The 64,994-nt window shown below is 41.7% G+C and overlaps 4 protein-coding genes across 4 annotated transcripts in view; 2 read left to right on the forward strand and 2 right to left on the reverse strand.

The window, feature by feature from the left end:
* lingo4b (leucine rich repeat and Ig domain containing 4b) overlaps positions 1-16,646 on the reverse strand; it is a 17,767-nt gene extending 1,121 nt beyond the window's left edge. The window contains exons 1-3 of the mRNA XM_024385837.2: positions 16,157-16,646; positions 2,224-2,340; positions 1-2,095 (exon numbers count right to left, since the gene is read on the reverse strand). The exon at positions 1-2,095 is cut by the window's left edge and continues 1,121 nt beyond it. Of these exons, the coding sequence (XP_024241605.1) occupies positions 245-2,083 (1,839 nt within the window). The 5' untranslated portion in view covers positions 2,084-2,095; positions 2,224-2,340; positions 16,157-16,646 and the 3' untranslated portion in view covers positions 1-244. The remainder of the gene's footprint in view (positions 2,096-2,223; positions 2,341-16,156) is intronic.
* Positions 16,647-32,304: 15,658 nt separating this feature from the next.
* ctsk (cathepsin K) lies at positions 32,305-39,204 on the forward strand. Its single transcript, XM_024385835.2, has 8 exons — positions 32,305-32,458; positions 33,291-33,417; positions 34,217-34,339; positions 35,348-35,500; positions 36,327-36,545; positions 38,027-38,192; positions 38,338-38,446; positions 38,592-39,204. Exons 2-8 carry the CDS (start codon positions 33,292-33,294, stop codon positions 38,689-38,691), a joined length of 996 nt encoding a protein of 331 aa, XP_024241603.1. The 5' UTR covers positions 32,305-32,458; position 33,291; the 3' UTR covers positions 38,692-39,204.
* Positions 39,205-39,985: 781 nt separating this feature from the next.
* ctss2.1 (cathepsin S, ortholog2, tandem duplicate 1) lies at positions 39,986-48,699 on the forward strand. The gene is made up of 8 exons (XM_024385834.2): positions 39,986-40,124; positions 40,902-41,026; positions 41,295-41,417; positions 42,081-42,233; positions 43,530-43,754; positions 43,916-44,081; positions 44,293-44,395; positions 48,217-48,699. The coding sequence occupies exons 2-8, from the start codon at positions 40,904-40,906 to the stop codon at positions 48,314-48,316; spliced, it is 993 nt and encodes a 330-aa protein (XP_024241602.1). The 5' UTR covers positions 39,986-40,124; positions 40,902-40,903; the 3' UTR covers positions 48,317-48,699.
* An 84-nt stretch (positions 48,700-48,783) lies between these two features.
* Positions 48,784-60,647, reverse strand: LOC112222946 (hepatocyte nuclear factor 6-like). The gene is made up of 3 exons (XM_024385833.2): positions 60,309-60,647; positions 58,492-59,875; positions 48,784-53,089 (listed from the first exon to the last, which is right to left on the reverse strand). Exons 2-3 carry the CDS (start codon positions 59,525-59,527, stop codon positions 52,779-52,781), a joined length of 1,347 nt encoding a protein of 448 aa, XP_024241601.1. The 5' UTR covers positions 59,528-59,875; positions 60,309-60,647; the 3' UTR covers positions 48,784-52,778.
* Positions 60,648-64,994: the final 4,347 nt, after the last annotated feature.

The raw sequence follows: 64,994 nt of genomic DNA on the forward strand, positions 1-64,994 counted from the left end.
TGAATAAATACTGACACCATTTAAAAAAAATGACAACAGAGTTTAAATAAACCAGTTTCTAGACAACCACTGTTCATTATTTTCTTCTCCAAGATATTTAGGATGATATGTATAATTTCAGTATGTTAAGGGTGCACTGAGGATCTAGCTTTCTGAAGGCAGGCAGTGTCCCTGTGTCCCTGTAGAGCCTTCACCCTCAGGGAGTGACACAGTCAATGTGTCCCAAGTCCTCTCCCACATAACCTTAGATAAGCTTCATGGTGAACTTGCCAGCATCACCTCCACCCCCTCCTCCTCCTCCTCCTACCCCCATTGAGGTACGGGGCACATAGTCGATGGTGGCTGTGTGTTTGATTTGCCCCTTGCTCTGGCTCCAGAAGAACATGAAGACGAAGCAGATAGCCACTGAGCTGAGGAAGGACAGGAAGCCCATGGTGGTGGCGATGATCAGTGTCTTGGCATCAAACGGGTACTGGTTGGCCACCTGGGCAGAGGAGTTGGCAGTAGGGGCGTGTGAGGACTCTATCCAGCCTTCGTCAGTGAAAAAGGGCATGGTGCGGTTACGTGGGAAACCCTTCACATAGAGGCTGACGTACAGGCTGTCGTTACCAGCTGCGTTGCCCGCTGTGCACCGGTATGTGCCGCTGTCCTGAACCTGGGCATAGCGTACCTCTAGAGTCCCATTGGACAACACCCTGATGCGCCCCGTAGTGGAGAGCGGAATCCGCTGGGCTGACAACCAGGTAAAGGAGGGCATTGGGTCACCATCCGCCTTGCAGGAGAAGAGCACCGTAGTGCCCTCCTCCACCCTGACCTCCTGGGACCTGCGGTCTACAATTCGGGCCTGCCGGCAGGTGAACAGTCTCGGAAGCTCTTTCTCTGAGAAGTCCCGGAATTCCCGCTCTCGCACCATGTCCGGGGTGGAGCAGGTGGGTTGGCGACCGTCAAAGTTTAGGCGCTGTCGCCGGCGGACCACCCAGAGCAGTCGGCAGTCGCAGGCCAGGGGGTTCCCATCTAGCCGCAGGACCTGCAGATTCCCCACCGAGTGGAAGGCACTCTCCTCCAGCGTGCTGAGCTGGTTGGATGTCACGTTGAGCAGACGGAAGTAAGCCAGCCCCCTGAAGGCCCCTGGCTCGATGCGGAGCAGGTTGCCCCCAGCTAGGTGCAGTTCCTGCAGCCGCAACAAGTCCCCCAGCAGGTTACCTTGGATGGCTGTGATGGGGTTGTAGGACAGGTCCAGGTAGCCAAGGTAGACCAGGTGGCGCAGCACCTGGTATGGGACAGCACTGAGATTGCAGCTGCTGATGACCAGCGAGGTGAGGTTGAGGCCAATCAGGCTGTTGCTGGCCAGGGTGTCCAGCAAGGGCCAGTGGGAGATGACGAGGCTGCGCAGTCGATGCAGGTGGCGGAAGGCATTGTTGGGCAGCGCCGAAATAGTGAGGCGGAACATGCGCAGCCGAGTCAGGCTCTGGAGCTGGGACAGTGCCTCGGTGGGGATGGAGGTCAGGTTGCTGCGGTCCAGATTGAGCTCCTGCAGGTTCTGCAGGCCGGTAAAGGCCCGCTGGGAGATGAACACCAGGTCATTCTCCCCAGCCTCCAGCTGGTGCAGGCTCACCAATTCACGGAAGGTGTAGTCCAGAAAGACTAGGATCTCGTTCTCACTCAGGTCCAGGAAGCGCAGGCTGGGCAGTCCGGAGAAGACCCCCACAGAGATGATCTTGAGGCGGTTGCTCCTAATGCACAGGGTCTTGAGGTTCTGCAGGCCCTGGAAAGCCTCCACTTCAATCATGGCGATGACATTGTCACTAATGTCCAGATCCTCTAGCTGGGTCAATCCAAAGAACTGGCGACGACCCAGTGTCTTCAGCTTGTTACGAGATAAGTTAATGCGCTGGGTGCCACTAGCGAAGCCCTGAGACACAGAAGTCAGCTGTTTGTCAGAGCAGTTCACATCTAAAGTCTCAAGCCGACACACACACCTGGCAGGGCAAGGCCAGGGGAAGTCCCCTGCTGACACACCCAATAATCCACACTGGAGCAAGATGCTCCATGCCCCCCATCGGACAACAGACTCCACAAACATCTTGCCTCCTGCCTAAAAAGGGAAACAAAAAGGGCACAAGTTATGAACCGATAGCTAAAGAACAGTCATGCTTACTTGCAATGCCATAACAAATGAAAACAAAGGTATGAATATATTTTAGTATTTGTTAAGGAACTTACCGATTTACTATGAGGATGCAGGTTTTCATAACCAGTGGTGGTCAAGTTGGGATCAGACTTGAGTTAAGTCTTCTATAAGAGATGATGTTCTGTAAAAAACATGTCCTTGCAAATGGCCTAGAGAGACAAAAGAGACAGGAATGAATCTCCCCCCTTCCAAAAAAACATAAGCAATGATTCTTTGTAGCATTTGTAAATCGTGGATTGCAAATGCTTGATTTATGGACAAAGCATGAGTTTCCAACATTTTGAGATAAACCTAACAAAGTGGTGAATTTGAGTGTGGAATCAAGAGAATAAAAAATTTATAAAAAATTATTATTAACATCAGAGCATAATTAGGGTACTATTTAGAGCAGATTTCATAGTTACTATCGGCCTACATCTCTGTTTAATACTGATAGCATCTCTACTAATTGATTACCAAATAATAGATCCTTTACCACTTGTACTCTGCACCTTATATCCTCAGTCTAAGCTGCAGGCTAAAAGGTAGTGGTACGGTAATGAAACATACGCCCATGACTGTGCCCCCATCTTGATCTGCACAAAAAAAAATCCTCATTAGTGCATCCAGACCTATGCTTACTGATTCCAAAAACCCTGATGAAGGCCAGTTTGGATGGGAGCTGTGCCCCCTGGCCAGACATCTGGATTAGGCAGGCTATCTGGGGAAGGGCCAGTGACACGTGACATGTGACGGAAGATGTGCACACGTAAGCGATACAGGACCAAGTTGAGAAGGTCGAGTAGGGAATAGTCAAACATTCCCATGGAGGCATATCATACATACCCCAAGAAACAAAAAGATTTTGTCGTACTGTGCAGCCAAATCTTCAATTAATTAAGCAGGACAAGAAATTAGGGAACATTTTCCACTACACTGTACTAAAAGGGATAGTTCAAGATTTTTTTCCTTCTATTTACCCAGAGTCAGATGAACTCATGAACACAATGCTAGCAGCTACTGTAGACTTTCAGTCATTGCACTAACGCTAATAAGCAATAGCTCCAGAAACTACCTTTGACTTCCTTTAAACTGCACACAGACACATAGATTTTTTCATTTGACTCTGGGTAAGTAGAAAAAAAGGCTTAATTGACTAAATCTCTAACTATCCTTTTAAGTACAAATATATAAAATATAATATGACATACATTTCAGCAACATCTGTGATTCAACTACGGTACAAATCAGATTTTGGGAATGCTTTTATAAAGTTTTAATCCTGATGACGACTAAAGCACTAACTCTTACACCGACACAAATGCCAAAAACATTAGTCGTAACTGCGACTACATGTAGATCTACAGTAGACCTCAAACACCAAAGGGCAACATCGAAATCAACCACATTAAAAGCAGTGGTGTAAAGTACTTAAGTAAAAATACTTTAAAGTGCTACTTAAGTAGTTTTTGGGGGTATCTGTACTTTACTTTTTATATTTTTGACTACTTGTACTTTTGCTTCACTACATTCCTTAAGAAAATATGTACTTTTTACTCCATACATTTTCCCTGACACCCAAAAGTACTTGTTAAATAATAGTGAAGACATCAAAACTATGAAATAACACATATGGAATAATGTAGTAAGCAAAAGAAGTGTTGAACAAATCAAGATCTATTTTATATTTGAGATAATGCAAAGTAGCCACCCTATGCCTTGACAGCTTTGCACACTCTTGGCATTCTCTTAACCAGCGTCATGAGGTAGCCACCTGGAATGCATTTAATTTAACAAGTGTGCCTGGTTAAAAGGTAATTTGTGGAATTTCTTTCCTTTTTAATGCGTTTGAGCCAATTAGTTATTTTGTGACAAGGTAGGGGTAGTATACAGAAGATAGCCCTATTTGGTAAAAGACCAAGTCCATATTATGGCAAGAACAGCTCAAATAGGCAAAGAGAAACGACAGTCCATCATTACTTGAGGACATGGTCAGTCAATGCAGAACATTTATTCAAGTGCAGTTGCAAAAACCATCAAGCGCTATGATAAACTGGCTCTCATAAGGACCGCCACAGGAAAGGAAAACCCAGAGTTACCTCTCCTGCAGAGGATAAGATCATTAAAGTTACCAGCCTCAGAAATTGAAGCCCAAATAAATGCTTCAGAGTTCAAGTAACAAACAAATCCAAACATCAACTGTTCAAAGGAGACTGCGTGAATCAGACCTTCATGGCTGAATTGCTGCAAAGAATCCACTACTAAAAAGGACACCAATAATAAGAAGAGACTTGCTTGGGCCAAGAAACACGAGTAAAATGGACATTAGACTGGTGGAAATCTGTCCTTTGGTCGGAGTCCAAATTTGAGATTTTTGGCTCCAACCACTAATTGAGTACTAATTGATTACCAAATAATACATCCTTTACCACTTTTACTCTGCACCTTATATCCTCAGTCTAAGTTTCAGGCTAAAAGGGATTGGTACGGTAATGAAACATACGCCCATGACTGTGCCCCATCTTGATCTAAACAAAAAAATCTGCTGTGTCTTTGTGTGACAAAGAGTAGGTGAATGGATGATCTCTGCATGTGTGGTTCCCACCATGAAATGAAGCATGGAGGAGGTGTGATGGTGGTGACATTGTCTGTGATTTATTTAGATTAAGGCACACTTAACCAGCATGGCTACCACAGCATTCTGCAGTGATACGCCATCCCATCTGGTTTGCTCTTAGTGGGACTATCATTTGTTTTTCAACAGGACAATGACCCAACACACCTTCAGGCTGTGTAAGGGCTATTTGACCAAGAAGGCGAGTGATTGAGCAGTGCATCAGATGACCTGGCCTCCACAATCATCCAACCTCAATCCCAATTGAGATGGTTTGAGATGAGTTGGACTGCAGAATGAAGGAAAAGCAGGCAACAAGTGCTCAGCATTTGTGGGAACTCCTTCAAGACTGTTGGAAAAGCATTCCATGTGAAGCTGGTTGAGAGACTGCCAAGAGTGTGCAAAGCTGTCATCAAGGCAAAGGGTGTCTATTTTGAAGACTCTAAAATACATCATATATTTTTATTTGTTTTTGGTTACTACATGATTCCATATGTGTTATTTCATAGTGTTGATGTCTTCACTATTATTCTACAATGTAGCAAATAGTACAAATAAAGAAAAACCCTTGAATGAGTAGGTGTGTCCAGACTTTTGACTGGTACTGTATGTCCATGCATACACCATGAAGTTAGATTGCAGTCAATGGTCATGACCTAGGGGTCACAAAGAGACCTGACCCCATCTGTCAAATTAGACCGTATCAGGAACCTAGATTCCACAGTCACACGGTATCATATTCCTCTTTATTTATGCTAAGTACATTCTAACAGGTAAAAATAGTATTCAATTTCAACTATTGTTCCGATTGAAATAGTTGTTGTTGAGGAAGCTGCTGAATGAAGTCTGTCCAGGGTGGTAAGGGTATTGGGTTTGTTTTGTTGCCTGATTGGCCGATATGATGCAGCTGTAAACCTTTTGCATAACACAAAAACCCAGCCGTCCAAACCTGTGCAGCGGCCAGCTCTTATCTAACAGACAACCACAACGCCAAATGCAAACAATATCAAAGCCAACCTGATGTAACATCCACTCAGACAATCCCATGGGAGATCCAGAAACCATGTTTGGTGTTTGGGTTGGTCCCCACTGTTCCTTAATTCTTTCAAACATTTGGACTTTCCCACTCAGCTCTCCCCCATCATCACACAAAACTCATCAAGTCCGCTCAGCTGTCATCGTGTTACATCAAACTGTGGACAGATGTCAGAACATTCTGAGTGTCAAAACAGTGACCTTGCAGTGCGTGCCTAGCTACAGAATCCCCATTACTGACGCCATTACTGTGGCTCAAGAGCCTCCTTCTCATTTTGACATGACCCGCAGCAGAAACAGAGCAAAACAACAACCCCAAACTAAGTTTAATCTGTTTTTTATGTGATTCATTGTTTTTAAGGGACATCTGCTCTGCAGCCTGCCTAGTATTTCCCAGAGCCTTTGGTCTTTCCTACCTCAAGACATATTTTTCCCAATCAGTACTGGCAGGAACACTTAGAGATTATAGGCAAAAAGACCCAATTGAACCGGTGCATGATGTCTAGCTAGGGGCCGCTTTGGATGGGCCACGAGAACGGTCTTATCTTCATTCATTGTATTGAAGTCTGTCCTCAAAACAGACACCCTGGCAGACTTTTCCTCCCCTCGCCACATTGGTCACTCTCTATATCGCCATGGGGTTAGAAAGAGAATGCACAATGTAAGCCAGGCTACACTTTGACACTTGCCTAAGTGCTATTCTTAGACCAATTAAGATGGCTGAAATGAAACAACAGCACGGACCTGGGGGCCCAGGTGTGTGTTACACTCTGTTGAAAGTGTCTCTGTGTGTATATCTGTATGTTTTTATATGCTAGAAAGACATTGTTTATTGCTCCTGGCACCTGCCACAGTGTACCAGCCCCTGTGATATGCACCAGAGTTCTACAAGCGTGTATTAAAAGGTTTGTGAGCAGAACAGCTGCTAGGCTGAGGGGGAGAGAATAGCAGTGCTCTTCAGAATGCCAGATTCTTTTTCCATTGGGTCTGCCAGGAAAAGGAGAAAGGGCTCGTAAACAACCTCAAGTCAAGCGAGCCATTTCTGATTCAATCACTTGAAAACATTTTGTAAAGACAAAGTATATCTCAATAATATTGCATGTAGGGAAGCCATAAAGAAGAGTATGTTTGTCTGACTGTAAGCTTGCAACTGTGACAAATATGATTATATTAACTGTGTGACACTGTGCCCACATTTGCAATTGCATTTGTTTCATATGGATTAAATGTGTTTTATACAAATGCTTTTTGTGTGTATTTGCAACTTAAATGTTTGTGGGTTTGGGGGAGTTTTTGGTCTTTGTATGGTGGAATGTGTGTTTATGCGTCGGTATGCTTAGGGTTAAGCGTTATGCATTTTGTGTGTGTGTGTGTGCTCTGAATATTTTTGTATTTACACTCTCACTCTGTCTCACAGGCAGAGGCAGAAGTGGGTCACTGTGACAGCCCACTTAAATAAATTTGGTTCCAGAGACACTGTTCTGTTGTGTTGCAGGGTGCACTATATTATAATTCTTTATCAAGGCAGTCAGTTAAGTCACTGCTCGCACAAAGTGCACTATCTGAAAAATTAATAATAGCACAAATAAATTAGAAAAGTTAATTGGTTTCAGTGTAGCACAGATTTGACATGCCAAATGAGGTCGTTTTAGTTAATAGCATGGACTGATTGAATCCATTGAGGTACAATGAGAGAAAGAACAATGTCTGACAGGAGGAGATGGATGGTAAACAAGGATTCCAGCAAGCACGCTTCATCAAAAGGTGCTGGATTCTTCTGAAGGTGGACTTCAGCAGTCAGGAAATGTTCTGCCTATGGGGAACATACCAAGAATAAATAACAGCGGCCAATTATACCATTTGTGGATTACATTGGGCCTCTGTTACAAGGTCTCCTTTAGGCTACACATTCATTAGAAAGTCCTTCCATTTTCAGCATACCCTCTCTGCTTTCACTATTCCAAAACAGCTTTGAGAGGACAAAGATATCAACCTCTTGAAAGAGAGCCACAACAGTTTGTTACGGGTTGTGTTTTTCACAGAAAAGCAACTACACTACATAATCCTCCACACACACACACACACACCACTGGACAGGTGGAGCTTTTTCCCTTTGGCACACTTACCGGGCTGCTTGCTAATCTGATCAGAGCCATCCACAATCCTAACTTGATTCCAATAAAGGTAACCTGCTATGGTGGTGCTAAAGCTATACTGTGGGTCAAATCATGTGGAATGGTAATAAAACTCACATACTGTACTCTCTGGGTACAGCACATACTGGGGTTGTTCTCTCATCCAATAAATGTGATAACCGCGGTTGAGTCTAAAAGAATACATCATCAAATAAAGGCTCCAGAGACACAGAGTCCATTTCCTTGTGACCTCAGAGTAAGTATGCAGGTTTTTGTTTCAAACATGCTTAATTTTGCTCAAATAGATTGGTTGGCAAGTTAACAATGAAGATTTATTATAATGCTGTGATGTTGTGTTTACATCATTGATTATTTTAAGTCCTCTGATATGCAGAAACACTACGGAATTTAGTTGAACATAATCAAATTTAAAGGTGGAATGAAAACATGCGTAAACATTAGTCCTAGTCCTTTAGCACCTCTCTCATAACCACTGCAATGATGAAAGTAAGTAATTTGCTGGTTTGACATGAGCCCAAGTGTATTGCCATTTAAATATTCATATTGTGACTTTAATTATGTATGCATAACAACAATCGTTCCAAATGGGTATTGTTTGAGGCTAATGATATGGCATTAAAAAAAAGAGAACGACAGAAACAATCCTTTGAAACGGTCAACCCAGGACAGAGTTGGTGTGAACAGAATACATTATCCTCCATAAACAGAGGGGGATACATTAAAAAAAATATGATTTGCCTCATGTAAGTTTAAGAAATATTGCCTAGTATCTTGTCATTCTGTGACCAAAAACCCACATATCTTTAAGATATTTAAAAACAAAAATTATGAAAGTTCACAGAAGTAACAAGTAAAAGGTAGACCAACCAGTTAGTTCATGTTTTTACTGATAACAAGTTGGTTCATTATTTATTAAGTGATTAAATGAAGTGATTATTCTGTTACCAAATCGGTGAAAAAAGAATAACCAAAATATCTGTAACTGGCTGACTGCAACTGAATGCCTACAATGGGAATTCATAGTAGTCAGAAACCACAGTTGGGTCACCTGATCCTGTCCTCCCTTCCACTGGCATACTGTTATGTTCAGCTCATAACTGTTTTGTTTCTGTCACGTGGTGGTTAAAGCAAGAGTTTGAAAACAGTCTGGATAACCCACGTCTTACTGACACCCACCCACTGAGCACTGATCTACACCAGACATCCATGGATGTTTGAAAGTAGTTGAAATTTGGTCAGCCCAAATCTGAACCAATCATAGACGTCTGTTTCACAAGTTTGGACAGCACAGTACAGTACAGCCCATCACAGTATAGTACAGTACAGAAAAGTAGGTCAGTGCAATACAGTAATGTACCGTAGAGTTCAGTACAGTAGAGCACACTAGAGTAGAGTACAATATAATTTACTCTAATGTACTGTACTGAAATGTACTGAACATAAAAATAAGATAGCAGTTTATTAAAACTTCTTCAGGATAGGTGGGTCCCCCACAGGACGGTTGAGCTAACGTAGGCTAATGCGATTAGCATGAGATTGTAAGTAACAAGAACATTTCACAGGACATAGACATATCTGATATTGGCAGAAAGCTTAAATTCTTGTTAATCTAAATGCACTCTCCAATTTACAGTATCTATTACAGTGAAAGAACACCATGTTTGTGGAGAGTGCACAGTTAGGAACTTTAAAAGTTATTAACACACCTATTAGACACATTTGGGCAGCCTTGATACAACATTTTGAACAGAAACGCAATAGTTCATTGGATCAGTCTTTCTTTTATCAGCTCTAATGTGTTATATTCTCTTACATTCCTTTCACATTTCCAAACTTCAAAGTGTTTCATTTCAAATGGTATCAAGAATATGCATATCCTTGCTTCAATGCTTGAGCTACAGGCAGTTAGATTTGGGTATGTCATTTTAGGCAAAAATTGAAGGGTGTGATCCTTAAGAGGTGAACAGTGCAGCTCAAGAAGAGTTAAGAAAATATTTACCAAATAAACTAAAGTAAAAAAATATATCAAAAGTAACACAATAAAATAGCAATAATGAGGCTATATAAAGGGGGTAATGTACGGGGGTACAGGTAGGTCGAGGTAGGAGTGAAGTGACTATGCATAGATAATAAACAGCGAGTAGGAGCAGTGTACAAAACAAATGGGGGGGGGGTCAATGTAAATAGTCCAGTGGCCATTTGATTAATTGTTCAGCTGTCTTATGGCTTGGGGCTAGAAGCTGTTAAGGAGCCTTTTGGTCCTAGACTTGGCGCTCCGGTACAGCTTGCTGTGCGGTGGCAGAGAAAATAGTCTATGACAATTTTTTGGGGCGTTCCTCTGACACCGCCTATTATATAGGTCCTGGATGGCAGGAAGCTTGGCCCCCGTGATGTAATGGGCCGTACGCACTACCCTCTGTAGTGTCTTACGGTCAGATGCCTAGCAGTTGCCATACCAGACGGTGATGCAACGTGTCAGGATGCTCTTGATGGTGTAGCTGTTTGGACCATGATAGTTCGTTGGTGATGTGGACACCAAGGAACTTGAAACTCTCGAACCCGCTCCACTACAGCCTCATCGATGTTAATGGGGGCTTGTTCAGCCTGCATTTTCCTGTAGTCCTCGATCAGCTCCTTTGTCTTGCTCACATTGAGGGAGAGGTTGTTGTCCTGGCACCACACTACAAGGTCTCTGACCTCCTCCCTATAGGCTGTCTCATCGTTGTCGGTGATCAGGCCTACCACTGTTGTGACATCAGCAAATTTAATGATGGTGTTGGAGTCGTGCTTGGCCACGCAGTCGTGGGTGAACAGAGAGTACAGGAGGGGACTAAGTACACACCCCTGAGGGGCCCCAGTGTTGAGGATCAGCGTGGCAGACGTGTTGTTGCCTACCTTTACCACCTGGGGGCAGCCCGTCAGGAAGTCCAGGATCCAGTTGCAGAAGGAGGTTTTTAGTCCCAGGGTCCTTAGCTTAGTGATGAGCTTCGTGGGCACTATGGTGTTGAACGCTGAGCTGTAGTCAATGAACGGCATGCTTGGCAGCGGAGCTCATTCAAATAATAGCCAGTGTGCGCATATGACAAATAAAAATTTGATTTGAAATAAAAAAAGTTCCCAGAAATGTTTCATACGCACAAAATCTTATTTCTCTGAAAATAAAATTTTGTGCACAAATTTGTTTACATCCCTGTTAGTGAGAGTTTCTCCTTTGCCAACATAATCCATCCACCTGACCGGTGTGGCAAATCAAGAAGCTAATTAAACAGCATTGTCCACAGCACAGGTGCACATTGCGCTGGGGACAATAAAAGGCCACTTTAAAATGTGCGGTTTTTGTCACACAACCTGAGACATCTGTGACATTGTGTTTTGAGGGAGCGTGCAATTGGCATGCCGACTGCAGGAATGTCCACCAAAGCTGTTGCCAAAGAACTGAATGTTCATTTCTCTACCAAAAGCCACCTACAACATCATTTTTGAGAATTTGGAAGTACGTCCAACCAGCCTGACAACCGTTGACCACGTGTATGACGTTGTGTGATACACACAACGTCATGTGCTGATGTCAACGTTGTCAATAGAGTGCCCCATGATGGCGGTGGGGTTATGGTATGGGCAGGCAAAAGCTACGGACAATGAAAATGATTGCATTTCAAGCCTCAGGCCAATTGTCATGCCAGTCATCCGCAGCCATCACCTCATGTTTCAGCATGATAATGCACTGTCCCATGTCGCAAGTATCTGTACACAATTCCTGGAAGCTGAAAATGTCCCAGTTCTTCCATGGCCTGCATACTCAGCAGACATGTCACCCATTGTGCATGTTTGGGATGCTCTGGGTCGGCATTTACAACAGCGTGTTCCAGTTTCCACCAATAGCCAGCAACTTCGCACAGCCATTGAAGAGGAGTGGAACAACAGGCCACAATCAACAACCTGATCAACTCTATGTGAAGGAGATGTTGCGCTGCATGAGGCAAATGGTGCTCACACCAGATACTAACTGGTTTTCTGATCCACACCCCTATCTTTTTTTAAGGTAGCTGTGACCAACAGATGCATATCTGTATTCCCAGTCATGTGAAATCCATAGGTTAGGGCCTAATGAATTTATTTTAATTGACTGATTTCCTTAAATTCTTTGAAATTGTTGCATGTTGTGTTTATATTTTTCTTTAGTATATATTTCATCTCCGATGTTTATTGAAAACAAATACATTTGCAGAATGAGAACTTGTCCTTCAAATACATCGTTACAGATGTTGGTTAGCTAGCTAGCACATTTTTGCCATATTAGCATTGACATGAAATCAGTCAAAACACCTCAAAACAAGACATGGTATCAAGAACAACATAAAACTAGCTGAAACAACTCCCCTCATGGCAGTTTCTTATCATTATTGCTAGCTAGCTGGCCATCCAGAATCACAACAACACACTGCCTTCTGCCCCATTAAAGTGTTTGCATTGTTTTTGTGACATCTGCTAACCAGTCTATAGTTACAGATCAGGGACCCATGATGTCATTCTGTTACCATTATTCTGTTACCACTTCACTATAGTTCAATAACCAAAATATATATTTTTTTTTTTCAAACTCAAGGTGCCATACACTACATGACCAAAAGTACGTGGACACCTGCCCGTCGAACATCTCTTTCCAAAATCATGGGCATTAATATGGAGTTGGTCCCCCTCTTCTGGGAAGGCTTTCCATTAGATCCTTCAGGGACATGCTTCCATTCAGCCACAACAGCATTAAGGTCGGGAACTGATGTTGGCCGACTAGGCCTGGATCACAATCGGTGTTCTAATTCATCCCAAAGGTGTTCGACGGGGTTGATGTCACGGCTCTGTGCAGGCTAGTCAAGTTCTTCAAAACCGATCTAGACAAACCATTTCTGTACAGACCCCGCTTTGTGCACAGGGGCATTGTCATGCTGAAACAGGAAAGGGCCTTCCCCAAACTGTTGCCACAAAGTTGGAAGCACAGAAGCATCTAAAATGTAATTGTATGCTGTAGCGTTAAGATTTCCCTTCACTAGAACTAAGGGGCCTAATCCGAAACATGTAAAACAGCCCCAGACCATTATTCCTCCTCCACCAAACTTTACAGTTGGAACTATGCATTGGGGCAGGTAGCATTCTCCTGGCATCCGCCAAACCCAAATACATCTGTCGGACTGGCAGATGGTGAAGCGTGAATCATCACTCCAGAGAACACGTTTCCACTGCTCCACAGTCCAATGGTGGCGAGCTTTACACCACTCCAGGCAACGCTTGGCATTGCGCATGGTGATCTTAAGCTTGTGTGCAGCTGCTTGCCCATAGAAACCCATTTCATGAAGCTTCCGGCAAACAGTTATTGTGCTAACGTTGCTTTCAGGGGCAGTTTGGAACTCGGTAGTGGGTTTCAACTGAGGACAGGCGATTTTTACTCGATATGCGCCTCAGCACTTGGCGGTCCCATTCTTAGAGCTTGTGTGGCCTACCACTTTGCACCTGAACCATTGTTGCTCCTAGACATTTCTACTTCCCAAAACAAGCACTTACAGTTGACTGGGGTAGCTCTAGCAGGGCAGAAATTTGACCAACTGCCACGTTGAAAGTCACTGAGCTCTTCAGTAAGGCCATTCTACTGCCAATGTTTGTCTATGGAGATTGCATGGCTGTATGCTCGATGTTATACACCTATAAGCAACGGGTGTGGCTGAAATAGCCAAATCCAACTAATTTTAAGGGGTGTCTACATACTTCTGTATATACAGCATATCATAGCTGACACCCCATTATTTCTGCAGACATCTTTGAATCTTAATTCAGTCATTTTTGGACAACGTGGTAACATAAAACACTGATGGAGATTTCACTGTCATTCTGTTACCAAACTTTACATCTGAACTGTTCTTTGAATAAATGTATTTTTTTTAATGTTCTGTGGAAATAAAAAGTAGTCCTTGTGCATAGACTTGTATGGTTTGTTTAATTTTGAAATCAATGTTTTTTGTTTGGCATACTATTAAAGTGTCGTCTCAACACCATTATTTTACTGTGGAATTGCCTTGATGTTAATCCCCTGGACTATAAGAGTCAAATTGGAGCAGAATGGATGAAAGTGTGTAGGGATCTGTGGCGCATTCTTTCGGGTTCAAAGGGCAAGGCCATGCGGGTAGAGGGGTCACACTCCCACTTTAAAAATGGGCATATCTTTTTTTATAATTGGGGCCACATCTTATAGGTGCTATTTGCAGAAATCGTTCTGCCATTTCCTGGTTGCTAAAATTCAAATAATTTTAGTTTACGTGACAAAACAAGCAATGGATAGAGAATTATTATACCATCTAAACCTCTGTGAAATATATTTTCAGTAACCAAAAATATTGTGTTTTCAGCTCTTTGAAGCTGATATACAAAACTGAAAGTAAAAGATGCAAAAACTAAACTTAATGACTTAATAACTAAACTTAATGACTTAATAACCCACATAGAACATATCTACCGCTTCTTAGACTTCCTTTCAATGAGAATGATAGACCTATAACCCACATTTCTATGTGAATTTGGTCAGGTCGCCCAAAATGTTATGTATTGCATCTTTAACAATTATATTTATAAATATATATGTATTTTTTAGTGCCGTACTAGTTAGTGCAATACTAACAACTAATTGTTCAAATATATCTTTAATGCAAAATAATGATTAGTGCTTGATGGAGTCACAGCTGCCCAGCAACGAAATAATGCATCTTAATTGTATGCATTTAATGACTCCCATATTGCTCCATGACACGTCTTAAAAGATATGGCCGTTTTTATAGTGGGAGTGTGACTTCGTTACCGCGTGACCTTGCCCCAATCATTTTAGCTAAGCTTACTATTAATAAGGGCTGCAGCTGAGCAACCCGTCAAAATATATTCCCATTCCTAGATTGTTGGGACTGTATAAGCAGCCCTGCCTCACAGAACTTTGAAATGAAGAACAAGTACATTCGGAATATTGGCTTTACACTTCGGTAACGATGACCAAGCAAAACAAAGAAGGCACTGATGAAAAATACTTTCTTGCTTGACCCAGATCAGGTCTCGTTAATAATTAAAAGTCAGGATAAATCAGTCCCCTAACAAGGAGACTGAAATACTTCCTGTGCATAAAGCACCTCCTGATTAAAGTGCCTATTTGGCCAGTCACCAAAACGTACTCTTTGGCACTCAGCTTTGCCAGTCGCACTTCATTGTTGTGATATTCGCCTTCTGGGGGGAAAAAAAGAAGAAAAAAAATCTACAGGCTGGATAACATTATTGTATCTTTCTCTCTCCCTTGATGAATTATAATTGAAATGTTAATTTTAGTTTATCAGGCTACAGATGAAAATCAATTATGAAATTGAAAATATATCATAAACGTCTAGTTATCTAATTATACATTTTAATGGATATTCATATGATTGGCTCATCCAACTTATTCTAAATGATAAGAACATATACCATGCTCAATCAGGATTGCTTTAAATGTTTTTTTTAAATGGTCACCACCGGAAAAACTTAGCATCACGCATACACTTACATCTGAAGATAAATCAAGTAGTCTAGCCTTTGCTTCTTTGACAATATAGCGTAGCCAACCCAGGTACTGTATTTTTGTATATTTATTTACATTCTGTGTTTTTGTTCCTTCCATATTAGGTTGTGGACCTGTTCAAATGTTGTGTCAAAGGAACAAAATGGAAATGACAGTCACCATTTTGGCACTTATTGTGGGATTAAAGTCGAAAGCCATGTCAAGAACTCTTTGATCAGGTCTCTGTCCAGAAGCCCACGTTGACCATAAAACTATTACATGGGGTCTGAATTAGGCTGACCCATAAATCAATCGACGTCAAAGGGCGACAACACAAGTTTGCTCCTGGACGACTGTCTTGCTTGAGTTTCCAGAAACAAACAAGTATGATGTAATTCACAATAACGTTGTGTAACGTCAATGTAACGTTACAAAATATTGTTGCCCACAGGTGCTTAGTTTATATTATTGACAAGTAGCCTACAATGCAGATTGGTAAATCAGTAGCCTAGTTTATGAACTATGTCTCATATAAAAACACAATTGCAAAATCAATTAGGGTTATGGTTACACAATTTAAAATGTACACTGAAAATTGTATACAATGAACGAAAACTCACCAGCTAATGACTTCAATGAAACGTTGATAGTACAACATTTCCATATTTTACCCACAACTCCAAACGTTCGGGTTCCTTCTCGCCTAAGCTTTTCGTTCGGTTGCTGGTTGATTTATCATGTTTTACAATACTTTAAAACATATGCCTTGAGACCTCACACAATTTAATTCGTCCTCCTTCATTAATTTCTTCTGATTACTGCACCACCCTCGGGGAGTAGCAGGATAATTACGCTACGGAAAATAATTTAGGTCGACTACTTTATTCTCTTCTGACGCTATTGAAAGCCCGCCTTCTTGCCCCTGCTCGTGCTCTTCTGCGTGGTAGTGATGCTCTTGCTCAAGTCGCAATCGCATCCCACAGAAAAATATCACAATTACCTCAAGCGAACTGGAGGAAAGTAGCCTATAGGTGTGAATCAACGAACCAGTCAACGACATGAATGAAACACTTGTCCATGAGGACAGAGAGCAACGGCCAAGTGTGCAACAACGGGTTCATAGTAGGCTACCATTGATGCGCGAATATGGTGGCGAAATCCCTGAGCTCTCAGCATTCTGACAGGATTTGTGATTTTATCCACTAGACTGATTGAATTCTGGAAATGATCCAGGACAGTACATTACTATCGCGCTAGGTAGGCCAATATTTGGGAATGATGGGCAAATGTGCACTCTGGTCAGCCACATTTTTTGACTTAGGCAAGACACCAGCTGGTTAGAAAAAAAAGAAATATATAGAAATAAAAAACTATAGGGCAATCACAGACTAAATTCATCCCCTTCAGTGTTAGGTTGGAGAGTCCATGCCTCAAAAGTGTTCATACAAATGCATGCAATCATTCGTGGATTTGCCCCAATAATCCTCACAAAACACAATTTGATATTTTAATTGGTACAAAAGCATGTTGGTATGGTTGATTCTAACCTGACATTAAGCATTCCCTTTAGGTTATACAAGAGATTTGTGTTCAAGAAGAATTATGTCTAGCACCTTATCAAGTGTGGCCAACCTGACAATGCCCTGTGAACTCCCCATCAGTGGGATTCAGGCAAACTACTATGGGTTTTGTTTTAATCTAACACTGTGACTGTTTCTCAGAAAGATGCCAGATGGGCTAGATGTTGGGCCTTGGCCCCCGCTAGTAAATGGTAGATTTGGTCTCAATCTCACGTTCCATTTTAAAGAATCCTCATCAGTTTGCCTGGTGTTCTCTGATTGGAGCAGGGCAGCCTTGCGGTTCCTCTCAATGGAGCATAACATGGAGCATCTGCCAGCCGGTATGTTCCTGATGAGGAGCAAGAGGAAAAGTGCGTCTGAAACTGAGGCAGGTGCAGAAGGTTATTGCGTTTAACAACACTCAACACATGGCCATGTTAATTTGGAGAAACTGCCCGAGGCCTTGTCAAAGTTCGTTTTGAACAGATGATATCCCTACAAGCTCTCACATTCTCACGTCAGAATTAGACATTCATCCATGTTTCTCAAATGTCAAATTTCAAAGTGTTTAAGGTTAAGTTTATGCATCAGCTTCAAATGTTTAAGGTAATGTTTAAGGTTAGGCATGAACTCAGATAGGTTAAGGTAAGGGTTAAGGTTTGGGATAGGCTTAAAACAAAAATATAGAAAACGACTTTCTATCACTGGATTCAAACATGCAACTTTTGGAATTAGAGGCAGATGCTTGAACGTAACATCGCTCACTGTTGCCCCTAGTGGCTGGTTTCCACGTCATCTCCTGACATCCTCAGACATGGATGGACGTCAGAATACTGACTTGTATCATGGGTGACCTGCCTGCGATATCCAGCATTCAGATAGAATGGGATTGATATTTTAAAAAATGCATTAGAGATACATTATGCCTTGATTGTACAGGAGTACCACGCTCTCCACATGACATTCTGTTACATTGTTTTGTCTCTGAGGTGCATTAGTTGGCGTTGGTTGCTTTGCCGACACAATGTAGCTGACAGTCACTTAATTCATTTTAATGACCAGTATGGTACATTTGCTGTAGTGATCGTGAGTAGCCTTTTATTTATCTGTATCTGAAACTGGTGCGCCATCCATTAGTGATTTGGGAGGACAGTGGCACTCTTGGCAAAGCCCAAAGGACTTTAATTACGTTTGGCCACTGGGGGGAGAATGTCTAAAATGAACAAAGGGAGATGGAGCCGGTTCTCTATAATTAGACAGGTTCACCTTTACCACCGAATGGAGTTCACTTACTTTAATCTGAATTAAAGTAGTACAACAAAACAATCTAGTGGACTACATTAGTGTCACATACTCCATTTCACATATATCAGACCTGAACGAAATCTGAGAAAACACAACGAGTCAAAATCTTTATATCAACATTGTCGATTAATGTAGATATATATTTCTAGCCAAAAACAAAACATGTACAGAATAACAGAAAGATAATGTTGTGCTTCATCAGAATGATACCGTAAAGGATCATAATCTGTAAAATATGAATAATCTTCATGTTTTTCTCTGCACAGGAAGGAGCCTGAAATTAAGAATGAGCTCTTTCCTGAGGGTTTTTCTTTTTGTAGCGGCTGCCACAGACAGCTGGTCAAAGACCTGCTAACAGGCTCTGCTTGGTTAGCAGCCAGCACTTCGTTTTGTAACCAAGAAGATTACATTGGGATTATTTGTTTTGGGTGGCTCTGATCCATCCTTAAATATTTTTATATAATGAAAACAAGGGAAAAACAAAAACAAAACACACTCCCTTCTCCAAAGCAAGACTCAAGAAATGAATTAAATATAAATGCTAATCTCAGACAAACATGTAATTAGTAAAACAATGTTGTGATGAATTTGTTAAATGTTTTTGCAAAACATGTGTTGGTAATGTTGCTTGGTTAATGCAGATAATAGATTCTGGGATACTGGGAATTTGTTAAACTGTCTTTCATCTGTTATAATAGTTTGACCACCATTTGAATTTGAGATTTGAGTTTAAAATCTTAACAGACTGAACCAACCAACCAAGTAAACAAACACACACATGCCCACACACAAAATAGTAATTGTGGTGCATGGAATTTCAGATGATGTCAAAAATCATCCTAATACTATTTCGTGGTCAAAGCATGGAACTCCAAATAGACCTATTGTCACGTTCTGACCTTAGTTCCTTTTTTATGTCTCTATTTTGGTTTGGTCAGGGCGTGAGTTGGGGTGGGCATTCTATGTTTTTCTTTCTATGTTTTGTTCTGTGTGTCGTATTTCTATGTGTTTGGCCTGGTATGGTTCCCAATCAGAGGCAGCTGTTTATCGTTGTCTCTGATTGAGAACCATACTTAGGTAGCGTGTTCCCACCTGGGTTTGTGGGTAGTTGTTTTCTGTTTTGTGTTGCTGCACCTTACAGGACTGTTTCGGTTTCCTCTCGTTGTTATTTTGTTTAGTGTTTCTGTTCTAATAAAAGTAACATGAACACTTATCACGCTGCACCTTGGTCCTCACCTTCTTCAACCCACGACGATCGTTACAGAACTACCCACCAAAAAAGGACCAAGCAGCGTGGTGAAAGGGACTCATGGACAGGTGAGCAGCGCTATCTGGAGTATGAGACAACCTGGGAGGAGATAGAGAGGTGGTCGGTCGACCCAGGGAGAGTGCCGGAGCCCTCCTTGGATTCTCTGGAACAGTGCAAGGAGAGATACTGGAGAAAGGACTTGGCACAGCGGCACAAGCACGAGAGGCAGCCGCAGAATTGTTTTGGGGGGGGGCACGGGGAGATTGACAAAGTCAGGTAGGAGACCTGAGCCAACTCCCCATGTGCTTACCGTGTGTCCCCAGTGCACGCGCATAGCCCGGTGCGCTTACACCGCAGCTCCGCAAATTGGCCGGGCTAGAGTGGGCATCAAGCAGCCAGGAGGGATGAAGCCGGCTCAGCGCATCTGGTCTCCAGTGCGTCTCCTCGGCCCGGGTTATATGGCACCAGCCCTACGCACGGTGTCCCCGATTCGCCAGCACAGCCCAGTGTGGTCTGTTCCAACCCGCCGCACTTGCCAGGCTACAGGGGGTATCCAGCCAGGACAGGTTGTGCAGGCTCGTTGCTCGAGACCTCCAGTGTGCCTCCACGGCCCAGTCCATCCGGTGCCTCCTCCACGCACCAGGCCTCCTGTAGGTCTCCCCAGCCTGGTGGGTCCTGTGGCAGCCCCACGCACCAGGCTGTCTCTCCTCCCTCCAGGTTCTCCCGCCTGTCCGGCGTCTCCAGAGCCGCCCTCCAGTCAGGAGCTGCCAGAGCCGCCCTCCAGTCAGGAGCTGCCAGAGCCGCCTTCCTGTCCGGCGCCACCAGAGCCGCCCTCCTGTCCGGCGCCGCCAGAGCCGCCCTCCTGTCCGGCACCGCCAGAGCCACCCTCCTGTCCGGCGCCGCCAGAGCCGCCCTTCACTCTGGCGCCGAGCCGCCCTTCACCTCCAGAGCCCTTCACCGCCAGAGCCGCCCTTCACTCCGGCGCCGCCAGAGCCGCCCTTCACTCCGCCGCCGCCAGAGCCACCCTTCACTCCAGCGTTGCCGGAGTCTCCCGCACGTTGTTTTCTGTTTTGTGTTGCTGCACCTTACAGGACTGTTTCGTTTTCCTCTCGTTGTTATTTTGTTTAGTGTTTCTGTTCTAATAAAAGTAACATGAACACTTACCACGCTGCACCTTGGTCCTCACCTTCTTCAACCCACGACGATCGTTACACCTATCAGCTTTTAAACCCACAGTGAGGCCTCAGCTGTTTTCTCTTGTGGCTCTGCTTGGCTCTTCTAATGAGCAGGCCCATAATGCAGAGCGCTCAAGTATTCTTTAAAATATTGGCACCGCTATAAAGTGAATGTCACTTAGCTACAGTCTCCCAGCTCATTTCACTTTCTCTTCTGCACAGTGAGTGTTTGACCCTGGTCTAAAAATATGCTTTGAAGGCCGAAGCATGAGGCACGCACTACTTTAAATCTTGGTTCGGACTACTAATCCCTAAAGAGAGAACTTGGAGATGGAGCAGCACGTGGCAGATGAGATCTACCAATTTTGGAATAAAATAGTGAAAAGCTGTCAGTCTGTGGCATTGAAATGGGATTTTCATTCTGTCTGTGTGATGTGGAGTTTAGCCATTGCTGCGGTGCATGAACTTTAATCCCATAAAAACTAAAGGGAACCAAAATAACAGACGTCTGCACAACGATCCCAGCTATTATGATTAGATATTAAGAACCATGAATGGCTTTGTTCCATTGCCAGATATGATGGTATCCCTTGATAATTTACACATGTTCCAGCACATGTCAAATCAAATCAATTTGCATTTGTCACATGCTTCGTAAACAACAGGTGTGGACTAACAGTGAAATGTGTACTGACGGGCCCTTCTCAACAATGCAGAGAGAAAGAAAATAGAGAAATAATAGAAAAGTAAAACACGGAATAATTAAAGTAATGAACAGTATACACAATGAGTAACAACTTTTCTACATACAAGGGGTACCAGTACCGAGTCAATTTTATTTATTTTTTCCTTTATTTAACTAGGCAAGTCAGTTAAGGATAAATTCTTATTTTCAATGACGGCCTAGGAACAGTGAACTGCATTGTTCAGGGGCAAAACAACAGATTTTTACCTTGTCGGCTCGGGATTCAATCTTGCGACCTTTTGGTTACTAGTCCAATGCGCTAACCACTAGGATGCCTGCCTCCCCAATGTGCAGGGGTACGAGGTAATTGAGGTAGATATGTACAGTGGGGAGAACAAGTATTTGATACACTGCCGATTTTTCAGGTTTTCCTACTTACAAAGCATGTAGAGGTCTGTAATTTTTCATCATAGGTACACTATAGCTTCCAATACTCTACTCAGCAAACTGGATGCAGTTTATCACAGTGCCATCCGTTTTGTTACTAAAGCACCTTACACCACCCACCACTGCGACCTGTATGCTCTAGTCGGCCTGTCCTCGCTACATATTCGTCGCCAGACCCACTGGCTCCAGGTCATCTACAAGTCCATGCTAGGTAAAGCTCCACCTTATCTCAGTTCACTGGTCACGATGGCAACACCCACCTGTAGCACACGCTCCAGCAGGTGTATCTCACTGATCATCCCTAAAGCCAACACCTCATTTGGCCGCCTTTCCTTCCAGTTCTCTGCTGCCTGTGACTGGAACGAATTGCAAAAATCGCTTGGAGACTTTTATCTCCCTCACCAACTTTAAACATGTGCTATCTGAGCAGCTAACCGATCGCTGCAGCTGTACATAGTCTATCGGTAAATAGCCCACCCAATTTACCTACCTCATCCCCATACTGTTTTTATTTATTTACTTTTCTGCTATTTTGCACACCAGTATGTATATCTTCCTGCACATGACCATTGATCAGTTATCACTCCAGTGTTAATCTGCTAAATTGTAATTATTCGCCTACCTTCTCATGCCTTTTGCACACAATGTATATAGACTATTTTTTTCTTCTTTTTTCTACTGTGTTATTGACTTGTTTATTGTTTACTCCATGTGTAACTCTGTGTTGTCTGTTCACACTGCTATGCTTTATCTTGGCAGGTCGCGGTTGTAAATGAGAACTTGTTCTCAACTAGCCTACCTGGTTAAATAAAGGTGAAATAAATCAATAAAATAAAAAACTTCAACTGTGAGAGATGGAATCTAAAACAAAAATCCAGAAAATCGCATTGTATGATTGTTAAGTAATTAATTTGCATTTTATTGCATGACATAAGTATTTGATCACCTACCAACCAGTAAGAATTCTGGCTCACACAGACCTGTTAGTTTTTCTTTAAAATGCCCTCCTGTTCTCCACTCATTACCTGTATTAACTGCACCTGTTTGAACTCGTTACCTGTAAAAAAGACACCTGTCCACACACTCAATCAAACAGACTCCAACCTCTCCACAATGGCCAAGACCAGAGAGCTGTGTAAGGACATCAGGGATAAAATTGTAGACCTGCACAAGGCTGGGATGGGTTACAGGACAATAGGCAAGCAGCTTGGTGAGCAGGCAACAACTGTTGGTGCAATTATTGTAAAATGGAAGAAGTTCAAGATGACGGTCAATCACCCTCGGTCTGGGGCTCCATGCAAGATCTCACCTCGTGGGGCATCAATGATCATGAGGAAGGTGAGGGATCAGCCCAGAACTACACGGCAGGACCTGGTCAATGACCTGAAGAGAGCTGGTTCCACAGTCTCAAAGAAAACCATTAGTAACACACTACGCCGTCATGGATTAAAATCTTGCAGCGCTCGCAAGGTCCCCCTGCTCAAGCCAGCGCATGTCCAGGCCCATCTGAAGTTGGCCAATGACCATCTGGATGATCCAAAGGAGGAATGGGAGAAGGTCATGTGGTCTGATGAGACTAAACTCCACTCTAAACTCCACTTGCTGTGTTTGGAGGAAGAAGAAGGATGAGTACAACCCCAAGAACACCATCCCAACTGTGAAGCATGGAGGTGGAAACATCATTCTTTGGGGATGCTTTTCTGCAAAGGAGACAGGACGACTGCACCGTATTGAGGGGAGGATGGATGGGGCCATGTATCGCGAGATCTTGGCCAACAACCTCCTTCCCTCAGTAAGAGCATTGAAGATGGGTCGTGGCTGGGTCTTCCGAAACACACAGCCAGGGCAACTAAGGAGTGGCTCCGTAAGAAGCATCTCAAGGTCCTGGAGTGGCTTGGCCAGTCTCCAGACCTGAACCCAATAGAAAATCTTTGGAGGGAGCTGAAAGTCCGTATTGCCCAGCGACAGCCCCGAAACCTGAAGGATCTGGAGAAGGTCTGTATGGAGGAGGGGCCAAAATCCCTGCTGCAGTGTGTGCAAACCTGGCCAAGAACTACAGGAAATGTATGATCTCTGTAATTGCAAACAAAGGTTTCTGTACCAAATATTAAGTTCTGCTTTTCTGATGTATCAAATACTTATGTCATGCAATAAAAAGCAAATTAATTACTTAAAAATCATACAATGTGATTTTCTGGATATTTGTTTTAGATTCTGTCTCTCACAGTTGAAATGTACCTATGATACAAATTACAGACCTCTACATGCTCTGTAAGTAGGAAAACCTGCAAAATCGGCAGTGTATCAAATACTTGTTCTCCCCACTGTACATATAACTAGGAATAAAGTGACAGATAGTAAACAGTAGCAGCAGCATATGTAATGAGTACAAAAAGGGTTAATGAACATAGTCCGGGTAGCTATTTGGTTAACTATTTAACTAACTATTTAGCAGCCTTGTGGTTTGGGGGTAGAAGCTGTTCATGCCCTGTTGGCTCCAGACTTGGTGCAACGGTACTGCTTGCCGTGTGGTAGCAAAGAGAACAGTCTATGACCTGGGTGGCTGGAGTCTTTGACAATTTTCAGGCCTTCATCTGACATCGCCTGGTATATAGGTCCTGGATGGCAGGGAGCTTGACCCCAGTGATGTGCTGGGCCGCACACACTACCCTCTCTATTGCCTTGCGGTCAAGCAGTTGCCATACCATGCAGCGAGTCAAGATGCTCTCAATGGTGCAGCTGTATAACTTTTTGAGGATCTGAGAGCCCATGAAAAATATTTTCAGCCTCCGTAGTGGGAAGATGGCATCATGCCATCTTTCCAACTGTGTTGGTGTGTTTGAACCATGATATGGACACAGAGGAACTTGAAGTTCTCAACCCGCTGCACCCAGCCCCGTCGATGTGATTGGGGGCGTGCTCAGCCCTCTGTTTCCTCTAGTCCACAATTTTCTCCTATGTCTTGCTGACGTTGAGGGAGAGGTTGTTGTCCTGTCACCACATTGCCAGGTCTCTGACCTCCTCCCTATAGACTGTCTCATTGTCATTAGTGATGAGGCCTACTACCGTCATGTCGTCAGCAAACTTAATGATGGTATTGGAGTCATGTGCGGCCACACAGTCATGGGTGAACAGAGAGTACAGGAGGGGACTAAGCACGCACCACTGAGGGGGGTGTTGTTGCCTACCCTCCCAACCTAGGGGGGGTCCCATCAGGAAGTCTAGGATCCAGTTGCAGAGAGAGATGTTCAGTCCCTGGGTCTTTAGCTTAGTGATGAGCTTGGAGAGCACTATGGTGTTGAACGCTGAGCTGTAGTCAATGAACAGCATTCTCACATAGGAGTTCCTTTTGTCCATGTGGGAAAGGACAGTGTGGAGTGCAATAGAGATTGCGTCATCTGTGGATCTGTTGGGGCGGTATTCGAATTGGAGTGTGTCTGGGATGATGGTGTTGATGTGATCCTTTACCAGCCTTTTAAAGCATTTCATGGCTACAGATGTGAGTGCTAAGGGGTGCTACGAGATTACCTTGGCGTTCTTGGGCACAGGGACTATGGTGGTCTGCTTGAAACATGTAGGTAATACAGACTGGGTCAGGGAGAGGTTAAAAATGTCAGTGAAGACACTTTCCAGCTGGTCAGCACATGCTCTGAGTACGCTGACCAGCTGGAAAGTGTCTTCACTTTATCTTCCGAGTGTTAGGATTAGGGCCTGGTCCAGGTTGAGCAGTATGCCCAGCGCCGCTGACTCGTTGAAGTAGAAATCCATCTCCAAATCAAGGTTAGTTATCGCTGTTCTGATGTTCAGAAGCTCTTTCCGGTCATAGGAAACGATATCACAAACATTTGGTACAAAAAAAGTTAAGATCATCGCAAAAGAAAACCAGTCAAAATTATACGTTCCAGCGCCATTCCTCCCCATGTGCAAAGCCAAAGGAGGAAGCCCCTAAGTGATATTACATCCCAAGCCTTACGGTTTAACTAGTTACCCCAAAACTAACAGCTGTCACGTGGATCTTGTGTCAAAGTCACTGATGGTATTTCAGTACAGACTAAGGTCTACCAACACTAAGATCAGAATGTGGTTGGATGCATTCTATGCAATGATAGATTTCCCATCCAGGGCCTCAAGTCTTTGTTGTAATACAATGTGTTGCTAATTCTCTGAACACTGATTGACTGATTCAGGACAGGCTCAGCCATTCTCCAGATGCTTTTATCTAGAGCGACTTCAAGTCAACACATACAGTAGGCCTATTGGTACATGTAACCCGTGTAGGAACCTACAGCCACATGGTCCACCTGAATGAACAATCTACAAAACTACAGTTATTCATTATCTAGTCTGATTTTCTAACCCTTTCAAATGGTGAAAGAATGCCCAGCTATAATGGGACGTGGTTATTTTCAACACATCTGGATGTTCCAGAGTTGCGGGACATTCGAAACAAACAATCCTGCCTACCCCCTTGGTTTATCATAGATTTATTGCATTGAGAGATGATACAGAATATATTAAACAGTCAATTTAAAAATCAATGTACTGGAATTAAAATCCAGCTTCTCCTTTTATAAACTATCTCTGCTGAGAATTAAATAAAGACTACACTTGAATCTGTTGTCAAAACATATATTCAAACCCTCTAGTTTAAATGCATTTCTCTGAATTGGTCAGTCACAAGTGCACACAGTTCACATCTGAATTCAAACCCAGGCATACACATATTTCAGTAGATTAGAAAAAATCTGAATGAATGTTACTCCATATACAGATACAGGGAATAAACAAAATAGATGTATAATTCTCATAACAAAATATATGGATTGGTTGTAAATTCCAAAGCTTCTACTGTGGAATTGCTGTAAAAACATGGTAAAGGAGCGGTCTTATGGATCTTGGTGTGTATATATAAACATGGAGTATATATGGTTGTTTATGATTACTTTGTTGCTCTCATAAAACAACACAATGATGTCAGATTACTTATTATTATAGTACCAGACCAGCTTAGTCAAACTGGAGATCCCATCCCATGACTCAGTCACGGGATTGGTCATATGATCAGAGCAGAGGATCCTGGGAGGTGATCTGCTTCCAGTTTTGTGGTGGGCTCAATGGTATGCACAAAAACAGGAAACAGATGTGGCCTCCCCTCCAACAGCTCTGTCAGGTCTCACTAAATATTGAACGGAAATTCAAGTAAATAGGAAATCTAATATATTTAATGTATTGGTACCAGGATTTTGTACAGAACATAAAACTCTGTAGTAACACAATGACCATGCCATTTAAGGAACTGTAGGTGAGAGTGGGGTAAGTTGTGCCAAAAGGTTAGTTTAGCCACCCCTTGTTTCTAGGATACCGTACACAAAATGAACCATGTAACCAAATATTTGGGAAGAGGTCATCTTTTCATGGAGTCTGTGAAGGAAGAAACCACATGGAAAAAGTGGTAAGCAAATTAGCTCCAAAAAAATGATTTTCACTAAGTCAAATTAATTTATTGCGTTATAGGTTTCGTGATGCTTATATCTAAACCAAGTAGATCGTTTTAAGGCTTTTTATACATTAGTTGGGGTCTCTATAAACTACAATATGAGGTCCTAAACCTAGCATGAAAGCTCTTCCTCAGCTGTGTGGGCTAATATAGTCCAAATGGTTTCTTTAAGATAAATTGCGCTATTTGGTTTTATAATTTGAGCAGCAGCAAGGGATGAAAAAAATGGACCAAATTACACTTAAGAGTTATATAGGCAAAAAAGAAAATGAACATGCACCTGTTCGAAAGAGAGACTATGAGAGAGTAGCAGTGGCACACAAGCTCTTGTCTGACATGGGTCAGAGCTTGCTAAACAAATCAAGAATCTTGCAGACCAGTTTCATAGGCTTTAGTAGCCTCAGATGCAGAGAACTTGCCTACGAATTTCTACATTGAAACAACATCCCTGTCCCAGACATTTCCTGCCCCCTTTTGAAGACACCTTGCATCTGTGTGGTTAGTCAAGTTCAAACTATGACAAATGCCTTCGTCAGTTGAGTTTGTATTTGTATTTATTATGGATCCCCATTAGCTGGGGTCCAGCAAAATTAAGGCAGTTATACAATTTGTAAAACATTACATTACATTCACAACAGATTTCACAACACATTAAGTGTGTGCCCTCAGGCCACTACTCTATTATCACATATCTACAACATAAAATCCATGTGTATGTGTGTGTACAGTGAGTATGTTATCGTGTGTGTATGCATGTGTCTGTGCCTGTGTTTTTGTTTCTTCACAGTCCCCACTGTTCAATAAGGTGTATTCTTATCTGTTTTGTAAATCTGATTTTATTGCTTGCATCAGTTACTTGATGTGGGATTCAGTTCCATGTCTCATGGCTCTATATGGTACTGTGCACCTCCCATAGTCTGTTCTGGACTTGGGGACTGTGAAGAAACATCTGGTGGCATGTTTTGTGGGGTATGCATGGGTGTCCGAGCTGTGTGCCAGTAGTTGAAACAGACACCTCGGTGCATTCAACATGTCAATACCTCTCACAAATACAAGTAGTGATGAAGTCAATCTCTCCTCCACTTTGAGCCAGGAGAGATTGACATGCATATTATTAATGTTAGCTCTCTGTGTACATCCAAGGGCCGTGCTGCCCTGTTCTGAGCCGATTGCAGTTTTCCTAAATCCCTCTTTGTGACACCTGACCACACTACTGAACAATAGTCCAGGTGTGACAAAACTAGGGCTTGTAGGACCTGGCTTGTTGATAGTGCTGTTAAGATGGCAGAGCAGGACTTTATTATGGACAGACTCATCTTAGCTACTGTTGTATCCATATTTTTTGACCATGACAGTTTACAATCCAGGGTTACTCCAAGCAGTTTAGTCACCTCAACTTGCTCAATTTCCACATTATTCATTACAATATTTAGTTGAGGTTTAGGGTGTAGTGAATGATTTGTCCCAAATACAATGCTTTTAGTTTTAGAAATATTTAGGACTAACTTATTGCTTGCCTCCCATTCTGAAACTAACTGCAGCTCCTTGTTAAGTATTGCAGTCATTTCAGTTGCTGTGTAGCTGACACAGACACACTGGCTTTACTCAAAGCCAGTATCACGTCGTTAGTAAAGATTGAAAAAAGTAAGGTGCCAAGACTGCTGCCCTGAGGAATTCCTGATTCTACCTGGATTATGTTGGAGAGACTTCCATTAAAGAACACCCTCTGTGTTTTATTAGACAGGTAACTCTTTTTTCCAATATAGCAGGGTGTGTAAGGCACATAGAGTACATGTATAGCACATAGTGTACATTTTTTCAGCAGCCGACTATGAACGATAATGTCAAAAGCCTCACTGAAGTCTAACAAAACAGCCCTCACAATCTTTTAATCATCAATTTCACTCAACCAATCATCAGTCATTTGTGTAAGTGCTGTGCTTGTTGAATGTTCTTTCCTATAGGCGTGCTGAAAGTCTATTGTCAATTTTCACTGTAGAATAGCATTGCATCTGATCAAACACAATTTTTTCCAAAAGTTTACTAAGGGTTGGTAACAGGCTGATTGGTCAGCTACTTGAGGGGTCTTTACTATTCTTAGGTAGCGGAATGACTTTTGCTTCCCTCCAGCCCCGAGGGCACACACTTTCTAGTAGGCTTAAATTGAAGATATGGCAAATAGGAGTGGCAATATCGTCCACTGTTCTCCTAAGTAATTTTCCATCCAAGTTGTCAGACCCCACTGGCTTGTCATTGTTGATAGACAACAATAACTTTTTTCACCTCTTACACACTTACTTTATGGAATTCAAAATTACAATGCTTGTCTTTCATAATTTGGTCAGAAATACTTGGATGGGTAGTGTCAGTGTTTGTTGCTGGCATGCCTACATTTTTAAATCTTGCCAATGAAAAAAATAATTAAAGTAGTTGGCAATATCAGTGGGTTTTGTGATGAATGAGCCATTTGATTCAATGAATGATGGATCCCCCCTCTAGGCCACATCTGAAGTGTTTTCTTCCAAGGTGTAATGAAAGGTATTATCACTGGGATATGAGGTTACCAGGGCCTGAGCCTATGTTAAAAAACAAAAATTATAGTACAAAGTGTTACAAATGTGTGTGTTTCATGTTTAGCCTATGTTAAGTGTTAAACCTGTGTTAAAAGATGCTTAAATTTTTTAAAAGAGAAAAAATAATGCAAAATGATGATTGTGTTGAATTGTGTTTGTGAAATAAAGATAGACATTGTTTTAAAAATATGATGGTAATATTTAATATAGTACAGAAATGTGTAGATGTGTAGATCTTACACCAAGGCGGCTTAACTTACCCTGCCCCTATGCTAAATTTACCCCACACCTGGGGTTAAGGTGCCAAACAACTAATTTTATTGGACAAGCTATGTTTTCAAAACTGTTATGTTTACATGAATTCTGATTATTTCCAGCGATACACAACATCCAGAAATACAGTACCAGTCAAAAGTACAGTACCAGTCAAAAGTTTGGACACACCTAAGAGTGTGCAAAGCTGTCATCAAGACAAAGGGTGGTTAATTTGAAGAATCTCAAATATAAAATATATTTGAATTTGTTTAACACTTTTTGGGTTACTACATGATTCCATGTGGGTTATTTCATAGTTTTGATGTCTTCACTATTATTCTACAATGTATAAAATAGTAAAAAGAAAGAGAAACCCTTGAATGAGTAGGTGTGTCCAAACTTTGACTGGTACTGTATATGTAGATATCCTTGTTAGAAAGAATACTATATTTCTCACATTTCATTTGTTTGCTTAGCAATTTCAAAGTGAACAAACACTCCATTGGAATTCAAGTTAATTCAAGTATTGGCACTGTCACATAAACATGGTCAATCAGAAAATACCTAGTAAAATACCAACGCCCCCCACTCCACAAACACACCAACATGCACATGCACACACGCACACACACACACAAACACATACACACACATCACCACATCACCATGACATGTTCTCGACCTGAGAGGGGGACTGCTGGTTGAACGATGCAGACAGTCCTGGTCTCATTATCTATAGTGGCTGGCCCAATCAAACAGTGCCTGAAAGAGTCTTAAAGGAGCTTAAGTCTCATTCTGCTGCCCAGTGAGCTCCGGAGGGCCAAGGGCAAATGCTTCAGGTGCCCAAGTCTATACCAGAGATCAGACAGATTACAAATCGTCATTGACGAATGCCAGGCTAGCTCCCTTGCACATGAATGACTCTCATACTCGAGACTCCACATGGCTTGACCTTAAACATCAACCTTCTACTTTTGAAACAGAGAGAGCTAAACATCTTTATTCTGGTATCTGGTGTTTTATGTTGAAATAATGATAATGTCTTATAAAAATGGTAACTAGATTTGACCAAGAAACATGTTCTTACAATGCAAAAATTTGAGGAAATCCACTTAAACATGCATTCATTCAGCACAGGAGAACAGTTTGGGTTGAATAGGGCCCCATTTTACATGAACAAGTGTGAGTAATCAACATGCAGTTTAGTGTGTTGTTCTCATGGTTGAGTGTATGTCACAAGATGCATTATTTTTTAAGGGGTGATTAAAGCATGTAGAGTCATGTCTGACTGCATGTACCTAACATCACGAGACAGTCTACATATACACACAGCCCTGACACATTGGCTCAGGACCACAGGGGGTTGACTAACACACGGAAGTACCCGTTCGAACATCAGAGCAATGGTGATCATATGCAGAAGGGGGGACCATAGCATAGAATTGTTGGGATTTGCTACAGACAGTATGTCACATTCTATATAGAGAGGCCACCTTGAGACTTGTATATATATCATACTTAACCCTGATTTGAGTCACATGGAAAAATTCAACTTTGCGTCAGCTATCCAAAGTGAAGGTCCAAAGTTATTCAAATGGCCTATCCCCCCACCACCAGACAACACCACCCCACTCACAGCTCATACCCTCAATTTTACCAGCATGCCTAGTATTTTTTTTTGCATTACACCATTATGTAATTTACAACGTAGGCTTATTCTGAAATAATAAATACTATACAAATATTTTGTTGTTTGATATATATTCACAATCATTCACTTTCTTTATTTTCTGAATCTTCTAAATAAACAGTTAGAGGCTACTGCTTGCCTACATCTTTTAATTCAAATAATCGTTATACACTTGTTATAAACCTATGCGACTGAGATAAATGTGCACAGCGAATAAAGGCCTATTGCAATGTTAAATATTGACTTAAAAGTTAGAGACGCCCCTGCAATTTGACACCTGATATCATCTGGTTGGCTCCTTTAGATGATCGAATCCAGATGTAATTCCCCTTTGCGGAAACTTTTTCCCCTCCTAAATTTAGAGCTCTCTTTGCACTTCCTCAAACTGCAGACTATATAACTGCTCACACAGTGACCTACTTCATCGTAGGGAAACAACTGGTCAAAGGAATTCATCCGACATCTTCTCTTCAAGTCTACGATCAAGGTAGAATTTGCCAACTCCACATTTTTTCAATTTCTTAAATCCGTAAACTTTTGATGTTGCCTTTATGTCTACATGATTTTTTTCAAGCAGTCATTTGGTAGAATTATGTTCATTAGAACGTTCAGTTTCACTTGGGATTTTATGTTTCCATAAAACAAGTACCACATCGAATTAGTTGTTAAAAATAACATTGATAATCACTGCGTTTCGACAAATAGTAGGCTTCGTTTGTTTTATAGTTAAAACATTGCAGAGCAGTGATGTGATTATAAGTGTACTATTTTCTGTTTGCAACAAAGAATGCACTTTGGTCATGGTGTAGTCAAACATTTATCATAGAAGTGAAACAGTTCTAAAGTTAACTATGAAACCTTTATCGCCTGTATAGCCTACATTAATTTATAGCACCATGAAACAATGGGAATATTAAACATGAAGTAAACCCTAAGTAAACCCTATTATTACTGTGCAGCAAAGGTCTATACAGTAGCATGAAGTTCCCTATGAATGAGCTGAGGAATTTCCCATAGAACATAGAGATGCTGTCTTTTGTTATGACACCTCTTAATAATGAGGCAGAGCGAGAAAAATATGAACTGAAGCCCAATGTACTTCACCTCTCTTATGGATGTTACGTTGTCAGTATGAAAGTCAACAACCATTTCTGTATTTGTACTGTAATTAGTGCCATTCCTTGGGTTTGTCTAGACTCTTAGGTGCTGCCACAATATTGAAATGTAGAAATATAATGCATAGGGCAATTATCTAATTGTATTTATCAATGTAATATGTATACATCAATAACTAAAGTAGCCCTTTTGTCTTTTCTCAGAATGCTGCTGTGTGGTTGTGTACTGCTGCTCTTGGGCTCAGTCGTAGCCCATCCCCTGAATGAGATGTCACTGGAAGCACAGTGGGACTCCTGGAAGACCACCCACCTGAGAGAGTACAACGGCCTGGTGAGTGTCCGTCTTTCTGGCTGCCTGGCTACCTACTCCTCACATTTATGCAGTGGTTTTTGTTCGAATTCTGCCCGTTCCTCTAAAGGTTGGTAATTACAGAACGATTACCTCAGCCTTGGATAACAAATACTCATGATGTTTCTTATTTGCTTTGACGGTGAAAATGCTTTTGAATATCAAAGCCATTCATCATCATGACATTAGTTAAAATATAGTGTGTCAGTTATACGTATGAGAACACTGTTGTCTTTAAGTCAATAGTTTACAAACTATTGTGGAGAGCTTCTGTATATGTTGTTGTCCCTTGAAATGTTTTGTTATTATACCTTGCAAGCAAGAAAAGCAGGAAACATGAGAACTAAATCTTCCGTTCAGAATTTCAACTTCCTTGTTTTTACAGTAAAGAGTTATCAGCCAAGCTGTTAGGAACACAAGTATTTCAGTGCTATAAGCTAACTTGACCTTACAAGACAAAGTTTGGGCCTCACTGCTTCAGGATGTGTGTCCCCCACAATTTACGGTCAGCACATTCCTCAGCAGAAAACACAAGACAGCACTTTTTCCCCTACTACATCCAGCTTTGAAGCATCATTCCTCACACACTGCAATGAGTGATCGACGGCACTGTAAAGAGTTGACAATAAATATTTTCCTAACTACCTTTCACCTCCACCATTTTGTGTCTCTATGAACCAGTTCAGTTGCACTGTGGAGACTGTGAGCACAGGGACCAAAGAACACACGAATGACCAGTTGTATGATTGATACTCGTGTTTTGTGGATGTTTTCATGGTAGGGGGAGGAGGCGATCCGTAGAACCATCTGGGAGAAGAACATGCGTCTGATCGAAGCCCACAATGAGGAGGCCGCTCTGGGCATTCACTCGTACGAGCTGGGCATGAACCACCTGGGAGACATGGTGAGTTAGTGAGCCACATCCTCTATGGGTGTTTTTTGTTGTTGTTGTGTACATGGAGAAAAAGTACAAAAAAATGGGAGGGTCTAAAAATTAGTCTATGTAACTCCGTGTGAAAGCATACGTCTGGAATGATATGTCAGAGGGAAACTATTTTGTGTTTGCTGTCCTCAGTTATCCTTTCTAACCATTGTCTCCCTACTGTCCAAGGCTTATCATTTTGGGTATGTGTTTCAAATAGGGGAATGTCCCTCAAGTTGTAGTTATGGTTTTATTTCACAAACAAGATCAAGCACAGAACAGAGTAGTGGCTTTTAGCTGATGCAGAGCACAGCCATCTGTGTTTTTACTCACTCAATGGCTTACTGATTCAAATGGAGGTTGTTAGGTTAGTGAACATTAAATCTACCCCTAGCCGTGACTTGCGTGTCAGGTTGGGTCATGAGTGATGACTGTGTTCGTGTGAGACTTGAAATCCCTGAACGGGCTGTAGATTAAAACGGTAGGGAAAAACAACCTGATATATAGCAGCTTGACTTTTACTGCTTGGCTTCTATGCCACTCATTAATGCTTTGTCCATTTCTTATCCATCGGAGTACACAGAGATCAGTTCATCTGAATGTCAGTTTCACTTCTATGTTGAGATGTTCTGTAAATAAAACAAGGATGTATAGTACTTAAAGTTTCACAGAGACTCAGGGCAGAGATCAGTTCATCTGAATGTCAGTTTCACTTCTATGTTGAGATGTTCTGTAAATAAAACAAGGATGTATAGTACTTAAAGTTTCAGTATCAGGGCATGATGGGTTTAAAATTATGTAAATTGTGTCCGTTTTTATTTTATTTTTTATTTCATGATCTCCAATGGGATTAATAAGCCATTGCTTTTTTAATATGATAACTGTTGGACTATAAACATGGAACCACTTGTCCCTACTCATAGTGGGTAAATGGTTCATAGTCTATTGCTGTGCATGCATCCTCATCCTCATCCGCATCCCTCTCCTCAGACGTCAGAGGAGATAGTTGAGAAGCTGACTGGCCTCCAGGTGCCCATGAACAGGGACCGTAGCAACACCTGGATCCCTGACAACAATGTGGTGAAGCTCCCCAGGTCCATCGACTACCGCAAGAAGGGCATGGTGACCCCAGTCAAGAACCAGGTTAGAGGATGCGAACAACAACGAGCTGTCACTCAAGTCCACTGTTTCCCCTAGATGTATTTCTTATTTCCTAGATTTATTGCACCAAAATGTTCAAACAAGCTTAATTGAGGCCAAAATAATGGTTTTAGGTAGAGAGCAACAGTCTAGGCGGGGTGCCATCTGAAAATGTCTAGGGGAAACACTGGGTTATAAAGAACTGATTTCATATTCCTCCTTGCTTTCAGTCAGTTTAGTCAGGCCTCTTTGTTTTCTTGAGGTAGCAAATGATCACAGTTACAGTACAGTCACGTAACCTGTCTAGGACAATAAAAACCCATGGTTTGTCTAATTGACTTAGACAAGTAAAGAATGTTTGATTATGAAAGGTAATTACTCATTATGATCTAATTGGACACTAAGGCATTATTTATTATTCATGTCAACATGGTATTTAGTTAAGTGGTACATTAAGTACCCAGGCTGAAATATGGAGTACATCTTTGCTACCAGGGAACACTAGGAGATTAGCCCTAGATGTATACCATTAATGAACATTAGGTCACTTTATATGAGCACTAATAGTCTGTGGTATCAACAAAGAGCTGTCAGGTTCAGGAGGGATGTGATAGTGAGGTGTGAGTGCAGTATGTCTACCCTCTAGTGGTGAATATGATAACTACAGATGTTCTGAGGGCAGACGAAAAAAACATTATTTGCTGAAACCCTCTGAAAGCTTTTTTTCAATCAGGGCCTTTGACTCTCTGTCAAAGTGCACCACCTGATGGACAAATTGGAGAAGGCAGCCGTGACCCTAATGTAAATGCTTATGTCCTCTCTTTCTCAGCTCTCCTGTGGCTCATGCTGGGCCTTCAGCTCTGCTGGGGCCCTGGAGGGCCAGCTGGCAAAGACCACAGGCAAACTGATAGACCTCAGCCCCCAGAACCTGGTGGACTGTGTCACTGAGAACAATGGCTGTGGTGGAGGCTACATGACCAACGCCTTCGAATACGTTGAGGAAAACGGAGGCATCGACACAGAGGAGACTTACCCTTACCTAGGCCAGGTAGGGGCATGGTTTGGCTGACATTGAAACAGAATGTGACTGTCGTTTTAGTTTGTTCGCCAAACTAAAACAGCTGTTTTACATCCATGGTCTTATGTAATTCTCCAATGGCCTAACTCCAAACAACACAAGCACTTTGCTCACTTCCATATTGTTTAGTGCTTTGCTTGTATGTAACCACTTCTGTAGTTGTCCACATTTTCCTAGGATATACAGAACACACCACTACCAAGGTGCTATGAAAGTTATTAGTAATTTGCTAGAAATGTACAGTAGCAACATAGTACCAAGACCAGCTATAGTGGAAAGTCAGTAGGCCTGATCACCAACAACGACGAGACAGTCTACAGGGAGGATATAGGCACTCTGATGGCGTGGTGCCAGGTAAACAACCTCTCCCTCAACGTTAGCAAAACAAAGGAGCTGATTGTGGACTTCAGGAGGAACCAGGCTGGACACGCCCCCATCCCCATCAACGGGGCCGCCGTGGAGACGGTCTGCTGTGGAGACGGCCGTCTCAGAGAAGCTGAAATGGTCTAACCACACGGACACCGTAGTGAAGAAGGCAGCGACTCTTCAACCTCAGGATGCTGAAGAAATTTGGCATGTCCCCGAGGGCCCTCACAGTGTTCTACAGAAGCACCGTCGAGAGCATACTGTCGGGTTGCATCACAGCCTGGTACGGCAATTACGTGCAGCCGAACGCACCATTGGGTGCACACTGCCTGCCCTACAGGACATCTAGAACACCTGGTGTCACAGGAAAGCCAAGAAGATCATTGGGGATCCAAACCATGCCCTGTTCTCCCCGCTTCAATCACTCAGACGCGAGCAATACAGGAGCATCATGGCAAAAACTGAAAGACTGGCCTATAGTTTCTACCCTCAGTCCATCAGGCTGCTGAACAGCCACCACTAGTCAGCTATCTGCTCCCCCCTCCCCCCGCTACTCCCCCTATGGACATCCCCCCGCTACTCCCCGCAAATGGACATCCCCCTCCACATCTTCAACTCTCACTTATCTTACCTGCTACTCTCCCTATGGACATTCTTTCTCCTGCTGTTCCCCCACCCCCAATGGATTTTACTCTGCCCCCACCCCAACATTCATCACTGTTGCAGTTGTTAATATGTTTATTATTACTTTTTGGTTTTGATTCCACTCAATGATCATGCTGCTGCTCCCCCTATGGTCATTCTACCCCACCCCCCCACAGTCTTTACTCTGCCTCCACCCCAATGACCATGTATTTATTCACCACTGCCACAGTTGTTATTATGTATATAGTGCTATTTCTATTTCTATTGTTTTTATGACCATTTTCATAATTTTATTTCACTTAGTCCTGCATGTTGGAGCTCGAAGCCTAAGATGTTCACTCTACCCTGCAATCACCCCTGCAATCCTGTACATGTTCCCATTAAGCGATCGGAATCGGAATCATAAATAAACCAATCCATGTCTACCACTCTGTCTACAGGATGAGCAGTGTGCCTACAACGCGTCTGGCATGGGTGCTCAGTGTCGCGGGTTCAAGGAGATCCCTGAGGGAGACGAGTGGGCACTGACCAAGGCTGTAGTCAAAGTGGGGCCTGTGGCTGTGGGCATTGATGCCACCCTCTCCACCTTCCAATTCTACCAGAGAGGTGAGTGACATTCTGCCTCCAAGTACCATGGATAGAAGAATCAACCACGTGTAGTGGTCTAACATACGACACATGCCAGTAGACTCCTAAAGCACTTCTCTTAAAGCTTATTGAAGCTCATTCCTTTACACTGTCATTTACTCAGGCGTGTACTACGACCCCAACTGCAACAAGGATGACATCAACCACGCCGTGCTTGCAGTGGGCTATGGACAAACTGCCAAGGGCGTGAAATTCTGGATCGTCAAGAACAGGTGGGTCACAATGCACTGGGCTTATTCAATGGCATCAGGTAATACGTTACACACGGTTGACTTGAAATGTATTTTTTCAAAACCACGATTCATCCTCTTTATCCTCTCTCTCTCTCTCTCTCTCACTCTCCCCCCTCTCTAACAGCTGGAGCGAGAGCTGGGGCAAACAGGGCTACATCATGATGGCACGTAACCGCGGGAATGCATGTGGCATTGCCAACCTGGCCAGTTACCCCATCATGTGAACACCAAGCGGCGGAGTGCACCATGGAGGCAGGGAAGCCAAACCACATATCAATGACTACACACGATACAGAAAATAACACTATGTTTCTGGAATAGCACATTCATATAGTCTGGAAGTTTGGGTATCCCAGAGTTTTTTTTGCAACCTACTCAAGTCTTACTGTTATATCTTCAAACTGCCAGACTTCAATTGTAGTCTGATCTACAGTGGAACAACTATGATTGTGATGAGGAATCTGTGTAGTGCACAGCACTTTGCATAGGTTGTATTCAGTGTGTCAGGTCAGGTAACATTGCTGTGCAATGGGAGTTTTGTCTCACTTTCCTGTCAATGCAAAAAGGTATTAAACTTAGTAAATGTAAGTGTGTGTCGATCAAGATTGCTCCCGGTGGGTTTTTCTTTGAATGATGTTGACTTTTATTTTATTGTTCAGCACTTTTACACCAAAATCTGATGATTGAATTGTAACATTGCTTTCTATGAAATGGAATAAAAGTTGATTAATTTGAAATGTGAGTGTATGTGCCTGTACATTTCCCCATTGAAGGGAAGAGATGTGAAAGAAAGACCAACAGAAAAAGGAAGATTAAGGTTCCTGAGGTTTTTCAGCGATGTTAAGTATCTCAAATGAACAATCATTCAGTGTACCTTATCGCAGTGCTGTATGTATACATACACAACAATATGAAGGAAGTATACATGTACATGTGTTGACTGTTCAATCTGATGATGATGAATGTAGTACTGATAAGAAGCCTTCTTGAGGTCATGAGATAGAGAGACAATGAGAGAATAAACAGGTGAAAATGTCACATACCAGTTTCATACCAGTAACGCCTCTTCCTGCCTCAGACTCACCCTCTCAAACAACAGACTTCCTGTGATCTAGTCTTAAAAATCAAATGAAAGCTCTTGTATAGTTAATGTAGTGTTGATTGAATGTAATGTTTATACATACACTGATGGCAATGTTTAAAACAGAGATTGGCAGGTTAAGAGCAATGGGCCGGTAACCAAAAGGTTGCTGGTTTGAATCCCTATGCCAACTAGGTGAAACATTTGTAGATGTGCCCCCAAGCAAGTCACTTAACCCTAGTTGTTTATATATTTGAACAGATATTTAAGAACAGTGGGCTGGCTAATAGTCAGTATGATATCTGGCTATATATTTTTATATTTTCCCCCTAGAAGTCATACACATTATAATTAAGGGGTCTATAATATTGTTTTTTAAAAATGCAATGAGAAATAGTATTTTAGCATGGTCAACATAGACATTTATAGATGACACATTAGAAATGGTCAGTGAGGAAGTTCTACCACATGACTTGCACAAATAAATATCAAGCAGGAAAACAGATCCCACTGAAATCAATTGACGCGCCTTGCTCTCCTCTGAAGTCATCGTCAGGTGCAACCGAGTTTTACAAGGTAAAACGTTTCTCCGTTTTCAGTCGAGGCAGATAAGACTATTTCAAGTTCATAATGTAGTTAGCTAGACTCGTTTTAATTAGGAATTTGGTTTTAACTTGCCCTTATTTAAAAACATTTTCATAAAGCATTCGCTTTACTTTCGTTTTTAATTTGTCAGTGTAACATTATTTGCTTATAACCATTCATGCATTTGTGTTTTCTTCCTTTCGTGAAATTGTCAAATTCCTCTTTTCATTACAACCTTTTTTGTAACTTGGACGACATCAACCTTAATTAGTTGTACAGTTTCATAAACTAGATGATTTCTACTGATAGCCTAGTGGCAAACCCACTGAGATACTTATTTAACTAAATAATAAGCCTACCCAACGACACAATATTCTTGTTTTTTATGAAATTAGATAATTTGACCCGTTTTGGGGCTTTCTTTTACGCAGTAGAGATGGGTTAACAGATAGCCTAATCTTGAGCACTGAAGCTTCCTATTGAATGGGCCATAAACATCTTTCTATATGCAACGTTTTTGTAGAATCTGAGTGATGGAGTTATTTATTTGATCAGCGTTTAAAGACTCTTGATCAACAGTTTGCTAGCGGAACGGTTTTAATACCCGTTGATGGTTGGTCTTGTACATGCAGAGTCATTGTGTATAGGCTACAGTAGTTGACGTAATTGAGCCGCACACACACTATTAATTCCTTATTTGGATACACAATGAAATACTACAATATAATTGCCTCCTGGTTGTATAACACTTGTCTATCTTCTGTGCAGGCATGATGTTGTGGAGCCTGCTGCTCGCTGTGCTATGTGGCACAGCAGTTGCCCTGTTTGACCCGATGCTGGAACAGCACTGGCAGATGTGGAAGAAGACACATGACAAGAACTACCCGACTGAGGTGAGATGAACCAGCATCACTGTCAGATGTTTTGGCGAGGATAAGGCCAAGCTGCTACTATAGTGGCATTTAGACAGGTTCTGTTTGCTGTATAGGTTGAAAGTACCACCACCTTTCCCACATATATTTCTTACATATAACTAGCTATCACTGAATGCATTGTGATTCAACCTGTGTGGTTTACATATTTGAAAGTGTACTGTTTTACAAGTCATAGACTGAGATTTTTCTACCCCTGTGTGTGTGTGTGTGTGTGGATACCGTGTAGGTTGAGGAGCTGGGCCGAAGGGAGGTCTGGGAGAGGAATCTTCAGCTGATCAGCCTCCACAACCTTGAGGCATCCATGGACATGCACACCTATGACCTGGGCATGAATCACATGGGGGACATGGTGAGGGCCTCAGATCACTGAAAATGCCAAGGGACAATTTGGAACTCTGATATCTGAAGTTGTTAGTAAACTTAGCACCTACCTTGGCCTGATTCCATACAATTTTGATAGTGCTTGTATGGATAGTGCTTCCAAATAAACGTATGCAGAATATTTGATGCTTTCAGTAGGTAATGCAGTCAGCCTGGTTTACATGAAGGAAGAGTCAAACATTTAGATTTTGACCTACATGACTATTTATTTTGTTGAGTTCCTTTGTCGTTGTTTTCCGGTGTTTGATTTTCTTGGCTAATAGCTCTTGAAATGTTGCTTAAACTGCTTTCCTGAAGACGAGACAGTGCATGCATTCCTTCCTAATTTTAGTGATTAATGAGCATGACTGCAAATATACTTCCTTATTCCTATAGTATGTATAACAAGTGGATGTACCCTTTCATGAGTACGCATCTGATTTGTTTTCTGTAAATACACAAGTAAAAGTATCATCCCATTGCACTACAGTATGTGCCTTTAAATGTATTTGTTATCCTGTTTCAATGTGTTTCTTCCTCCAGTTGATGTAGCCTTGGGTTCATGGGATGGCTTTATTATACTGATTAAAGTAAGTGCTCTTTAAATGCTCAGTCTGGTTGACGTGTTGCCTCTCTTGTCAACCATTTTCAGACCCAGGAGGAGATTGTCCAGTCTTTTGCCTCATTGCGTGTTCCTGCTGACCTCAAGAGGGAGCCCTCTGCATTTGTAGGATCCTCCGGTGCCCCCATACCTGATAGCATTGACTGGAGAGAGAAGGGCTATGTCACTGGAGTCAAAATGCAGGTAATGATGAACAGCTAATCAGTGCAGTTTGTGCCTGCTCCTTTATATACTGACATGTATGTGTAACTGATAGATGCACACACACTACATGTTAATGTTGGTAAATTGTAATGTCTTTGGCTATAATGTATTTTTCGCTATGTGTCGGGCCCCAGTAAGACTAGCTGTCGCCAATGGCGTCGGCTATCGTATAAATATTGTTTCAATAATATCTCTCAGATACCGGAACTTGTGAATTAAAATAGACATTATTACAAAGTAACAAGCTGAGTCCATGGAGCAACTGCCTTCCCCAGTCTCAGCACATTCCTCTATACATTTTCAAGTTGACATATATCTTATAGTTCTTCCCCTTTATGTTAATAATCAGCTCATTTTGGCTTCATGCCACTTTGGTTTCCCACTCTAAATTCCTTCCTGCGGGCGGGCTTGATTATATTGGTGGTGCAATTGTGACTGTTTGGTTCAAAAAGAATTTCAACCCCCACCAGGTTATAGTCATAAGTACATTCATTATATTGGTTATGACCCTTCTTATCCAGGCATACATCTGGATTACAATGTGTGTCTATTTCTTTGGTATATTGACTTTTCTCATGCTATATAGGTGTAATTATAGGTTTCTTTTAAGCTTTTAATGATTCTGTTTTGCTATATTATTATTTCACAAAACCACCCATACGGCTAATGGGGATAAATAATTAATAAATAAAATACCTTGTGTACATTGTTCTGTTGTATGTATATCATACATTATATGTATTATCTTTTTTAACTATTGGTAAATATCCTTGGGATGAATTAAAGTTGTTGTTACAGTAGAATAACTGATATCAGGATGTTAAAACACAGCGCTGTCTCTTTTCAGGTCGTACTTCCTCTGTTTGTTTACTGTAGGCCTCTTCCTTGTTCTCAGTCATTTCATTATTTCATTTTTTTTGTGAGGAAGTCGTCGGCTTAAGTGCTAGGGTGTGCAAGTTTAAAACCACTGAGTGACAAGCACTGCATGTGACACAAACATTTCCGTTACACTTTATTGTGCCAGTAAAATGTTTCTGTATTACATAGTAATACCGCTGAGCACTATTTGAAACCTACTTGTGAATTATATTGCACTTTTTTCCCCCTTTTTGTTTTATTGAATGTTTCAGAAACCATTGCCACCACATTATTTCTTGTAGATGTAATAGTAATGAAACAGTACAGTAAAAAAAAGGTCAACTAATAGGACTCTCAAATCAACTTTATCCAGGTATTAGATGTGGATTGCTTCCCTAACAATTGTCTTGTCCATAGGGCTCCTGTGGCTCCTGCTGGGCATTCAGCTCTGTCGGGGCCCTGGAGGGCCAGCTGATGAAGGCCACAGGTGAACTGATAGATCTCAGCCCCCAGAACCTGTTGGACTGCTCCACCAAATACGGCAATCAGGGCTGCCACGGTGGCTTCATGACCAAGGCCTTCCAGTATGTCATCGACAACCAGGGCATTGCCTCTGACCAATCCTACCCTTACAAGGGAGTGGTGAGTATAAACGAGTATTAACAGTATTAATAGTGTGTAGCTTGGGTCAGCTGCCCTTGGTAAGTAGCTGCAGTAACTAGCTGGTTGTAGCTTATTTCCCACGCCACATTAGCCTTGTGCAGTAGTATCTGACCCCTTTGTTGTCTTGTCTCCCCTGTTAGCAACAACAGTGTGGCTACAACCCTGCTCAGGGTGCTGCAAACTGTTCCAGATACAGCTTTCTGCCTGAGGGGGATGAGGGGGTTCTGAAAGAAGCACTGGCCATCATCGGACCTATCTCTGTCGGCGTTGATTCCACCCGACCTAATTTTGCCTTCTACCGCAGAGGTACGGAAAAACTTAATTTCAACTTCTTGGGTCATGTTTTTACATTTTAAGGACAGTATGGTCTTGACATTGGTCATGTATATCTCAATCTGAAACTATGTGGATTTTATTGTGTGTCCACTTTATGGTCAACCGTTCGGCTTTGACTTGTGGAGAAATGCATATATATTGAGGTTAGACTTGTCATGGTCCAACCCATGTATAATTGTAGGAGTTTACAATGATCCAACTTGCACAAAGAAGACAAACCATGCTGTCCTTGCTGTGGGATACGGTACCCTGGGCGGGCAGGATTACTGGCTGGTGAAGAACAGGTAAGGGGATTTAGAACTTCACTGAGAGTTTCCATTTTCAAAGCTCCATCTGTTTTTCTGTTGTTCTGTATCTAGATATTTAGTCAAACAGGGCTGCTGTTCAGAGCTGAGATGAAAAGATCCTCCAAGTGGACTTGTATTCAACTAGATTATCCTTTTCAAACCTCCGTCTGCTCCTTTGTTTTATTCTGACAAACAGGACCATGGTGAAGGGTAAAAATGGAAGTCAAAAGAGAAAGTGAAACTCAAATTGGGCTTTAGACAAATGAACCTTGGTAGTTTGGGATTTAATGCTATTGTTTATTGTGGGGTTATTCAGCTGGGGGTCTGCGGCCCCTTAGGGGTACTGCAGGGGGTCTGCCAAAATAATAATAATTGTAATGTAATTTTTTCCCCCCAATGTTTTTATGAATATCTCTAGCAACAACAGAATAAACAACATACCTACTGTAGAAAACAGGAGAATATCTTCTTTCTACACTAAAAACATCTATAAAAACAACATGCTAAAAGTTCAAAGATTTTACTGCATTACAGTTCATATAAGGAAATCAGTCAATTTAAATAAATTCATTAGGCCCTAATCTATGAATGTCACATGACTGGGAATACAGATAGGCATATGTTGATCACTGATACCTTAAAAAAAAGGTATGGGCGTGGATCAGAAAACCAGTCAGTATCTGGTGTGACCACCGTTTGTCTTATACTTTTGTTCGGTATAATAATGTAAATTTGATCTCATTAACTCCTAATATTGAGCAAATTACACTGATTGGAGCCAATTACACTCACTGGAGTATCTAACATAGGCTTTGAAAAAGCGTCAGCGAATAGGCTACCAGTGCGGCACGTGCCGCTGGCTGCTGGTTAGCTGAATAAACTCAACTCCACAGTGAAGGAGGTTTCTGATAAACTCCACCAACGGAGTTGAGCAGAGACCAGGCTTTGTGGAATTTAAGCTCTGACTACATTGATTTGCCCAAGGTCAATACTTTAAAAAGTGGAAATTATGAAACGTTTACCTTGTACCTACCAATGTTTGTCCTCTGTAGTTGCATGTCTTTCTTTGTTTGATGAAATCCATATTTTTTAAATAAATGTTATCAAATACAACCACTGACTGTTTGCTCGAAGATGGTAACTCAGTGCGACTGTGCATGTGCCAATTGAATCTCAGATGAAGTAGGCCTAGGTCTCCAAATGCTCATGTCCGATCAAATCGCACAATCTTGGCCTACATCATCGGAAATTCAATTAGCACATTTGGCACGACTTGCCGTCTTCGAGAAACAGAAACGAGCAAACAGTCGGTGATTGTATTTGATTAACATTCATTGAAAAATAAAGTCACACAACTACAGAGGACAAACATAGGTACAAGGTAAGCGTTTCAGAATGTACTTATTTTTAAATATTGACCTTGAGCGAATCAATGTAATCGGAGCTGAATTACACAAAGCCTGGTCTCTGCTCAACTCCGTTGGTGGAGTTTATCAGAAACTTCCTTCACGATGGAGTTGAGTTTAGTCAGCTAGCTGCTGGGAAACTTTCTTGATTTGGTCATACATGGCTGGCTAACCTTTGTTTAACAGCTAAATAGCTGCTCTTAGCGGAAATGTGTTTGGAGTTTCCTTTCTAGCTAATTGGCAGTGTTGGGTAGGTTACTTTCTAAATGTAATCCATAACAGTTATTAGTTACCTGTGCAAAATTGTAATCAATAACCAGTAGCATAACTTTTGGATTACCCAAACTAAGTAATGTAATCTGATTACATTCAGTTACTTTTAGATTACTTTCCTCTTAAAAGACTAAAATGTATGTTACCAATTGAACCACATCTATTGCAGGATAAATCAATGTTAAAGTTTACATAGCTGGCCATATTGTTACAATTTACTTTATGGGTTGGTTATGTAGGCTTCTTCTAACCCATCACTTTCTACTACATATAATAATACCATTAAATTATATCTTTACGTTAAAAACCAAAGTCTATCAGAATTCCAGTCATTACAAAAAATGTTATACCCCTTGATCTTCAAGAATAGGATTTGGAAATATGTAAGTATAGATTAGCCTAATTGTTTTACCTGAGCATAACCCCAAAACTAAGGACTAATTAGCCAGCCTTACTCTGTTGTTTATGATTGTTGTCATGGAGGACTGATTAGGCTCATTGATTTGAGTTGAAAAATAAATTCTGCTCTCATGGAATGGCATGCTTTGAGCACTACTGAAAAGTGCTATTTACATGTGAAAATTAATACCATATGCTGTATTTGCTATAGGCCTATTGTTTACCTTTTTTGTTGGTGACACTTTGATATCTTGATAGTATGCAGCTGTTTAAAGGGCAAATCCACAGATGAAACAATAACAAAACGGACGCCCCGCCTCTGTTTTGGCAAAAAGCTGAGGGATGGGCCTGGGGAAATGTAACCACTCTCAGATTCATAGACAGAGCTACGGATGCAAGGACTGACTATCCATGATATCACAATTATTATTTTAACCATGTTATGAGTCTATACCGTGTGTGTTTACATTTAAAACAATGTAAAACGAGCTTATATTTTGGGTTCTCATGGAGTGTGACAGTTGAACTATACTCATGAGGCATTTCTAAGTTGTATTCTTCAAGAATAAATGTATATATATGTATATATATATATAGAATTTATAAATCCACAAATGGATGTAGCAACTACAGATTGCCCCTTTAAGTCTATCAAAAGTGTGCGAGTTGGAACGTGTCCATTAAGCCTATGGATTTAATTGTATTATCAGCATGAATTAGATTGAGCAATACAAGCCCCACTTTTATTCCTTAGGCTTGGATATGCACTGTGCAGCTGTTGCAAGAGCGCATTTTTCACTGGCTGTCCACTGGTTTCAAAAACAATGATTGATAGGCAGCTTAAACTTCTTGAATTCAACCATTATTGGGTTCAAATACACATTTAGATTTGTGAACAGCCATCCACAACAACCACAATCCGCAAGGCGCAAATAGCTAAATGAGAGAGCAGCAGTGTGATTCACATCAATGCGCTATGTAGATAACAATAATAAGTGATATCCGTATCGCCGTAGACTACATCACTGCTGTCATCCTTACCTCCAAGCGTTTATTCAAGTTGGATAATCTTTGGATGCCGACAGCAGTCGTACCATTGGAAGACATAGCTTGGATTGTGGCCTAAAAAAAACTATTCCTGCTCTTTTCCCGCGATCCATCAAACCCATTTGGTGAGTCATCATAGGGGTCTCTGACTTGTGGTCAGACTCGCTCAGATGGAACAAATTTAAATTTGCGCCTTTCTTCAATGCTGTTTTGAATGTCATTGAGAAAACAGAGAAGTGTCAAAGATTTTTTTTTGCAAACCTCTTATCCGAATTTAAAAGTAATCCTCAAAGTAATCATCTAGTTTTTCAAAAGTGTCTGTAATCTGATTACAATATTTTAGCTGGTAATTTAACGGATTACAGTTACCGTTTTCTTGGTAATCCCTTACATGTAATCTGTTACTCTCGAACCCTGCTAATAGGCTATGTTAGAGTTTACATTTCCTCTTACAATTATAATGTGGGGAGGTCAAAATAATGAAAAATGATCTATTAAATCTATTCCATTATGATTCACCAGATGATAAAACAAGACAGGTGATTTATTTTGTTGCTAATGTAGGATGGGGGTCCCTGGGTCCAGGTTTGCCTGGCAGGGGGTCCCTGGGCAAGAAAACCTTGAAGTCCTCAGGTTTATTGAGTATTGATGTTCATTGGAAATATGTTTCAATCTTTCTCACCCTCTGTCTAGCTGGGGCTTATCGTGGGGAGACCAGGGATATATACGGATGTCACGCAACAAGGACAACCAGTGTGGCATCGCCTTGTACGGCTGCTACCCTGTCATGTAACTCCTGCTAATCAACATGGCCTAACTGGAAAAACTGAGCCCTTTTATTAATTGAATATAATTCATTTTTACTAGCTCCATTGTTTTAGTCTTGTTTTACCATTTCACTTTCTGTCACTTTCTGTCTATATAGACAGTACTTCTTTAAAATAGTTTTTAGAAGTCATGTATAAGGCAAATGTGATTATCTACATTATCACTGTATCTAGCATCCTGTCCAGGGGGTGTACTAGTACATCAAGTTGCCTCACACTACAGAAACAGGAGCTAGGCTCTTGCTCGTATGAGCCGTTTTAGCTGGCACATGCCAAGGCTCGTGCAAAGCTACTTACTTGCTTAAATTAAAGTATATTTTGTCATTGAATAAATATAACTTTTAAAGAACTGATTTGAATTGAATTCATATTTCTACCTCCAAACTGTAGTGACTGTAATTTGCAATGTGTGTTTATTTCCATTTCCTCCGTCAGTCAAAATGACAAGTATGTAGACCTACATCATGTGTGTTACCATGTAGTGTGAATGAAGTCAGCAAACTAAATTGGGTTACAAATGAGTCATTTTAATTTTTTGGTGCAACATCACAACAAACAATTTCACATGAGGTATTCAAAGGGATTCTCTTTAGTTGTTACAAAATGTCCCACCATGATTGACATTTAAAGTGTTGTGTTTTAAGCCTTTGGTTGGTTAGCCACATTCATTAGTTAGTCTAACACATGGACGAGAATGGCACGATAAGTATGGTGGGTGAGTCCTAGTTTAGGAACCCAGACACAAACCCATGTCAAATACAATATTTCCCTCAATTTGGCCTCGTTAAAGCTTTTGAATTGAGTCATTTATTCCTGCTTCCAACAGTGGGATCAAACAGTATTTCAAATACACTAACATATTGGAAAAGGGGTAATGGTTTTACAAATGTGAAAAAATAGCTTTAGTCTCCTCTTGACCTTTTGTTTTTGGTTGAACTCTTGATTCTTGGGCTTTCATAACTGTTACAGTAAGTCACATGATTCTAGTTTGGTACAAGGAATAGGCAACGTTGATTACAGCAAGATCCTCCTTGCCTGGATTGTCACCTACTTTTTTGGTCTTGAAAATGATTATATACAGATTATTGGTAAGTCTGACTTCTGTAGTACACTGGACTACGCTTTGGCTGGATGGGGCTTGGTTGCTCCTGTAACAGATTGATTCCAGCACATTTGGTTTTCAAAAAGCATGAGAGACAGATGGACAGACAGATAGACAGAAAGGATGGAATCTTTGGTTAAGAAACTTATTTGCCACACAACATCTCACACAGTTGAGGTAGATGGGTAAGTATTCATGTACACAGGGGGACAAAGGGAACACTGGGGTTACGGAGTCCAAATACTTCCTCTACAGTCACAACTTCATGTCAATCTCTCAGTTCCAACTTCAAATGCTGAACATAAAAATAATGTGCTACTTAACACATCTCACTGGACTTCGCTATCTTTGGATTTCTGGTGTACTAATTAAGATGGAATGATAACCCCACGTATAGTACAAAAACAATATCAGAGGGTATCCATGCATATTCAGTTATACTTTGGTATATAATGTACCTGTGTTTTTAAGCCCCAGAGGAGCTTGAAAACATTGTCGACTAAGATGTCCTTTAATCTAGAGAGACATTTCTTTACGATCCACTAGGGGGTGCAACAGGCTAAATTGATGACAGACCATCTGTAATGGTCTTATCAACTCTCCATTCAAAGGAGAGATCTCTTCTCAGGTAAAACAGAGCAGACAATGACTGAGAAGTCTCTCTCCCATTTGAAGGCAGACTCTATTCTAAAATATGGGCAGCGGGAAAAGAATAAAGGTGTCATGGGGACCTATTCTATTGTCTTTGATAGAACACCACATGACAAGCTAGAAAACAAGGAACATCAAAACTGGTAGGGGTTTTCATGTTCCCTGCACCAGACTGGCCCCCTCCCTTGGTCCCAGCATGCTTACAATTGTTGCTCATTAAACTTTAATTCTACTCTATTGTGCCCTTCCACCCCCTCTCCCAAAACATTGCACCCTGTTCAGGGGTGATTCAGCCACTTCTCTGATCTCCCCGCCCCCTTTGAATACCCCTAAACCCACGGGTCTGGCCAGGAGCAGACCCTTAGACCAGATACGCAGAGAGGAGACGGATGAAAAAGGCTCCCTTTGAAGTCTGCAAAAGTCGATGGCCTCTTTCATGACCGCCCATCTTTCAAGTGCACGCTGTGAAGAGGCCCCGACAACACGCCCCTCCCAAGGTTAAAGACAGGAGAGGTGCACGCTAGCTGGTGGACAAGCTATCCCTCCCCACTACCCGACAAAGCAAAACCGAGAACACGCTAGAGGAGCCTGTGGAACTGAGAAGACTGGCAGAAGGGATGAGTCTGGAGGATGGTGAAATCACATTGAGCAGGACATAGACAGGAGTGTGTACACTGCAGCAAGGGGAGTCACTGCTATGCAAACCCCAGGAAGATGCACAGCATGCATGTTTCCATGGGGTCTCAAAGGATTCACACTTAAGAGCCTGAAAAGCTCTGTAAGTGCATCCCTGGACTCTCAAGACACTCTGCCGAATGATGTTTGAACACAATTTTACAAGCAACCTGTGAACCTATGAGATGTCACATTACCACAACATTCAAACAAGCTTAGTCTTGGCATAAGACCTGACCACAGAGACATTTGCCAATAGTAAAGAAATCCCCATTATTCTACAAAACAAAGGCCTTAAAGAGAGAGATACGTAACATCACTGGGAGTCGGGGGAGAGGAAAGGGGTTTAGGCCATACATTCAGGGAGGACAATCTTAATCTTTGGTATTACGATGGGATTCTACAACTAAAAGTACCCATCAGAAAAAAATTATGTTTCACACAGACATACAAAGCATTATTAAATAAATACTTACAGTATATAGATAGCATAAATAAACAACCAAATAAATAGAGAGAAACAAAAGAAAAACAATAAATACAGAAATGCAGTAATAAATACATTGATCAGTTCAGCAATGGCATTTTAAATTCTTGCTCCAATGAAACTGGTTATAAAGAGCCATGTTAAAACCGTCCCTCGAGGAACTAAAATGACCTTGGTGTACGTAGCAGGACTGGAACAACAACTCATACTTCCATTGGATTTCTATAAATAGAGCAATGTGCTTGAAATCTGTACAAAAGGGCTGAAAGAATCACATTCCTCCATTTTCCAGGCGTCTGTAAAAAAAGATTTGCAATGGAGCCGAGGTTTGTTCAGTTAAGTGTTTTGAAACATGAGTGGAAAAAATACTACCTTACTACTATACATTGTGTTACAAGTACTTCTTTCCATTGCGTCCGTCGTGTTCAAAGTGTTTTGGTTGAGTCAAAATGGCTACAGAGCTTTTGTGTGGTAGGTCAGTCAATGTCTTAAAGCTGGAGGGTTGCATCAAAAAGTCTCTGACTTGGCATCCCTTGAAATTCTGCCCTTATTTACTGATTCTGTCCCGATTTAAAGTGAGACACACCAAGGTTGCTCCTTGAAGACTGTGATTCATTCAAGCTGGAACCGTTGTCAAGAAGTGTAAAATAAAAGTCAAGGTTCTCGTGACAGGTAATGATTGAAAACGGAGAATCGTGGAGAGAGAAATAACCTCCTGATCATCCAGAGAGTTCTGCAGTCCTGCGAACCATGTTATATGGGAACACATGCTGCATTCTTTAGAAAACGTGATGGAGCTCTGATTTTGTCACAATCCCCATGTTATTCTCTGTGACCTTCGTCTTGACTCCTCAGAGAAACAAAGGACATAAGATGGAGATCTGTCGATGTAACGGGTGGTGAACATTTGAATTAGGGGTGTTATGCAATGCAGTGATGCCACTTGATTTCTCTTTCTACTAAGGGAGATGAAATTAGCCCTGAGGGCAAAAAAGGTCCTGATTATTAATAGCCTCATAACCATATTATTCCTTGTGTCATAATAAAAAATAAAAAAAGTTGAATTTTTAACTCTGGATTGTTGGAAAAGGACCCGTAAGTAAGCATTTCACTGTTAGTCTACACCTGTTGTTAACGAAGCATGTGGCAAATGAAATTGTATATGATTTCATAACCTACCATATTCAAATTGAATGTGATGAAATGAAAGAAATCAAGGGTGCTCACTATTGCCCTCTTAAAATGTGAATAAACTATTCACCCACGACCATTCAAATTATAGGAACTTGTCTCATACAAGTTCTCATATTATTCTGGGTATCACCCCTTCAATATCAAGGAGTGATCAACTTTGGTTTGAAATGCTCTGTGATAATTCTTCATAAAAACTAAACTACGCCAACTCCATCACTCCCTCTAATAACGAGGAGTACATTATTACGCCTGATCTCTACCTAGACCAGTCTATGTGCCCTCTGCTGCCACGACGCCCACCCAGCCCACCTCTATCCCATCAGGCCGTGCTGCAGGACACGGCGGAGGAGGACACGCTGGAGCCTGAGGAGCCTGTGGAGGAGGGGCGGCCCTCTTCCGCCCACTTGTTGACGTTGCGGCGTCGGGCATTCATGAAGAAGTTGCTGACGGTGGAGAGCTCCAGGCCCAGCTGCTGGGAGATGGTGACCTGGAGGTCCTTGGCTGGTCGGTGGTTCTCCCGGAAGATGGCCAATAGGGTACGCCTCTGGAGGTCCGTGAACACCAGCCTGGTGCGCTTGGGGCCCTGGTTGCGCTCCAGTTTACTCTGCTCCTGCTCCTTCCGCTTGCAAGCTGTAGGCAGAAGAAGTAGAAAAATGGGTTAGCTAAAACAGACTGGCTAGCTAACTAGGACAAATGGATTAGCTGAGAGAAAGTGGATTTCTTGAAGGAAAACAGATTAGCTAAGCAAGTTTGATTTGCTAAAAGAGGTGAATCAGCAACTTGTTTCACTGCACAGTTGGCAAAATAAACCTAATCCACCAGAAATCAAGACATTAGGCTGTCACACTGTTACTAGTAGGACACTCAACTTGGATAAATGCTTACTAGACAAGACTAGGCCTAAAAATAATTGTTGTCATGGACATTATCCCCCACCAGCAAAGAAAAAACATAAAATAGGCTACAGATAAATAACAAATAAAGAAGTTATTCTAGGCACACATTTCATTTTTTACTGAATAGGTCAACATTGACATTTTAGTCATTTAGCAGACACTCTTATCCAGATTAGTTAGTGCATTCATATTAAGATAGCTAGGTGGGACAACCACATATCTCAGTCATAGCAAGTATATTTTTCCTCAATAAAGTGGCTAACAGCAAAGTCAGTGCTAGTGGGGGGGGGTCGAGTGCGAGTGTTAGTTCACGAAAGGCAAATGCAGTGTACACGTCACTGGGCTAGGCTACTCTGTTTTCTGTTGGCATGTGCAGACCTGTGACAGGTCAGTGCGCCTGAGTGACACCTAACCTGTGTGGTGGGAAAATTAGGTTAACACAGCGCATGTACATTAGCAAATGGGGAGTTTTCAGAATTAGCCTACGCTAGACTAGAGCATGAAATAAAATGTCAATTTTACCTACTGCACAACTTCTTCAATCGGCCTACATGCAGTTCTGGCTTATGTTGTTGCCATTACTGACTATCAAAGGTTTGTTTAATAATTACTGTTACAGTTTTACCTAAACATTTTCACACATTTACTGGTAAGACTCGGCTACAATTTCGCTTCGCTTTCATTTCGAATTTCAGTTCGACTAAATTCCAAGTCGTTGTTTTCCATTTACACTTATCCAGGACAGAGGATGGAGATGTAGCAATGGGAGCAGAGGCTACCATTCTACAGGAATAACAGACATTTTCCAAGGCAAAAAAGAGAAGCCAACTTGAGGCAGGCAAAATTGGTCATGCTAAGCTAATAGCATCCAAATGTAGACTATAACAAGCATTTTTTGCAGTAAAATACCTAAAGTCTTTTTGCATTAGGATGGTAAATGACTGTCTATGTGCAAGTCTGTGCATCATTCACAGGAGGGTGAAAAGTGTTTATGCGATTCACACACAATTGCAGTCCGGGATCATAGTAAACAGCATCCAGTGCAGTCCTCATAAGGAAAAAGAACATCATGTCTGAGAGAAAATGCAGTAATTGCTATATATATTGTTCAATGTTTACATGTAGCCTAATTAGAGTGTTGAGAGAAAACGGTATAGGCTATGGCCTGTGTCTGCAGTGCATCCATATGAGGATTAGACAATACAAAGTGTATGGGCTACTCTGCCCACAACTAAACATTTGACCACATATACAAGTAGGCCTACAATAGTGTTTACTGGAAACACTACACCCACCGTTGTCTTTGTAAATGAAGACAGCCCCCCCCCCTTCCTTCTTCCTCCTTTTCCCTCCTCTTCCCCCTGACCTGTCTTAGTGGACACTCCAACATCATTTGTTTCTCATAAAAGTCATTTACATGAGGCGGAGAGAGTGAGTGATAATCACTGTAGGGAGAACTCATTTATTTTCTATTAAATAGGTTATGTCAGAGAGGATTGAAACAAGCAGAGTCTGCACTGCTCCGAGTGTTCAGAAGCCCTAAGTGGACTAAAACATATTTGGGTGACTCTTGTAATTACCTAAATGCACACTTTTAAGACGTCTCAATCAGCAGTGTGTGGTTGTATTGCTTTTTTGCTGATGGTGAGGGGCTTTTTAAAGCGTAAGCAGTGACACACCACACACACACACACAGCGAGGCTGCCCCCAGTCTCAAAAAAAGGCGCTGAGATGTTCAATAGATAGATTGGCTTACTGTATATCTCCCCATTTAAAATCATCTCACACATTGAGGGTTGATAGGCCTAATATTTGCTGTAAACTCACAGTAGTGCAAATGATAAACAGCAATTCAAAGACAATTTATACATATTTTATAATTAGGACATTTATTAGCAGTGCCATTATAACGACGACATTTCCAATTCACTAGCCTATAGCTGAGGTCTAGTTTAGCAAATGTGAATGTTGTGCCTTAATACATTGTGCTGTAATTCCCACTCTATATTTACTCTGAATCATTATCTGAAGGAAATGTTAGACTCTGCGATGTCTAACCTCTTGTCAACTTGAGATTACAGGGCCTGTTAGCTTTTAGGCATCTACAGCTCATTTACATTTCTGAGAGTTATCGAACCATGTCTCATTAAAATCTGAACGGCCTGAAATTTCAGAAACATGTCAATATTACCACAACTAAAATATATAGGTTTTCCCAACTGCTACATGTTTTACTGGCATTATATATTCCTACCGTGTCAATACGAAGACTGCAGCTATAGAACCCATACTGCCCTGTGCTCAGAAACACATTGTAATGAAAGCAATGACATGAAAGTAGTGGTTAGTTTGCTTGTACTGTGGAATTATGGGTTGTTGGAGGAGTCAGGGTGTCCTACACCTCCTTTTTTCCTCTGCCCCTCCATCCTATCCTTTTCTCCCTCCCTGGCTGGCGATCATAACGCCGACCATTAAGTAAATGCTTCCTTATGCTGTAATCATGTGTAAAAGGCTTGCAATTACCATGTTATAAATCCCTGGCACTGGGGCAACTCCTGGAGACATAAATATTCCCCTATAGGCTTCTTATGATCGTGGGAACAGCCCCTGATCATGATGTATGCCCTTGTCTCGTGTTGCTGAAACGTGATCGAAAGCCCTTTCCCTACCCCCCGGCGTCTGAACCTCCACCCCCCTCCTAGCCGACCCCCTCCCTGTCTCCCCCCTCCAGCCCCAGCCCACCCCCTGCTGATTTCTTGGGCCAGGGGCTGATAGAAATTATTGATTAAATCTGTGCAGCTCAGACTCCTCGACCCATAGAGGCTGGTTAACCCCTTCGATGCCAGAATGGGGAGCTGCAACAACCCGATAAAAACAACATTGTTTGTTTGGGAGACTGGGCTGTTAAAATCACAAATTTTTATATGCAAATGTTTCCCTTGTGACCTTTGAGCTAGGATAACTGAACTGAATATAGCAGCGTATATACAGTGGATTGGCTTCATAGCTTTCATTACTGGGGGATGGCGCAGCCACTGGACCTGAGACATAAACCGCATTGACCTTTCTTATTAATTTAGACCTTCAGTCAAGGGCTTCAGCCATCATCTTTAAAGTTAGGTTCCCTGATCCCTCGCGACTTAAAGTGTTCAAGCACCACTGTGTGGTCTTTAGCTGCACCCTGCCTTCTTCTCTGACTACAGCCTGATTGCCTCCTCCTCAGCCTGTGGTTGGCCTGAAGATGCATCTAATATACAGAGCCAGAGAGCATAACAACTAAACAGGAGAAAGAAAAAATAACCTTCTCCATGTAAGTGCTTCAGAATGTCTCATAAAGAGGAATATTAAAAGACGATGACATTACATAATCAGGTCCACCATTTATCCTAAAGCTTTGCATAATAAACAAAATTCTCGAGGGAAGATAACTGGCATGATAAAAAATAAACATGGAGAGCTGGCTGAGACACTGACATGCTGAAGGAGCTGATGGGTATTTAAGGAAGTGCTGCATTAAGGTAGATCATCTTAAAACTTGAGGCGTGACGGAAAGAACACTTGAGCTATCTTCAGACTAGGGAGCACAGGGCACTGTGCATTCTAATTCCTGTCTCGATCTGCCGATGCGGTCGAGGTGTGTGTGGGCATGGCGTGCTGCTCTTTCCCATGGAAATCAATAGAGGCTTGTAATTAAACAAAAGGGGGTTGGCTGGGAAGGGAAAAACAACCCCCTCAGAAAGTAGGTTATGTAGAAAAGTGCAGAGCTGTCCAAATTGTGCCTTTGCCATTAACTAAATATGCAAGTTTAGACTGTGTGGGGGAGAAACGTTGTCAAATGTTAGTACGCTTGCAATACATCCCCCATGTAAGCTCCTTCATTTTTTATGACTAGGATTGATCTGCTCCTTGAATTTTGAGCAGTGAGTCGTGAAAAAAAATCTATGACAAGTTGAGGTAAAATAACAAGAATACTGCAAGATAATCCAAATTGTTGGATCATCTATCATAAAAAGGTGGTGTTTCCACAAAATGAAAAAAAAAATGATCATGTTTACAGATGGCACAACACCTCAGTGGAAACATGTCCTCCTTGCACAATAACACTGCTTCAAGTCAAGATTGGATGCATTGAAGACAACACAACATGTCACAAACTCTGCAAATCTAAACAAGATAACTCATCACTTGCAACTGGGTTGAGTATGATTAGTGGAAAATTTTGTCAAACTGAGGATGTACACATGTGTTCAGAGAGCTAAACAATCAAAGATCAATAATTGTAAGAGGATTGCAAGAGTGCACAATCATTACTTATGGGCCCTATTGTGCTTTTGGGCTTAATCAGTTGGGCTGCTGACAGATAGTGAAAAGCTGTGATCAACTGTGCTTGCTTACACAGCTCACAGACCCCTGCCAACATATACACACTCCTCTCAGCCCATATCATATTACTGTGTTCACTTGGATCTCTTTCTGTGCTTCATGTATCAGATGGGTTCTCAGTCTCCATGGAGTGACAACACTGTAACACAGCGCTGCATATTGTGCTATCTTCTTCAGTGCATATCCGCAAAGAATATCAAATGTCAACCAAATCATGTCCTGCTTTTTAAAAATACATATTGTTTTTCATAATGTTGTTTTATCTTGTACTCCCATTTCACAAATATTAATTTTATTTTTCTAAGATATGGGGATTTCAAATGAAGTTTGGGTGAAAGCACAAGTGTATGTTTCCACAACAGAAACAACATTTCCTAACTATCTCCCCAACTCTTAACTTCAGGCATGCACAAACAAATAGTGTTTTATGGTGGTTTTATGGCAGGTTTCACCAACGATAGTCCTTGTAATTATGATCTCCATGGTTCATTTAAGAAGGGAAAATGTCCATTCTGAAGGTTTAACTAGATCACAATACATTGTGTACCCTGCTCCTTGAATGCTTTGTAACATGTATTTTGTGAGAGTCCTAAAATGTGAAAGGCATGACCGTACAAACTATGGACCTATCATTCAAATCTACCCTTTAGGAACATAGGAAAGGCACAACTAGTTTTTCATTCCTCTGAGCAGCATACAGATCGTGTTGGATTTTTGGAGAAAAACATAGAGAGAAATGGAAAGAGATCTTACCTTCCAGCCGCAGTGAGGCCATCCTTTGAAACTCGGGCTCCTGCAGCCAGCGGGACATCCTCTTGAAGGTCTCGCGACCAGACTTGAGCTTGCCCCAGGGCTTGGGGTTCCTTAGGAGGTCAGACAGAGTGCCCTGTGACCTACACAGCACCCTCTCTGCAAAGATGGCCTGGGGGATGCTGTACCTCTTCAGCTCAGTGATGATCCTCTGGGCCACATCCCTGGTGTCGATCTCCTCTCCAGCCCCTCCACCTCCACCGCCCTGGGAGCTGGGCAGCATGCCCTCACCGCTGGGCGAAGAGGACGAGGAGTGGGAGAGCTCCCCGGCCTTTGAGGACTGTTGGCTGGGGTGGTGGTGTTGGTAGTGCTGGCTGTAGATGTGAGGATGGTGGCTGGACGCGTGTTGGTGAGCCTCCATCTTGTTCAGCTGATGGCTGACCGACGAGTCGCCGCCCAGCCCTGAAGGGGACATCTCCCTGCCGAAGTCCGCTGTCCTGCAGAAGATGTTGCCCCCATGGACCTCGTAACCACTTGGAAGCATCTGGCCACCATTGCCGTTGGGGCTGTTTCCCAGGCTCCCATAACCGTGCATGGGTGTCCCCAAGCCAGAGCCTGTAGAAGGTGGCGAAAGGCTCTGTGTCATCCCCAGATCTTTGCCGTAAGGGTTGTAGAAGTTGCCACCCAAGCCTCTGTCCTCACGCATGAGAGTAAAGCTCCCGATGACATTGCTGACCGGCAGGCAGGGATGGTGGTGGTGATGGTGGTGGTGAAATTTGTCATCGAAGGGCTGCAGGGGGGTTAGTGTGGTGTACGTGCTGCCACAGCTAGATGGAGCATCTCCTCCATAGCCCAGGGCTGACATGGAGTGGTCGAAACCTGGAGGTCGGTGCTCATGCTCCAGGGACATGGAGTGCCCCCCAAGGGAGGGCCTGGGGAAAGCAGCTGAAAGGTCCCGTGAATGCAGCATCGCTCTGCCATCCTGACTGTGGAGCTCAGAGTGGATTTGGACAGACATCTCCCCTAGGCTTCCATCCATTTTTAATTCAGTTAATTGACCTTTGTTTCTATCTTGATGGTGTTGTTTCAGTAGCCTAGTTGTTGTTTAACAGTAGCCTAACAGTTTGGATGGCCCTTCTTCTGTTGCACAATACTATGGATTTATTGATTTCTGAATGGATTGATTTATGAGCTTCTATACGGTCTAATTAATTATCTGATAACAACTTAAGTAGTATCTTTAAACTCCTTCAAACTCCAGGAAATCAAGTGTGAAGCAGCTTCAGTAAGATTAACTATCACATTATTTGGATTTGTGCTACAACACTCTTCTCATCCTTTCTTTGGGGCTCAACTGTGTTCCTCCGCAGAATCGTCGCTCTTTTGCCTGCGGGAGATCAAATGTTTACTCGTCTGTATTTTAGTTATAGCCTGCTCATGCAACAGTGACGTCTAAGCTATTGTAGACTATAACCACAGTCACAAGCATTTCAAACATTAAGAGTATTTTTTCATTCCTTCGAGAGCCGATCAATGCATATGTAACACAAAAAAAAAGACATCGAGATGTCTTCACCGGCAAATCCACTTTTACAAATCACATTATTGCCTCTCATGCAAAGTTCTGAATACTCGATGAGGGCGCACACGATTATTTGGACATTAGCGTGCGTCATGCTTGTATATTTCTCAACACAACACGGACAACGAATGGTGGTTACATGTTCTATTAAGGAAATGTCTGAGCATTTAAGTTGTTTTGAGATATAACGACACCAAAAATAAACAGATATGTGGCCTCATAATTGTATTATTCCTACCTTATTCCGTTATATGAGCGCATCCGCGTCTGTTGTCGGTCCTCTGCATCTCTCCGATTGTGTCGCTTGTCTCTTGTCTTCCAGCCTGTCCGCGCAAATTCACACAATTGGTCAGATGCATGGAGGGATGCTTCACACAATAAAACAAGAGGCCAAACAATTGGCGGTTCGGTATACGTCGTCCTTTCCCTGTCCTTTCGTATTTTTTTAAAGTCAAACGTCCAACTGTAGCCTCGCTCTTCTCTACCTAGCAGCTCTCCTCTTTTTCTTTCATTATCTCGTGAGATTTTCCTCCTCCTCTTCCCTCAGCCTGCTACTTCATCGATTTCAGCCCCACCAACTCTTTCGCTTCTCTTCCTCCCCCCGCTCACACTCGCTCCTTTCAGTAGACTACGTCACAGTCTTAAAAATCTGACAGATGTGCAATGAAATTCCAACTCCAATTAACCCTTTCGCTTCGGCCAACGTCTCCAGGGAGGGGGCAGGGTTTGACCAACTAGGTGAAGACGAACCCTTTCTCACAACCCCCAATTTAAGCCTTTTTATCTAATAGCATGCAGAGATTATGAATTTTGCGAACATCCTGACCATGGTTCAGCTATTTAATTCACCTGATCCTGGACTGCAACGGTTAGGCTACTGTAGCTCACTGAGATAGCTTACTGTGTTGTGCTTTTGTGTCCATCCATGCTACACAAACCTATTATTATCTTTAGCCTGACGACGGACTGCGGATTTAACTGTAAACAATTGTTTGTGTCCATATTTTATTTTATTATTATTATTATTATTACTAGTAGTGGTAGTAGTAGTAGTAGTAGTAGTAGTAGTAGTAGTAGTAGTAATGAAGTAGTAGTAGTGGTTGAATTCTTATTATTATTATGTGATTATTATTATAGTACCCGGTTACTATTATTATTAGGCATAGTGGCCTATTAATAATAACAAAAGTTATTAGTCATGAATATGCAATTATAAGAATCGCATTACAGTCTTATTGGCTATTGAAAATATATTTATATTAAGTACATGGTGTAGACTCTCACCACCCATTTTGGAATACCTAAATCTGCATCTCTCCATAGGGCTCATCTGAATTATATTATAATGTCCTCCTGCTTTAAAGCTTTTTTAAAAACTTTTTTTCTTATTTTGGCGATTTGAGGGAAATGTAAATCCAACCTCTTACACATAAACGTTGTCAAGTGACACGCTTGTAACTGATTCATTTAGGGAACCTCTTAATCAGCACTCAAACCACGGTTGAGCAAGCCCGTTGACACCAGATTGCGTACTTCAATCTGTAGTTCTAAACAAGATCAATGAGGCCATTCGTTTAAATGCGACCTTTTTACATAAGATACTCGACCTATAGCAGATATTGCTCTGGCTTTTCATTTAACAGCACATATTTGGAGAGTCCACTGTTTGTGTGTGTGTGTGCGTGTGCGTGTGTGTGTGTGTGTGTGTGTGTGTGTGTGTGTGTGTGTGTGTGTGTGTGTGTGTGTGTGTGTGTGTGTGTGTGTGTGTGTGTGTGTGTGTGTGTGTGTGTGTGTGTGTGTGTGTGTCAGATCGAGAGATTTGGGAGTTGAGAGAAGGAGATGTGGTTGATACTAGGCATACTAATCATATCTAACTGTCAGTTTAATTTTCAGAGATGAGCAATTCTGGCTTTTGAAAAAATTCCGTGTGCGGTGGGACCGATGCCTTCCCGGAGCAGATGCTGCCCTATCGATCCGCGCCGAGAAAGCCTGGATGGTGAGATACATGTATGGATAGCAAGTAGCTGGAGGTAAAATGGTCAGCAGCTACAGAGCGAAAATAAAAAGGTCTTTTAGGAGGTCGGGGTGAAAGTTCACCTTCTGTGGCTGGAAAACTCGAGTAGGCATGCTGACACCCGAGCTTCAGCACTCAGACGCTGCCCTGGAGTATGTGGCCCTCAACTTCGCGTCATATCCGTATTAACAATATATGTAATTGACAGAAAGACAAACAGTAGGCTACTGTTTTTATTTTTGTCAACTCCTCACATTGATTAAGATTATACAAAAACAACACCAGGCTATTCTCGACGAAATCAAAAAGAGGCTGTCCGGTTATTTCTCTCTGCCAAAAAGCAAATCAATAGCCTATATATCGTCATATGGACATTGTTTTGTTTTTGACCTATGCTGCTATCGGACTAAAACGCAAGCCTACTGTCATCTTCTTTAATGATTTTGTAAAGGCTACTGCTCATATAAAATGCTTAATTCATAGATTTTTCTCAAAATCTATCCAGTTCCCTTACCTACATTTTATTAGCATAATAATTACATAGCCTATAGGTTTCACAGTCGAATCTCTTGCTTTGAAGGCCTACCAAACTGGATGCCACTTTCACTTCAAATAGCACACAATACAACATTTAGCCATTTATCTAAGACACTATATTATGTTATAGGCCGATTGTAGGCTACACAGGCCTATTGCCGGCTACATATGGCTATTGCCATTTTAATACCAACAATGACAAGTATCATGATGACAAGAATAAACGCGGGGATTAAAAATATGTCACTGTATTATATTTGTTGAACATTAAAATATCAAATATTCTACCTGACGCAAAGATCTGATGAGTTTAATCAGGCTCTGTTGAGGCACAGATACATATATATTTTTTTTTATGTTTACTCTTATCATAAGCCTATACATTGTCATTGTATCAGAGATTTCAAGTTGACGTTTTTCAGACCCACTAAAGGAGAACAGTTCCTCAATGGACGCATGATATCTGCGAGGAAGGAAAAGTAGGCCACAACTCCCTTGGTAATCTATATCTGTAAATTTATTTTCAATCTTAGTACTAGCTTCAAATCGCTCTAGACCTTCATAAAAATCCGTTTTTGCTTTGCATTTTTTATTTTTTAGAAAGGACTATGTGATGCATAGCCAGCCTACAGGAAAAGACAGTCCTACCCAGGGAGAGTTTCCGTTATCCTTAGGATGTATTTCTATTTCCTAATGTAGGCTAGTCAACATATCTGGCAAATGTTTTCAAATCATCGTTTGAAGCAGAGGACTATATGCTTCTATATTACACAATAGCCTACTGAGTTTGATATGAGTCTTGGGGATTGTAGCATTATGATCTTATTTGATGGTGCTTTCATCTTGAGAACCCTCATGCATTATTAAATCCGGCATGATTTCACTTGAAAACAGAGGCACTGTTCTGCGCAAATGATGGAACACATGAAACCTGAAAGCGAAACCGTGTCCAGTGCCTTGGTTGTTTACCTTCTAGCCCATAAGGGACAGGGCTTTGAGACCATGTCTGTTTCCTCTGCTTTTAACCATTAAGCGAAGACTCCTTACCAGACTAACTTTTCCTCGAATCCATTGAAGATTAGGCTAAAAAAAAAAGAAAGCTATAGGCCAAGTGCATGAAGATGAAATATCACACACACAAACACACACACATGTACACACACACACGTACGGCTTACATTTCCATATTTACTTTTAAGTTAACCTCAAGTTTCGTACACGCACAGTGAAGATGTTATGTGTGAAAATATTAAGGCTAAACATGTGATCTGTAGGCATATTGTCTCAGAGTTATCTGATTCCCTTTTTTTTATGAAGAAAACATAATATACAATATGTATGTACTGAATAGACTAGTTGAGTCGAATACCTAATAGGCAAACCATAAAACAAGAATAAAACACAAGGTCTTGCACTATACTTCTGCCGATCACTAAACATTCGGTTAGGCCTATTCTGCAAGAGAAACACAGAGGAACACATTCGAGGTTATTACATTTATTAACGTTTTACTGTGTATTATGAACTTTATTTATTTCTTCATTATTTATGCATACCCTACTTTATGTTTATTCGTAAATGCAGCCAAACCATACAAACGTTACATGCTCTCCTGTAACAGCTTGTGATTGTTCAACAAAACCTTGCATCCAAAAGTTACTTTCCAATTTCGTTGTGTCATTATAGGCTTATGAAGGCCTATCTCACCATGTGCATGGGACAGACTAACTTTTATTTTAACGAGTTAACAAACCATACGCTAATAAACTGAACGATCTTGACATTTTTACATTGTAAAAACTATTCCAAACGTTCAGTGTGCAGTCCATTGGATATATATTTTGATAGACACAAAAAAATATATGTTTCCTGTTGTCTATTCTCTTACTAAATTATCACTTTCATTATACCAATCCCAGTTACACGAACTTCAGCATTTCCACTTTATATAAGGCCATTAACATACATGTCTGTTACTTGAAATAGGCCAGAGCATGTCAAAAGTTGAAATAGTTTCAATAGTTTCAATCAAGAAAATGTCGCCAGTTTGTTGGTCTGTTTAGGCATTATGCTGTGACGTAGAGGTGTATGGATGGCATTTGGAGTTGAGTTTGGGATTTGCATAATAAATTGTAAGCTTCCTTTTATATTATGTTTATTCCAAATATATCATCTATGTTCGTATATTTGGTCACATATGGGAGTGCATTTGGCCTATACATGGTAGACTATAGGCCTATTGGAAAAGTGTAAACTGCTAATGCCATAAATAGACAAAAGTTAGGCTATAAAGGTGAAAGGCCAACTTGTAAATTGTAAATATCTATCCATTTATTTATATTGTTGTGCAATTTGTTTTTCAGTTTCAAGATA

The sequence above is a fragment of the Oncorhynchus tshawytscha genome, linkage group LG23 (genome assembly GCF_018296145.1).
Source record: "Oncorhynchus tshawytscha isolate Ot180627B linkage group LG23, Otsh_v2.0, whole genome shotgun sequence".
NCBI classification, from domain to species: domain Eukaryota; kingdom Metazoa; phylum Chordata; class Actinopteri; order Salmoniformes; family Salmonidae; genus Oncorhynchus; species Oncorhynchus tshawytscha.

Bases quoted from the DNA above. Each gene is read 5' to 3' on its own strand.
- ctsk (XM_024385835.2), top strand. From the start codon at position 33,292: ATGCTGCTGTGTGGTTGTGTACTGCTGCTCTTGGGCTCAGTCGTAGCC. The intron at 34,340-35,347 runs GTGAGTTAGTGA...CCCTCTCCTCAG, and splicing joins TGAACCACCTGGGAGACATG to ACGTCAGAGGAGATAGTTGA. The intron at 38,447-38,591 runs GTGGGTCACAAT...CCTCTCTAACAG, and splicing joins TTCTGGATCGTCAAGAACAG to CTGGAGCGAGAGCTGGGGCA.
- ctss2.1 (XM_024385834.2), top strand. From the start codon at position 40,904: ATGATGTTGTGGAGCCTGCTGCTCGCTGTGCTATGTGGCACAGCAGTT. The intron at 44,082-44,292 runs GTACGGAAAAAC...GTATAATTGTAG, and splicing joins TTTTGCCTTCTACCGCAGAG to GAGTTTACAATGATCCAACT. The intron at 44,396-48,216 runs GTAAGGGGATTT...CCCTCTGTCTAG, and splicing joins TACTGGCTGGTGAAGAACAG to CTGGGGCTTATCGTGGGGAG.
- LOC112222946 (XM_024385833.2), bottom strand. From the start codon at position 59,527: ATGGATGGAAGCCTAGGGGAGATGTCTGTCCAAATCCACTCTGAGCTC. The intron at 53,090-58,491 runs GTAAGATCTCTT...TTCTGCCTACAG, and splicing joins GGCCTCACTGCGGCTGGAAG to CTTGCAAGCGGAAGGAGCAG.